Source organism: Diadema antillarum, unplaced genomic scaffold (genome assembly GCF_040938485.1).
Source record: "Diadema antillarum isolate AM-2024a unplaced genomic scaffold, OU_Dant_1.0 seq00000785_RagTag, whole genome shotgun sequence".
NCBI lineage: Eukaryota > Metazoa > Echinodermata > Echinoidea > Diadematoida > Diadematidae > Diadema > Diadema antillarum.
The window spans coordinates 224,497-288,612 of NW_027271673.1; the positions used below are offsets into that span (position 1 = coordinate 224,497).

The 64,116-nt window shown below is 37.4% G+C and overlaps 1 protein-coding gene across 2 annotated transcripts; it reads left to right on the top strand.

Annotated features, from left to right (window-relative positions):
* The first annotated feature begins 15,380 nt into the window (after positions 1–15,380).
* LOC139739169 (uncharacterized) lies at positions 15,381–57,251 on the top strand. 2 transcript variants are annotated; one of them, XM_071649783.1, is made up of 7 exons: positions 15,381–15,533; positions 46,404–46,591; positions 47,936–48,007; positions 48,444–48,575; positions 49,325–49,423; positions 51,422–51,521; positions 53,731–57,251. In XM_071649783.1, exons 2-6 carry the CDS (start codon positions 46,427–46,429, stop codon positions 51,476–51,478), a joined length of 525 nt encoding a protein of 174 aa, XP_071505884.1. In that variant the 5' UTR covers positions 15,381–15,533; positions 46,404–46,426; the 3' UTR covers positions 51,479–51,521; positions 53,731–57,251. The 2 variants fall into 2 exon arrangements, with proteins under 2 accessions (XP_071505884.1, XP_071505885.1); XM_071649784.1 differs by lacking the exon at positions 51,422–51,521.
* Positions 57,252–64,116: the final 6,865 nt, after the last annotated feature.

The following is a 64,116-nucleotide window of genomic DNA, read 5'->3' on the forward strand; positions in this document are numbered from 1 at the left end:
GCGCGCGCGCGTACGCGTCCGTCCAATTTTTTCAATTTTACAAAAAATGCTCCAAATGGTCTGAAACGTGTGCAAAAAAAATTTGAGCTCGATTTGAGCATACAAATATTTCAACGCGCGCGTACGCGCACGTTTTAAGAGAAAATATGAATTTTGATTATATGAGTAGAATGCGCTTGACTTGAACTATATGTGACGTAAATTTCATTGAAAAATTCCATTCCATTAATGAGATAGGAGTGAGAATGTGTTTTCATATAATGACGTCATAGTGACGTCACGATCGACCAATCACAATGATACATTAGATTTGTCGTCTTTGGGACATGATACATATATGGTATGAGTTTGAAGTTGATACTCTGAGTACTTTTTGAGTACGTAGATACACAACTTTTGTCCAGAAATAAAGAAAGAAGAAGAAGAAGAAGAAGAAGAAGAACAAAGAATCCGTACAGATACAGAAGGTGATCCGAGAGGATACTCGGATCACCTAATTACGCGGCCGAGACGCCACTGTATGGAGAGCTGGCTAGACAATGCAGGCGTGTAATTCATTAACACCCATGTCGGGATTTTTGCAAAGGGTACAAATGGAAAGACCCAGGGGGCCAATCTTGGGGGCGGCAACGGGTTCTCGACCCCTCAACGGAAATGATGCTAATTTTACGGGTACAGAGGTGGAGGAATAGGAAGATATACACACTCACCAGTCGCGTGTGTTCCAGCGTGAGACGATAAGGCAGACTGGTGGTGAAAGGGAAAACGACGACCGATGCAAACGCAAATCTTTACTGGAACGCAATCCTTGGTCAAGTTATCCTGAGAGGAAAAAAGTCCACGTAATATCCCACAGTCCGTTCCAGATCCTAAATGATCCTGTTCGCGCGAAAAGTCCACAGGTTCCTATTCCGGGAATCACTTTCTTTCCCCCGCAACAAAAGGAAAACTGCGCGCAAAGTTAGTTTGTATCTTACTAGCGGGGTCACTGAAGATCGTTCAACTGCGCTCATTCCGCAGCACCCTCCAATGCGCATTCAAAGACTTAGTGCTGAAATGAAACACGTGCGCACACACACTCTCTCTCTCCGTCTTTTTTCCACTTTCTCATTTCTTTCGGTCTCTCCCTCGCATCTTCGTTGGCACAAGGGGCATAACAATTATCTTCCGGGCTGCCTAGTGTCTTAACAAGTTCATTTTCCACCAATCAGCAAATGTTTAACATGGAACAGGAAATTAGCAGATATCGTAGTCTATATATCGCAGCCGTTTAAGATTTCTTCTGTGCCATAGAAGTTGTCGTCTTTTTTTAATCAAACTCAAACACAATGACATTATCATTGCGCTCACCTAAATTTCAGTATGTATGTACTTACATATTGATATATGTTGTATAGTTAGTGCAGTTTTCAAAACATGTGATATAGATTTGAACTTAAAATTTGTAATTACGCTGTAAATAGGGCTCTTATTTAAAGCAGTATTAAACACTGTAAAAACAGCGGTGTTAGATTTAACACCATGGGTGTTAAATTTAACACCGATCAAGTGTTAATAGAGGACCACACCCACAGGTGTTGAAAATGCACTGTGATGGTGTTGAAAAGTGTTCACCTGACACTTTGTGGTGTTAATTTAACACTGTACCTGGTGTTATTTTGACACTGTACTGGTGTTAATTAAAAAATGACACCACATTGTGTTGATTTGATATTGCTGGTGTTAATATCAATGGTTTAACACCCGTCGAGCTTCAATAAGAGACCACAGCAGCTGGTGTTACTGTGGTGTAAATTTATTTTCACATTTTTTTCAAAAATCTAGTATTTTGATATAAAATTCTTGATCGTCTTGTTTAAATTAAAAGTCGACAAGGAGTGCAGTTACTAAGAAACTCTTCAAAAAACAGTTTTATATTCGGAAATGACATCCGGAGGTGTTAATTTAACACCATAAATGAGCACCGAAAATTTAACACCAGCTCGGTGTTCACTATTTAACACCGGACTTTTTGCAGTGAACGTTATTTTCTTTCTCCTATGATATACCATGCCTTGACCAGATCGTTTCCATTTCGAGGTCCTTATAACTGACAGAATTGATACTCTTAATGTCATGCAATTTTATTTCATTCTCTTTATGCCATCTCCAACAAAAGTATAATTGCAATAAACGCTTGAATACACTTAATGACACAAACACAGTAAAACAATGTAATCAAGGAAAATGCTGTGAACTGAAATACAATGAATGTCAGCGCAGTAACCTGTAAATAATCTCATTGAAATCGTACCGCATTAATTATTCCCATCGCCGATAGAGTGCGATAATTTAAACTGTGAGTGTGAATGGAAAGGACTATGAGAATCTCGAAGAGTCATTTAAAACACTAGTGGTAGTATAGTTCTCACCGCCGATAGAAAGACTGATTTGCGAGACTATAGAGAAGGCGTGGTTTGACGAAAAACCATCCAATCAGGTCGCTTCTGTCATTTCCGACAGAAGGAAAAGGGTATTGGGGGCTCCCCCGGTTTACTAGATATAGCAGAGTCGTGAGGAGGTCGCTCGGCCCTAATCTGGCAAAAGGGTGTATCTGCAAAATTTCGGATTTTTTTTTTTCATTTTTAGGGTTTTTGAGGTCAAAATTTTCATCTGGCCAACTCTCATTGGTGCTCGGGCTTTAGTTTTCGAGATACCAGAGGTTACCAAAATCAATTTTCATCATTTTACTGGTATTTAATCTGGCAAAAGGGTGTATCTGCACATACATCAAAAAAAAAAAAAAAATTGGTGTTAATCTGGCAAAAGGATTTATCTGCTACATACATCATTTGCCAGATTAAATGATGGGGAAAATGTGTTAAGTTAAAGGACAAGTTCACCTTCATAAACATAAGGATTGAGAGAATGTAGCAATATTAGTAGAACACATCATTGAAAGTTTGAGGAAAATCAGACAATCCGTTCAAAAGTTATGAATTTTTGAAGTTTTTGTGCAGTAACCGCTGGATGAGAAGACTACTCCAGTGTATGAATAACTTAGATGTCACATGCGTACAACAATATAAGGAAAATATAAAGAGAATTTCTCAAAATGCCATCTTTTGAAAAAAGTACACATTCCCCTGACTCGTTACCGACAAATGTTATGGGTAATATTATTCCCCCTGCCTTTAGAAAGAGGCAAGTCAAGAGCTCTTTTATTATACGAAAAAAGTGAAAATATGTTGAATTTTCTTTTACATTTTCTTTATACTGTTGTACGCATATGACTCACAAGCTGTAGTAGTCTCCTCATCCAGCGGTTCCAACACAAAAATTTTAAAAATTCATAACTTTTACATCGATTGTCCAATTTTCCTCAAACTTTCACTGATGTGTTCTACTAATATTGTTGCATTTTCTCAATCCTTATGTTTATGAAGGTGAACTTGTCCTTTAATCAGGCAAAAGGGTCTATCTGCACATACATTTGTGTACTACTGTATGACAGTCCGATTAAATATCTTCCACGGGAAATGATCCTTTCTTTACTAAATGAACTGATATGGATGAGAAGAGATAACATCATCCAAAATAATCAAATTACCTGTGCATTAAGGTACATTTCTAGAGTTTAGGCTGAACGTATGTAACATCCACGTCTGTCTACATGTTAGATACGTTCGTTTTTTCTACTAGTGTACTATAGTGCACAGTTAATTTAAATTTCCGGGGTGATATTGTATTTTCTTATCCATAACAGTTGTTTAAGTAAAGAAAAGATCATTTACCATAGAAGGTATTTAATTTGACTGTCATACATGCATTAGTACACAAATGTCTGTCCACCTGTTACATATACGTGCACTATTTTTATGTTTTTGAAAATAGTTTTATACGGTGATAGAGTGTTTGGAGGTTATGCACATTAGAAACATAACTGCATAAGATTACCTAATGTCTTTGAAATGGACCCCATTTCTGTGAAAATGCCCAAATGTCCCTTTTGCAGACACTGTTATAATGGGCCTAACATATATTAATCCTAGGTTCTGATATACTATATGTGTAATGAGATTAAGAGTGTCAATAGAACTGACGTTGTGCATTAGAAGGCTTCGATTTTAATAAAATTGAAAATGTTACATCGCTTGAAAAGAAATACATATTCGGGAAAACCTAAAGATATGGCCAAGAAAGGCCATAGGATTAAAGGGCAAATAAACCCAAGCTACGCTTTCTCATATCCAAGTAAACCCAAAATGATCCACATTTCCGCAGGAGAATGTCATGAATGATTTTTACTAAAGTTTACTAAAGGTAGAAAATTAATGTAAAGTGAGAGATTGAGCCTGGAGCCATGAGCGAGTGATTTCACATTCACATGTATGTATGGAACCATTATTCCGTTGCGAGGATAATGTAGATGAGAATACAATAATTGCGTCAAAATAGTTTATGATGCTTGATGCAGATATTTGATACGTCAATAATTTCAATATTTTCACCAAACTTCTTATTCGAATGAATTGATATGTTAGCACATTTTGTGAATGTCCATGGATACATGTAGCTTCCAGCCTTTTCAAGGTGCAACTTTTCAATGAAGTTTAGTGTTTCATAAAAATTAATGTCAAAATGAGAACTGGAATTTTCCAGGAGACTTCCATTTTAATCACCTTGAAAATGTTACATCACTCACAAAGAAATGAAATAAACTTTTCAATTGTACATGTATGTAGTATGAAATCAAGAGGATATTGACATCCTGTCTGCATTTCATGTAAAATTTGAACTGTAAATAAAAATTGTAATGTTGATAACATTGTATACTGATTAATTGGTAGTAAATACAATTGTACATGTATTTTTATCTTTTGTTTTATATTGAACATGTAGGTCTATGTTTATATTATATTGTAGATACATGTAGATATAGATATACATATATGTACATATATAGATAGATAATATCGACCAGAGACATTCCCATAATACATTCCCCATCGTTTCCTCATCATTTCTAGCGAAATAAATGAAAATCCATAATAGATACATTGAAAGATAAACAAGACTTTAGTATCGATTACAAATTACAGACCAAGAATAAATTGATAGGCTATGCAGAAAATACACCCTACAGTTACGTAACTGCCGCAAACCTACACAATTTTCCCCCTGGCATTCCCCCCCCCCCCCCATGTGGAAAAATATCAAGGGTGTATGTGCAGATCAACCCTTTAATTCCACCAGAATTCCACCAGACCCAGACCTTCCATCCATCATTAAATTTGGCCAAAGGTGTGCAGATAGACCCTTCTGCCAGATTAAATTAACACATTTTTTTTCCTCATTTAATCTGGCTAAAGAGTGTATGTGCACATATACCCTTCTGCCTGGTTAAATTAACACTATTTCCTCCATCATTTAATCTGGCAAAAGGGTGTATGTGTAGATAGATCCTTCTGCCTGATTAAATGCATACATTTTCCGTCACCATTTAATCTGGCAAAACGGTGTATGTGCAGATACACCCTTTTGCCAGATTAAGACCAACTTTCACTAGGGTGTATGTGAACATACACCCTTTTGCCAGATGAATTTCACTGCCTTTGCTTCTGAGATTAATCTGGCAAAAGGGTGTATCTGCCTTAAATCAGTTCTTGAAAAAAAAGGAAATGGATTAAAATAATGAAAATTAACTAAGAATAATCTTTGAAACATAACCTAAGTGACAGAACAGAATCCACCAGCTAAAATTAATTCTCAACCTTCCTACAAGTAAATTAAAATGCTCAAACTTCAAAGTCGATTATCTCGGAAAGTTTTTCGAGGGCGTATGTGCAGATAGACCCTTTTGCCAGATTAGGGCCGCGCTGTGCGTGCGCCGACGGGAAACGTACGCACTTACGCATAAACATCATGCGTTTAAAAAAAAAAAAAACACGACACGTTAAAGTTCGCGTAGAATTGTTTCAACCTTTGACTTCCACTTTCAAATTTACAGCCTAAACCTTATCCTGAGCATTCCATTAATATCTCAAAACAGCACAACAAAAACAAGGTATTTTGAACTGATCACGAAAGGAGTGTGGCGGCAGAAATTCTCTCCAAGAATTCATGAATTTTACTCTTCAATTTATTGGTTCCCGAAGCTAAACACCATAAAGTGCAATTCCACCTCTTATTCGATTTTACTTTAATGAAAAGAGTAAAATTCGACAAATAGAATGGTAAATGTCTCATCAATATCGCACTTGAATTAAAGCACAAGTTCAACATAATATACATGTAGATTGAGTAAATGCATGAGCGAAAATTTGAGGAAAATCAGACAATCCTTTCAAAAGTTATGTTTTTTAGAGTTTCTTTGCAGTCACTGCTGCCTGAGAAGACTCTACAGATTATGATGTCACATGTCTAGAACAATAAGGAAAATATAGGGAATTTCGTAAAATTGCATTTTTTTTTTGTGAACAAAAAAAAAATATAATAATTAAAATACATAATTCCCTCGACTTCTTACTGACGCATGTTAAGGGTAATCGATATCCCCCCCCCCCCCGCCTTCTAAAAGAGGCAAGTTACGTGTTTTTTATTATTATGCGAGAAAGGTAAAAAATAATATGAAGAATTGTTTTTTATGTCGTTTTACACATGCGACTTCACAGACTGTAGTCTTCTCATCCAGAAGTGACTGCGCAGAAACTTAGAAAACCCATAACTTTTGAGTGGATAAAATTGTTAAATTTTCCTCAAACTGTCACTGACACTGATGTGTTAATTAACTGCTGCTGAATTCTCTCGATTCTTATGTATAATGAAGGTGAACATGTTCTTTAAAAAAAGTCGCGGTATCCATAGGCTCTTTTCACACTCTTTCATCGAATACAGTTATTGGTCGCAAACAAGCATGCAAGTAAAGAGGCTGTATAATTGTTATTATCTTGTCATACTCTTTCATAGTTTGTGTTGTACACAATAAGAATTATTAGATATCATGGGAATAATATCTATGGGTTATATTCAGCAACTACAGCAGCCCCTCGGTCAGCGATGCTAAGTTGTTACAAGACTGTTATAACATTGGGCGTGTTTTCCCAAAGATGCAACATTTTCTGCTTAATAGATGTCAACATTATCAATGATAAATAAAAAGGGACGCCGGGGGGGGGGGGGGGAATGACGTAGTCACCTGAAATTTTCATATGAGGAGTTTTGTCGCAAAACGAGCTAACTCCATTTTTGTTAAGTTGAGATATTTGTGACTAAAGCTGCTAAAAAAAGAAGAAAATAACGAAAAAATACAGGATGTGTTTACCACAACTTCTACAACATTCCTTGTTATGTTGTTAGTGAGGTATTACTGGAAAGGTTTAATTTTGCTCTATCTGATTTATGGACTTACTTTGAAATGTTTGAAAATGACGCTTAGCTCATTATGTAATAAAACTCTTCATATGAAGATGGAAAATCAATTTTACCATGCAATCTTGGGCCCATCCGATTTGCTCCACAGCACGCGGTGCACGCCGAGAGCCGGGCACACTACGCATGTAAAGCGCTTGCGTTTACAGTGCATATGCGACAGCGCGCAGCTGGCGTAAAGCGCTCAGTGAGCACTCTCTCGATCTAAGATGCCGCACATTCTCTCTTGTTTCTAGATTCATAAAATATCAAATGACAAAGATCTATTTTATGTATTATTTAAAACAAATGATAAATGTTTTTCATTGTCCAATGGACAAAATATTTCATTCGGTGAAAGATGAAAATGTTCGATCCATTCAACGAGGCTGCGCCTCGTTGAATGGATCATTTTATCTTTCATCTCATGAAATATTCTGTCCATTGCGCTCATATTTGTATACTATCTGATGATGGAAAATTATAAGAAAATATGGAATGATTTTAATCGTAATTTCAAGAATATTGATTTTGTTGCAAGTGAGGTTTCACTGAAAAGGTTTCATATTCCTCTTTTTGATGACGGACTTTCTTTGAAAATTTTTGAAATATGTCGCCTAGCCCGTTTTGCTGTCAAACTCTTTGCTATGGACACACAGTTATTATATATTATGTTTCTTAGTTCTTAGGAAAACAAGAATAAATTCCCTAAGTTTCAATGCCTAGGGAGAAACTAAAAAAGGCACGGTGTGATTTCTCATAAACAAGACCGTAATTCTTTCCGACAATGTCATAGAAAGTGTGATGTGTGTCTCAGGTTCCCAAATGTTTTCGTGTATCAAGATTAAGAGTTTTATGAGTACATTTATAATTGGTGTTGTATTATATTCGTAAAACATTATATAGATAGGGCCTCATCCACGTCAAGCCCTGCTTATGATGACGGTCCCCTGTACTGATTTCTCCTTTGTTCATAGATACAGTATGCCTTAATAATGTTATTTTTATTCATATGTCACTACAGACTGATGTTTTTTATGAAAATGATATTTCTTGTATTGATTTGTATGTTAAACTCTCTTCTTTTTTTTGCATACTCTGTATCACTTTCTTTTCATTTGTTATTGTATTTAGAGAAAGAAAATGCAGAAATAAACCAAGCCAAACCAAACCAAACCAAATGACAGCGAGTAACTGAAAGTAATAGCCACCACCACTAGATGGCGCTCTTGCTCCAGTCCTCTACCATCTACATTAGACGTGCTCGAGTTTCAGAACGATGAAATACAATCTTTTTATGTTCCTTCATTCGTTTCATCGCATTTTTTTTTCATCATACTTTTTGATCACATTTGAATAACGTGTTGTCGAGTACACGAATGTTTTGGCGATGTATCTTTTTTAAATCATGACATTGTACACTAAAAATCTGGACAAATAACTAGATTTTGTTTTAGGATACTAACGCTACAATGTATGTTATAATAATGTATTTTCCTATCCATTTAACCCAGGTAATTAGCCTCCACAATAATAGGGTTAGGCTTTGCAATGTGCAGTTCCTCTAGTAACAATAATCCTGTGATGATTTGGCAAACAAACAAATGCGCTAGTCGAATTTTTCTTTTCAATGCATGAAGTATTGGGTAAGGGGACTATGCAGCAGCGTTAGGCATGACATTTCAAGCAAAGTCTGGCCTTTATGAACAAAACATTACACAAAAATCTGTTCGACTGGACTTCACTTGTGAAAATCACGGAGAAAACAGTTTCTTGACTCGTCCGAGTCACTTCTTCAGCTCTGTCTGGCTGGCGAGCATTCACCCATGGAGGGTGAATGGGCGAATGTTACTGCCTTTATTGTCTGTACGTCGAGGAATTTTCCTGATCATCGGCTTGTATGTTGGTGAACAAAACATTACACAGGCACACAGATTTCTATCACAGTCGTGTGCCGTCATTGTCGGTTTGGCAGGAAAGTTGTACAGCGCCCTCATATGATCAGTTCTTTTTCTTTTCTTTCTCTTTGTATACTGCCATTTTGATTAATTTGCACTATTACACACTTTATTTTCATATCTTTTACACATTTTGTTATTATTGTAATTGTTTTCATTATTATCATTAATGTTATTATTGATATATTTATCGATGTTATTATCATTATTGTTATCATCATTATTATTATTATTATTATTATTATCATTATTATTATTATTATTATATCATTATTATTATTATCATTATTATCATTATGTCATTACCATTGTGATTATCATCATTGCTGTTGTTGTTGTAATTCATCTTATTAACAAGGCCTTTACAAGTGTTTGGTCATGAATAGATAACCGAAATATATGATTTTTATTATGTACATCACATAATATCACAATAAATTCATATGTCAATGTATGTCTCAACAGAGTACAAAATATTAATAAATGCTAAGACTAAAATATATTAGTCTTAACAGTTCATGTTTCTACTCTATGGATTATGTTCATTGGTTATTTTTTACTCTATGTTAATCTAAAATGACCAGAAACTCGTCAAGCAACCAATCGGATGCCAATATTTTGAAAGATCAATGACGTATCAATTGCACTGCTCGTGCCCACCCCTATAAATTGGACTTCACGAAATGTATCATATAGCGACGAACCGTATACCATTCCAATGATGGCACTATCGGTCTGGTTGAGTTATTTATTTGATCTTCAGGCGAGGCGCAAATTAAATTTTCCATGTGTTAAGTCATCAGAGTGTGGGAAGAACAATGGTAAATGACAAATGACTATGAACGCTTTGTTGTGAGGAGTAGATTGTGTGGACTTGTAAATGGCGTGTCATCAGTAGTAACGGCGACAAACAATTATTGGTCACGTCATTTCTCCATTATCATCATTACTTTTTGATATCAATTTCAGTCGTTCGCAAACCGCGGTTAACACATACTCATTTCCGCGTTTATTTACAGTAGTTATCGAGACTATTTTGCATAAAAATCATACTTTTGCTTCTCCAATTTAGCATGTTCAGCAACAACCATGTTTATTCTAACATGTCATCATCAGCATCTTAAATTCACAACCACGTGTGCAAACAACCGGAGATATGTACATAATTATTTGCAAATATGCACCGACGCCACAAGACCACAGTCATGTTATCATTTCATGTAGGCCCTCTATGCTAAGTACACACTGACTCAACAGTATAAGTTTAAATGAAACACATTATAAAGAATTTAATTTACGGAAAACTGAACAAATTGAATGGAAGAAAATAAAAAGTTGACTTTGATGATAAAGCGAAGAAGAGAGAATGAAAACTCGAAAGTAGATGTGTGGTAGGATTATATTTGTGATGCAAATGACCTACACATACCCATCAAATGTGATAACTCGAACATTTTTTTTTTTAATCACTGCTCCCAACGGCAAACAGTACCTTTAAGTAAGATCAAGCCAACGAATCAAATAGTATAGATATTGATTAAAAAACCGACCCAAATTATGAAAGGTGTGGAATTTTAAGTTTCGCATACTAGTATATGCTTTCACTGCTTTTAATTGCAAAGGTAATTGCAATTGAATACCTGAAAGTATGAAAGAACCAAGGTCGCAAGAGAAAACTTCAATAAAATCATAAAACAGCGTACGTATAATATTTAGAGTTTTTGGTTATGGAAATGTTGTACATATAGTAATTTAAATGTAAAACAGTCATTTGAGAGATTATCTCATTTGAAAGAGTTTGATCACAAGACGTAAAGTGCGTCCATTTTTTTTTATTACAGCGAAATAAAACCTTTCCAGTCCTTCATCACGTATTGAACAACAAGGAAATATATTCTTGAAGTTATGATTATAACATAATATCAACTTATTTTCTTAGTAATGTCTTTGTCTAAGCAGGTTTAATTCCAAACATATTTAAATTGCCAAGAATGGAGTCAGCTCGTTTTGAGATTAAACTCGTCAGTTTGTATCACATCACGATGGCCAAGTTTGGAGTTGAGCCGTTCTTATATCCAAGAAGAGTTTGTTCGCAAAAACCGATAAGTCCATATTTGCCGAATGGAGATATTTGCGATTAAAGGTCAAGAAAAATAAAGAGAATAATAAGAAAATTTTTGCTTCTTTTGACCATAACTGTTACTTCAAAATTGTACCTTAGTTTATATGTAGTGACCAATATATCATTTAAAAGGTATTATCTTGTACTTCATGACAGAGACCGTACTTCAAAATCATCATAAATGGACTTATCGGTTTATGCAAACAAACTCTTCAAGTATTCAGTTAGATGAGATGATTATGTAACGTCCTCACATGAAGATTCACCCAAACTCTAAGCTAAAATCTTCGATGTATTCTTTCGGTTTTATGGACATGAAATCAAACAGAAAATGTGCATCTTCTGCGCAATTTTTGTGTGTATCACAATATGACTGGAGCATAATAACTATGGTATATAGCTCCTAGAACGTTGAACCTTGATGAGATAAAAGCAGCAGCTGTTTCAGAACTAAACTGGGTTGGGATGTGCTGTGACGGTAGGTGATTGTGCAGTCAATGCTTTATAGCATACAGTTGTATTTACAAAAAAGCAATGATGTGCACTATTTTTTATAATACTGATATATTTTAATGACAGTAATATATCATATAAATGTTAGCAATATATTATAATGTTGATGTAACAATACTTTTCAAAACAGTGATGTGCATTCCTTGTGGGAAGCGTGTGCATCGGTAAATGATAACAAGATTGAAACAAACGAACAACCAAACAAGTGTGAGTCTGTGATCTTTTGTGTTCAGTTGGGCATCATCTTGATTTACATGAACATCCATCATATCTTGTGCACACTTGGTTTCGACTGCTCTCACTACAAGAGGGAATCGCCTGAAGCTTCGACGTTCTACAGGTGACATTCAACAAGCTCCTAAATTGTGTTGCGTGTGAACTTTTCCATGCAACATCTGATGCAGACGTTCTTGTCTGATATTACTCTATCAATACTTACAACCTGATGAGAGCGTGGAAGTGCACATTATCTTCGGGCTGTGTACCATTTAAGATATCGACGACAAGGTTAACACGTGATTCTGTGGAAGGATTGCACCGCTATTGTAACGCTTTATACACTGCAAAAAGTCCGGTGTTAAATAGTGAACGCCGAACTGGTGTTAAATTTTCGGTGCTCATTTATGGTGTTAAATTAACACCTACGGGTGTCATTTCCAAATTTTAAACTGTTTTTTGAAGAGTTTCTTAGTAACTGCACTTCTTGTTGATTTTTGTATTAAACAAGACGATCAAGAATTTTACATTAAAATACTAGATTTTTGAAAAAAAGTGAAAATAAATTTACACCAAAGTAACACCAGCTGGTGTGGTCCCTTATTGAAGCTGGACGGGTGTTAAACCATTGATATTAACACCAACAAATATCAAATCAACACCATGTGGTGTCATTTTTGAATTAACGCCAGTACAGTGTCAAAATAACACCAGGTACTGTGTCAAATTAACACCACGAAGTGTCAGGTGAACACTTTTCAACACCATCACAGTGCATTTTTAACACCTGTGGGTGTGGGCCTTTATTGAAGTTTGATCGGTGTTAGATTTAACACCCGTGGTGTTAAATCTAACACCGCTGTTTTTACAGTGTAACCTCGGTCAGTTCAATGAGGGACTATCCCTCATATTATCAAAGTTTCTCGCCCGTTTCTGTTTCCTTTAGAAGGCGGCACCCCTTGCACCCCTTACTTTAGTCATCGCCCTTACAATAGAGTCTAATCAATGGGATCGGGGTGTGCTCTTTTCCTCTGGGCGGGAGCTGGACGTATCCAATGCATCGTGATTGAATGGCGCAAAGTCAGCGATGCGTGGCTTTATCATGGCGAAAGTTCCACAGCATGTACTAGTAACTTTCTCTCCACCCCCACCCCTACCGGTCACAAATCTTTGAATGAAGCTGGACTCGTAATGCATGCAAAAGCAAATGAATAAAGGGGCGCGGAATTGAAAGATGTGTCAGTTGACTCAAAGTGCATAATAGGGGACTTCTCACAACTTTGAATTTTCTTCTCTCCCCCCTTTTTTTTCTTATCCTCTACTCCTCCTCCTTCTCCTCCTCATCATTTTTCGCTTTCATCTTCATCTTTATTGTTTAGTCGCCATTCTGCTTCTCACCATCATGTACCTTTTTTCTCGATTTTATTATCTTTTTATATCAGATATCTAGATCTACATAATGATATATATATACATATATATATGTATATATATGTGTGTGTGTGTGCGTGTGTTGTTAATCTAAATACTGTTAGAAAGTTGTTTAGTAACTTTCTTGATTAGTAATTAGTTCAATTGATTTTAATCATTTTCGTGTATATCTTAATGTCATTATATTATCTAAAGTATTATATATTTATATAATATGTCACTACATGTATGTAAAGTTTTATATAATATTATATATATATATATATATATATATATATATATATATATATATATATATATGTTGATAAGGTAGTCCACGTGTTGGCAAGATAAAAAGATAAGTAACAAAGCTGCAACAAAGTTCATGCTGTATTCACCAACGGTTTATTTCTTCACACAAATTTTCGGGCGTCTCGCCGCTCTTTCTCAAGTGTTGATATATATATATATATATATATATATATATATATATATATATATCGTGTGTGTGTTGTGTGTATGTGTTAGTTTAATAGAGCCTACACGTTTTAAGTATCGAGCATCTAGTCTCTTTTGTGACTCGCAATCAAGGGGAGTTATTATTGAATTCAGCACAGACAATAAACTCTGAGGGCAGACCGACATTCCGATATATATTCACGAGAGGTTTTGTCACTCATATGATTAAAGAGCACGAAGCGCTTCCGTTTGAGTATAGATCCATTGTCTTCAACATCTTTCTATCTTATTCCAAAAAAAAAGCACAGTGTTTGTTCTAATACATTATTGCCGAGGATAGTATGTTTTTATGTATATTCGTGGAATGTAATTTTCTCTCATATTATATTATTTGTTTACATTGGTTAGTTTTTTGTGGTTATCCGCCAGCTGTGTTGTTGTTATTGTTGTATATGCTCATCGTATTATCTGACGGAAATTACCGTTTGAAGTTTCACAGAAGTGCATTGAATAGAAATGAATTTAAATTGAATGTTAATTGGTCTGTGCATTTTCTTAAAAGAAATTCCTATCGATCAGGCTATGTTGATTTTCGCGAACAGGTATGAATGGAGAGTAATGATACATGTGTTAGAAACGAAATATATGGAAGGCAATCCCTGCCTACAACTGGACCAACTTATTATCAATCTACAGTCTTCCAGGTTTCAAAGAGACAGAAAACAATAATCTCCACCCACTGGCAGCCTTACCCAGTCATTATATGGCAAAGGGCAGATATTCCACCTTTTGTTGCACTAATTAGCGCCACAATGAAAGCCTCGAAGATATTGTCTGTCTCGTGCACATTTCTGTCTTGGGTGTGTAAAACGCAGGATGAATGAACTTTCTCAAAGAAGCCACGCCCCACACAAAAGAACTATAGCTCTGAAAGTTACTATCGTCACCTCGTAAGTCAGTCCCACGGGCGACCACACTGACAATCTATCACGCTGCACAAAAGTACTATACGCACGGTCACGTTAAACCCACGAGGAATAGCTGTTTGATAACATCTAAATGCTAAGATGTCATTAATGTTTTCCTTTACCTCAATTGAAGGAAAATAAAAAATCTAACGAATCGAAGAGAGTGTTCGAAAAAGTCTGATGTCCACAAAACAAACGGCTGAGGAAAGACTATACTTTATCGACTACTAGGTGAGCGCAAAAACGTTGGTATAACAATACGCAGTTTTTTTATTCTATGGTTTCGCTGAATACGGATGGTTGGCGGAGTGCGCTGACGGAGAAATCACCCTGGCGTATCAATCCGTGGCGGTAGCGGAGAGCTCACAAGCACCCGTTTAATATAACTTCCCAATTCCGTGCCTTTCAAAGTTGGTATCAACGCCACCAAGTCGGGACTAGCAGTACACTGACTTTCTTGCCGAGGTATATCTGCCGTCATTTTCTTGCAACTAATCGGTAAGCCCCATTACTCCTAAATATTCTTCGATTTTCTTGAGTTTTTTTCCCCGTGTTGCACATTTTTTTTTCCTGTTTCCAATGGTGGAAGAAGAAAATTGCGTTTATCTTTTTTTTCATAACGGAATGTTGTTTTCAATCTGCATCGTTGCATACTTTAACCGCCTCGTAAAGGTACGTGGCCAGTGGTCGGTCGGTGGGGTGCGAATGTGTGAAAAGCTGTTAGCCATTGAGCGCTCAATTCGCACGGCGCCGATCCCTTATGAGGGGAAAACTCTTATGCCTCTTCTTCTTCCTCTTTCTATTTTTTTTGTTTTGTTTTCTGTGACGCGCTGATGTCCCAATGCAGAATTGAGTTAATATACCTCATTTTTCGGAATTTCTCCGATAGTATCATCTTAATGATGAATGTTGCTCTGTATTTGGCATTGTTCGTGACCTTTTCCACCGCTTTGATATGGTGAAAGTCTGACGTATACATGTGGCAGAAGTCATGTATTATACGACTGTCATTGGACCATTAATCATTTTCATTATGCCAGTCCATAGCACGCGTTATTACCATGTCACATTGCGTAACTCGTCATCATTATTGATACATGATTAAGAGCGTTTGACGCAAACTGTAAGACAAGAGACAATAATATGGAAACTTTAAAAAGTCACAGATCTGTTTTAAGACAAAAACGCGGTAATTGGTTCAAAGAAAACATTTTGTACACCTTGAAATAAAGAATACAAAATGTCATATAGGCCTATACAATATATGCATGTTAAAGGCATTAGCGCTGAATACAGCTTATGCACTGAATGTATGTTGTATATATATATAGATATTAATACTTTCTTAATGTTATCCTATTATGATATCACATGGTGTCATATTGTATCACATTATATAACATATACTGTATGCGTCTTAAGTATTGTATCACAATTTGGACGTATATATACACGCGTGAGAGTTTGGCAAGTCACAACGACGTATAGAGAGTGAAAGTGTAATTGAATGCGAGCACAATGAAGACATGAATTTGAGGGTCTCCAATATATTGCTTGGTTTTAAACCCAAGCTATTTTCCATGCGTTTTTGTTAATTGAGGCGCAAGGAAGGATACTATTTGTGTCTATTTTCTGCCTGCTTCTGTGATTAACAGACTGTGACAGATACAAATTCTTATCTCTTCCGAAATCTCCAATTCAGGGGGAGCGAGTGTCATTTTGGTCGGATATTTTGTTTGTTTCTTTTGTTTGTGTAAATATATCCATTTCCGGTTGGGCGTTGTCGTAAAGTTCTCAAAATACGTGGACAGATGTTATACATTCTATACGTCTGAAGAAAGTTGTCTTAAAATCATACGACATCCTGTCATGCGAACAAGATATCGGACATTTAGAAATTTTAGAAGTCCCGGGAAACAAGCATGTTCGGTTACTCGAACTGTTCAGATCCACAATGTATAGTAATAATCATGCATGTTTCACGGGGTCCATGCCAGAATGACATATAGAAACTATGTTATGTTTGCATCCGTATAGTATATAGTTCGCCGAAGAGGAGCTTTTAAAGCAAAATATCGCGCGTAACTTTAATCAGTTGGGGCAATGAGTATGATAGAAGAAACATAGCAGTTTCCATTATGTTTTTCAAGATTGTTCAAATAGTCAAAATAGTCTTTTGGATGGATGGAGAATGTTTACATCACCTAACGTTATTAGATTTGTAAGTTTATAGGATTGAGCACACGAGAGACAAAATTGGCTAATTGTTTTAGGTGAAGGGGTTTGGGATCTCGTTTGGCCATTTGGTGTATTCAACATGATCGATACGTGGACTGATGAATGTGGTTTAACCCCATCTATTCAAATTACAACGTTCGCACAGAGAATTGCGTACAAGTTGTATGCCTTATTGAGGAACTGGTTCTAGTGGGGTTAATAGTGAAGCTACCGTGGCTGTATGGTATCGACCGTCTATAGTGATCTTCACAGTCAATAACATCTGTGTGCGTGTTTCGGTATGTTACATAATTGCAGTTTACTAAGTGCATCAGCATTCTCATTTTATCATACACGTCAAAATAACGGCCTCAATGATAGAGGGGCAACTTCATGAATGGAAAACTCGCGAGCTCTTCAAATCTAATTACTGGTCTGACAGTATTACTGTCGATTACTAGCTGAAACCATTGCAGTGTGAGTAACAGTAGCGCGCTGTATCGGGATAAAGCAAGACACAGTTATGAATATAAAGTGGCATTACCATTAACATCGGTGGTAATCATCACGCGGTATATAGTTGTAGTGCTAGAAGTATACAAGTTAGTATAGTTGTGGCAGCAGTTTTAGTACATGTATATAGCAGTAAAGTAGTAGTAAGTACAGAAGGCGTTATAGCAGAAGTAGTAGTTTATAGGTGGAGTGGTAGTAGGCCTAGTAGTAGTAGTAGTATAGTAGTAGTAGTATAGTAGTGTGGTAGTAGAGGCGGAAGTAGTATAGCAGTAATAGAAGTAGTATAAGTCGTAGAAGTAGTAGTGGTATAAGTCGTAGTAGTAGTAGTAGTATAAGTCGTAGTAGTAGTAATAAAGTAGTAGAAGTAGTAGTAGTATGTGAGTGGTAGTAGAGGCGGAAGTAGTAGTAGCAGTAGTAGCAGTAGCAGCAGCAGCAGTAGTAGTAGAAGTATAACCCCATAGTTAGTGTAGTCTAGTAAGAAAACACGGATGGGGTAGAATATCGCTGTCGTGATAACTGTGGTTGCGGTGTGGTGGTAGTAGTACCAGCAACTCACTGGTACGAATGGGTCATCCATCACAACATATTAGGATATAGACAAAGCCGTTTTTCACATTGCGCTCTTCCTTCTTAGCAGACATTCCGGTATACTTGACCGTTCCTCTCTTACGTCATATACAATTACATAGTACATCTCATGTTTATTGTAAGCTCTTCTGTAAGCAATCTCGCTGCACACTGTGTAGTGTGGCGTAAGGTGATTACCAACGCAGACATGATGTAATCTCTATTATGATAAAAAGTCCTTGCGCAGCTGACTCAGAATTTCCGTTGGATTTCCTATCGCCACGCAATTGTCAGGTTTGTTGCCTAAAACCAAGGAGCTTCAAAGCTCCTTGCTAAAACTGTGATAGAGATAAGGCAGTTAGCTTTGCAAGTGGTATCATCGTGATGTTAGCGTTGTTTTCCCTTAAACGTCATTTCGATAAACTATTCAACTCTTTCGATAAACTACTAGTGTTCAACCATTTCAATAAAGTATTCAACCATTTCGACAAACTCTTCAACCCTTTCGGAGAAGGGATCTCACGCTCGTCATGTCACAGACATGTTATGACGTCAGAGACACAGCAAGTGCGTTGACCGACGGACACTTGAAAAGTTCTGACTTTCTTAATATTCGTCAAGTTTTTGCTCTAATTTCTCACCAATTTCTCTTCTGCATTCCTGTTATGTGATGAAAAAAATATCTGCTTTAGTGCATTTCCTTTAAGTTCCCCTATTCTGGACAAGAATGTTACTCCTCCCCACCCCTTCCCCCCACCATAAAATCAACATCGTATGGTCGCTCCTAATGCTTGTGTGATTACTATAACAGCGATCGCGTACACATGTATGCAGTGGTGTGTTCAAACATCAGACGCAGATACAGGATTTCGTGTATATCCCAAAAGCCAAAGAAAATAGATAATTCAATTCTTCATTGATGTAAACAAAAATCACCTTTGTGCATAATTTTAATAATGGTCATTCACGTCTTGGCAAGTGTGGTATATAGTGGGCGTCTCACTTGTAAAAGCATGGCCTACCTTTTCATAATTTCTGTGTCGGGGGGGGGGGAGTGCCGATGTTGTTGGTTTTGTTTCTTCCTGGTTTGCTGCAAAAACGTGTTGGATGCAAGATTTGTTTTGAATCAATGGGCTCCAACATAAACCAGCGTATTTTACTGTTGTTGTTGTTGTTGAGTTTATTGGCGTTTTTCAGTCAGACTTGACTATTTACGCCACTCTGTACGGTGCGTTTGCAGCTGTACTTGTACAGTGGCTAACTGACTGGGCTGAGGCTGGGGGTGGTGGGTGTATGGGTTGGCTTGTCGAGTCCTGGTTCGTGTGTGTCACGTCGTCACTGCTGGTTGAAGTCGTTTGATGGCGCTCTTTATTCTGTGTCCTTGCTGCGCAACAGCTCCCGGCAAATATTTTATTTCTTTGTATTAGCATAAATAACTTTATTTTTGTGGTTAATTAAAACAAATTGCTGTCAACCTGAAACAGATTTTGGTTTTGAGGCATACACACCGGGCACTTTTATCATTATGTATGCTATTCCATAATCAACTAGTGTTAACATATCAATACAAACTATAATATCCAATATTTACCAGTGCATCTGACAAAACATATGATATATTTTTGTTGAGGATGATTCAATATATTACCTATAGTAAGATTACTTACTCCTAGATAACTTTGCAACTGATTTCTGTATTCTTTATAACCCGGACATTCTAAGAGGAAATGTTGCACCGTTTCTAATGTACCGCACTGAGAACATTTACCATCAATATGTTTTCCTAATTTAAACAATGTTTCATTCAGTAAACAGCTTCCTACTCTTAATCTGTGAAGAATGTTCTCATCACGTCTGCAGTACAGATTGCTTTTACATGTTTGCGTTATGTTTGGTTGTATGTGGAATAAAAATCGACCTCTTTCCGAGTTTTCCCATTGTAATTGCCACTGTTTCATATAATGATTGAATATAATAATATTCGTCTCACTTATGCTGCTACAGACTTCCGTTTCCTGAGTGTTTTTCAGCGCGTTTTTTGCTAACGTGTCGACTTTGTCATTCCCTCTGATGTCACAGTGGGAGGGGATCCATTCAAAATTGACTTTGATTTGTTGTTTTGTTAATGCGTATAATTTCTGTCTAATCTCAATGGTAAAAGGGGATGTATTTGAATCTTTCAAGTCACACAAAACGCTCAAAGAATCACAAAAAATAACTGAGTCGGTTATTTTGTTCTCTTCAATCCAATCTAATGCTAATATTATAGCTAATTGTTCAGCTCGGAATATTGAAATTGGTGAAAGTTTATGAGCGATTTTTACTTCGTGCTTTGGTATGTATACTGCTGCGCTGGTGTTCTGGTGTTGGTCTTTTGATCCATCTGTATAGATGTGGGTGTATTTGTTCCATTTTTCGTGAATAATGTTGAGCGTTAGGTTCGTTATGGCTGCGGTGGGGGTGTGTTTCTTTTCTATTTCGTCGTGGAGTTCAGTGGATACTAATGGGGGAGGCATGAGCCAGGGTGGTACATTTGCATGGGTTGACATGCGGCTTTCAGTTTCCCGAGTGAGATGAAGGACTCTTTTGATAAAAGGAGATTCGTCTTTGAAATCTAAAAGTTCGTATTGCCAGCAAGGAAGTATGGGTTCCCTGATTGGGTGATTTACTGGGTAGCTTTTTAACTTTGCTAAATATTTCGAACTCAACATTTTCCTTCTTAGGTCCAATGGCATATTTTACTTTCGATAAGGAAATAATATAAATGCTCCCAAAGAAAATATGAGTATGGTTGTAAATCGGACTCGTTAACTTAATCGCTGTATTTATAGTGCAATAACGACTTTCTGACATCGAAACCGTGAATCACTGTTTTTATTTTTGCTTTTTGTTTGATCAGAAAATGAGATCTGGCATCAAATCTTTCATGCGTCATGACAATTCGTTCTATATGATTGTCATCAATACTTCATTGAGCTTGATAGATTTTTTTTTTCAAGCGATCGATTAAAACCCCTCCATTTTCAAATTCTGTGCTGTCCACACTTCTCTGTGGATTATGCAGCGAATTTACAGCAAACATTGGATTTTTAGGGGAATTTTCATCCGGTGGAAATGAACCCTGCTGGAAAGAAGACAGTGCCCCACAGTGTGTTCACATAGTTCACATATTGATGTGACGACACTGTCAAATTTCACACAGTGGGGAGGTTTTTAACACAGTGTTCACATAGTGATGTTCTGCTTGACACTGTGAACTGATGATTCACAATGTGTTCACAATGTTAAAACGCTTCACAGTGTGAAGAGATTTCACACTGTGTTCACTTTTGTTCACACTGTGGGGAAACTGTGTTCTTTCCAGAAGGGAAAGAATATAGAACTCCTAGAAGTTTGTTTACATCTTGATCACCAGTAATACTGCTGCTGCTTCTATTTCTACTACTACTGCTGCTGCTACTACTACTACTACTACCACCACCACTACTACAACTATACTTCTATACATTATACTACCTCTATTATCATCATCATCACAATTATCATCTATTCGTCATATACGATGATTGACCAGACAGAGAAAACGAAAGTTTCGAAAGAATTCCAAAAGAAATGAACGCAAAGCAAACACACAAACCAACAAACAACACCACGACGGACTGGTGATTATTATATTTCTCATCTCAACCTGAAACCAGGTGTGGTTATAATCTTATACATGCATGAGGAATGGTATGCTATTGTATCTTACTGAACAAAAAATGTAAGGTATACAACGCATTATTTGTCAAATCGCTGCTGTTAGCTTAGGAAAAAAACAACATCAACAACAATGCCGACTCCTCCCACAAAGTGGGCGCATTCCCAAACGTCCAAAGAGCTAAAACGCTTTATTTTGAAAGACAAAAAACGGCAACAAAGAGAACTAATCCTATAATACGACGAGGCTATACCATATATAGGCAAAACAACCTTATTGATTCGCACATGTGCGGGACATCTTACCTAATGGGAGGGCGGGTTTGTTTGTATGTTTTGTTTGTTTGTTCTTCTATTAGCCGAGAGGCTGTTTTTCAGAGAGACCATAAGAACATAACAGTTGATATTAACAAAACAATTCGAAGATACAAAAACGAAGTAAAATCAGTTTAAGCATAAAATGGAGAGATGATACGAAATATCAACACAGAGACAAAATAAATCAATACTTCCTAAGCAGCGTCCAAGGTGTCCAAGATATAAAGCTACCTGTTTTGTTTTGCTGTTGTTGTTGTTTTTGTTTTTTCAGCGCACCCTTGTGGTATTCGCTTCAGCCGTGTTAAACAAGGTTTTTATAGATATTATTGAAATGATTTTATGTGGACATTATCAACAGAGTACACATAACGTCTGTAGCCAAAGCCTATGCATTTGCAGTAAGTTTCTTTCATCTCTATTATAATATTCCGGGCTTTGTCTGCGTTATACCTGTAGATTCAGACATAATATGCATAAGGATACATTGCGTAGGCTGAACATTTTTTCCATACATGACAAAATATAATAAGCAAACATAGTTGTTATCGTTCACTTCCTTTTAACCATATTTGTATATATAGGATTGACATGCATGTAGGTGTGCCAAGAAACATTGTAACCATAGCAACCGTGTTTGCTCAGCATGTTTACAGTATAAAATATTCTGCACAGTAATGTTACATCCTTGAGCACGGGCAATAATAAGAAGCCAAATAACTGACGTTGTCATGAAAAAAAAAAAAAACTGACCAGTTTGTAAGCTTAAGAGAGTAAGATCATCTATACCACTACGTTGCCAGAGCTTACGGAATAAAACCCAGAAATAATGAAATAAAAGAACATCATTTAAAGTGGCTGACTTTAACATCAAATTTAGTAAACATTTCCATCAAAATCCATATGTCCGATTTATGTGCGATGGGTAATCTCAATGTATCAATGTTGGCTTCAGTGAAAAAAGAGTGAAATAAAAAAGAATGGAACCAGTTTTCGATGAAACCGTGATAGAAGAAAGCTATGGAAAGCATTGCATGTTTTTCAACAGATTGTGACACTAGCCGCAACTACACACATGATAGTTAATGACGTAAATGACGTAATTATGCCGTCTTGCCCAAAGAGTAAACGAGCTGTAGTAACATTGTAATGCGTGCACTTTAACTCCAGCTGATTATATACGACGGATATCTGACCGTACTACACAAATAATCCTTAAGTGGTGATGAGCTAAGTATTCGAGCTACCGGTTTAAGCATTTTAAGTGTCTGTTGTTTCTTTCAATATATTATGTATTCTTTCTCTCTCTCCCTCTCCCTCTCTCTCTCTAGATGTCTCTCTCTCTCTCTATCCATCTATTTACCTATATCTCACTCTGTCTCTATCTATTTGTTTATTTATTTATTTATTTATTTATCTCTATCTCTCGACATATCTGTCCATCTATCTCTCTCTATATCTCTATCTCTCTATATATTATAATACATATCTATCAATTTATCTGTCTACACTGTAAAAACATGGGTGTTAGATTTAACACCACGGGTGTTAAATCTAACACCGATCAAACTTCAATAAAGGACCACACCCACAGGTGTTAAAAATGCACTGTGATGGTGTTGAAAAGTGTTCACCTGACACTTCGTGGTGTTAATTTGACACTGTACCTGGTGTTATTTTGACACTGTACTGGTGTTAATTCAAAAATGACACCACATGGTGTTGATTTGATATTTGCTGGTGTTAATATCAATGGTTTAACACCCGTCCAGCTTCAATAAGGGACCACACCAGCTGGTGTTACTTTGGTGTAAATTTATTTTCACATTTTTTCAAAAATCTAGTATTTTAATGTAAAATTCTTGATCGTCTTGTTTAAATTAAAAATCAACAAGAAGTGTAGTTACTAAGAAACTCTTCAAAAACAGTTTAAAATTTGGAAATGACACCCGTTGGTGTTAATTTAACACCATAAATGAGCACCGAAAATTTAACACCAGCTCGGTGTTCACTATTTAACACCGGACTTTTTGCAGTGTATATACATATCTGTCTATAAATATATGTACATACTATATCTGTCCATCTATACATCTCTATATCTCTATCTCTCTCTTTATAATACATATTTATCCATCTATCTATATGTATCTGTCTATACATATATGTACATACTATGTCTGTCCATCTATGCATCTCTATATCTCTATCTCTCTATATATTATAATACATTATCTATCCATCTTCGATATCTGTCTATACATAATTGTACATACGATTATATCTCATCACGCAATATAATTGTGTCATTGACAACGTCGTGTTCATATGATATTCAGCTGAATATTATATGAACACGACGTTGTCATATGGTCACAGATTACCTGTTATCTTTCGTAGGGCCTGTATAATTATACAAACATACTGCTTACTTCGCTTCCAAAGCGGTCTTATCGACTTCTTTTTTTTTTCCTATCACGACTGAACATTCGATGCGATAGTGCACCGTGACCCTTTAGAAGAACGCTTGAGTATTCGCTTTAATTTCAAGTTCAGAGCTGTGGCTCAAATCACCTCTGTAAGAATATATGGCATCAGCTAGAGTCGTGTCTCTGTTTCAGTCTCATTTTACGGGGACAACAGATAGTTGTTTTCAACTTTATTGTGAAACACAAGCGCATTCGATTGCAGGGCAAACCACACATCAAAAGTCCCCTAGAGTAAGTAGTCTGACTCACTGGGTATTGTTTCCCACGGTTCACGTATAGGGTCTACATGTTTTCAAACTTCGAGGAAGAGCGAGTTTGAAAAAGGAACAAAAATGTGTTCGCTGTATTTGTTTTGATTTAAACAAGGAAGGAGACCCGCTCTGGAAGTGGTACGCTTTATAAACGCCAATTGTTCCCAGAGAACACGGAAACTTCAGGGGAAAGCCCGCTGCTATTACCCCTCTATTTCTCCTTTTTTTCTCCTCCATTGCATTTCAGTTCCACGTAGATTACACAAAAGTACAAATACCAACCACAAACGGGACCGCATTATAGGGATTATATGAAAACATTAATCATGTTATATTCCACAAGATTATCATAAGATGATTTCCAAAAATGGAACTTACATTATTATTTTACATTATATTACAAGTATCATGTACATAACTCATCAAGATCCTCTAGAATCATCTATGACATCTGGTTTCTGTTTAAAATGTATGTTCAGATTCACACGCGCGCACACACACACACACACACACACAAACACACACAGGGAGAGGGATAAAGAGTCCTCACACTGACTGTGTTTCGACAAGAGGGGGAGAGGGTGGGGGAATCCCCTTTGATACCAATGGGACGAATGGTAACATTATAGAACAGGAGGACGTTTTAAGCGTGGAAAGGCGCCGCATAGCATTTAAAGTATGCTTTAGATCTCTTGTATAGTACATACACAGTCATTTTGTGTGCATGTTTGTATTGTTTCTTTTCTCTCAATCAGACTGGAATGAGACTATCGTGAAGAGGTGACAAAAGTACAAGCCAGTTTAGCACGATCATATAGATATTGGAATACATAGGAAATAAAAACAAGGGAATACAACAGGTCAAACGGTGCATGTAGCCATGCACACGAACTGACCGTGACCTAATCCTACTGCGTGCAGGACAAATTGACCTCGTAAGATGTAGTACAATACTCGACGAGGGGTAAGAAGTATCACCTATAAAGATGAAAGCGCGCAACTGTGTCAACTCCACAGAACTCTGTGTAAGAGTTCTGTGGTCCACTCCGCTGGCCATATACTCGATCCGAGTTATCCTCGATGTTTGTCGAGGGAGGGGCTTGTTTGTCGTGACGTGAAAACTGACCGGTTTGTGTTGCGAGGAAAAGCATTCGAATTAGCAAGGAGCTATTAAACACTAATAGCTCCTTGGAATTAGGTACGAAACGTTGCCTTGAAGATGAGAAGATGCCTGTTTCGTAAATGCTTTATGGGGTTTCGTCGCGACGAACAAGACGGCAGCACTAATCTGTTTACTCCGAGCTTTGATAGTTTTCTATTGATTCTGCACATGAAAATTGTATGTATTAAGTATTGTATAAACTGGAGTGTTGATTTATTACAAACCATCACGATTTTAGTCTAGGGCTAGTATGAAGAATTTTTTGCTGCCGAAGTTATCTTTATCATCATCGGGAAATTTCCACCTTTGATTCTTCTCACTGCGTATGTCTTTTGCCAAGTTGTAGACAAGCAGGCGCTATTTTCTTCTGAATGTTTTTCCGATACGAGGATCAGTTATAACTTAAGCAATTTAAAGGCTTTGGAAACATCCTGCAACGGGCTCAAAGTAATTTATATAATATTAACAACAACCCTGTTGGAAAGGACACAGTATCCCACAATGTGAAACACAATGTGAAACACAGTGTTAACACATTCTGAACACAATGTAAAAATCTCTTCACACTGTTAAATTCAAGCTTCTCAACAATGTGAGCACACTGTGAATCATCAATTCACAGTGTGAAACAGAACATTTATTAAGTGAACTCTTTGCGAAAAACCATTCCACAGTACAGTGGCGGAACAGGAAATACATAGCACTAACCCAAAGATATGATTTCGTCGATTTGATGGTGAAAATGCAAGTTGCGCGTCACACAGTGCAGATAGGCGTTACCACCATCATACCATACCACTTCCAATCAAATTATATCATTTAGATATCTGATGGGGTGCTTGATATATCGGAGAAAATCGTATGAAATTATTTCTTGCGTGATTTATCTGCGAGGAGACTACACGGAGATCTCAAATTGGCAACGATATCAAGAACCTTTTGCGTGCTCTGAGTGCTGACTGGCTCGGGCAACAGTAGCGTTTTACACATGTCCAAAGTCCATAGAACAGAGTAGGCCTATATCAGGGTTGATTGACTTTTGAAATTGTGAGTTGGAGAAATCATTAGCTTGTCATTAAGCTGAACTGTTTTCGTTTTCGTTTTCGTTTGTGCTCAATCACTAAATCTTGTTCATGTATACCAACATGAGGCAACATTGAGAACTCATGATTTGCTTTATTTTTATTATCTCTTTTGGGAGAGGGGAAGGAAGTCTCATGTTCTTCAAACGGTCATTGTCCTGTATAGCTCGTGTTTTCATTTATGATATTATTAATGCGAAAATGCTTAACTCCAATCCTCGTGTGAGCAGAATTAATGTTCGAAGGTAGCGTTTTGCTATCCACAGTCACGTACCACGTGACCTCACGTAATCATCATCACACATTTTTTTTATTCGAATTTCGTTCAATTCCATAATCACAAAATTCACTTTCACAGAAACAAAAACAAAACATTATACAAAGACAAACCGCATTCAATTAACACATACACACACATACGCACACACAAACACACACCAGACCAAGCACATACGCACTCATATAAGATTATAGGCATAATCTCTTAAATGCCATATAAATTTCTCTACTTTTTAAACAGACAAATGTTCTTGATGTCTTAATAATTACACATTCGTGGCTATTAATGAGAGAAGGCAGTATTAACCCTTCCCCACGTGTGTCTGGGATTTTAAATGAATATTGTGGACGAGGTATAGGCCTATACTTAGTGAGGTATACATAGGCCTATGGAGTTTTCTGTGTCGATCGACACTTAATGCACTCAAAGGGTTACATGATTGTTTAATCTTCTGCGTGCCACATTAATTTCCAGTCCATAGGTATTCGTGTGGAATTTGTTCATATTTGACTCATTGACCCAAAAAGGGTTAAAGTGTTAGAAGTTGGATTGGTCTATGAGTCGACTCTCTTATTGTTATGATTGGAAACACAACCAGATCCAGTCGGCGAAACAGGAAGAACGGACACCCATTACTGCGAAGTATACATTGTGTTTTTTTGTTGCGCAGTTCGACAAAGCCAGGAACCCTTGCCTGTGGTTACAACACTTACCAGTATAGGCTCAGTCACAACCCATAGCCTCCATTCAAGCTTCAACGGTAATTTTCAAGCTGGTTATCGAAATTATATTGTTCATATATTATCTACCTATATGCATGGTATTTTAGACAATTGTATTCAATGGCCTTACGTATAATTCCCGTAAGATATTGCGAAGTAAATACAGATAAAGATGGTTGATCGCTTTTAATCGCGATTGCACGTAAATCGAGACCTCCAGATGGTTTGACATGTACAGAGTAAATAGGGCTATTGGTTTCTCTGCTCAAGGACCACAATAAATTCCACAAATCCATACATGGCGCTATCGGATTCATGTATAGGCCTACTATACGTGATATGAAATATGAATTGTCTGGAATGCCCCTTAGATATAGAAATATCAAGGAAATAATATGAGTTCCTTCTTTCCACTCTTACGACTGGCCGCCATTTTGGGCTTAAGCGTTTTAACCTCCGGTTGAGGTCAGACGATAACCGCATCTTTCTTCTCGCTTTCGATCTGTTTACTCCAGACCAGGTGGGTTTTGAAAAAGCGTTGGTGCAGTTCGGTGAGTCTCCAGGTATCGAGGACACGATCGGAAGGTTACCGGTTGCACGTCTTTCAATAGAACCCAACCATATAACGGCGGGTCTGTCGTCTGTCTGCCAAACTGATTAAAACCCATTAATTATTTCACTGTCTCTTTTTTCCCCACCTTATTTGAGGGGGGCATAATAAATGTGAGATTATAAAACTATTCAGCGGTCCCCAGGATGGTATTCGTGAGTCCCACAAGGCTTCAGCAAAGACAGAAATAATGTTTTGATGCACCTTGCTGCCCCTCTTTGGAATAGGATAATGTAGTGAATAAAGAAATGTTGCCCCCCTCGAGCGTTAATAACACGCTGTGTGACAGAAAAGAAAAACAAAAAAATATTACATAACTTTTTGTTCTTTATTTGCAAAATTTGACAAAAGAATTACTCAAAGCTATAGCCATCCCACATATGTTTTGACATGCATGGGCTAGACTGAAACAAACATCAAAATGATGCATCATTATAGGACACAAAGTGGGGATCAGTTTTTGGTAAGAAAATAACTCAACTCTAAACAGCGCTTCCCAAATACTTTGAAAACTAATCACAATAGATATTATGTGGCCGTCAGCAGGAAAGATAACCACACCCGAAGCGACTCACATTTAATATTATGTTTGTCAATGTTTACGGCGGGCATTCCAAGCTATATAATGTACAACATGTCAAAGTTGAAAAATTGAATTTACTTAACCTAGAGGTGGAATGTTAAATGATAATAATGAGGTAAACCAGATGAACACTCTACATCTACCACATCATATTGAAATCATGACCACACCGATGATGCAATACCACGTTACCGGAAGTTATCCACATCCAAACATCTGTGTCACCCATTCTCCCACCTCCACCCCCATGGTAACTCTTTATCTGTGAACGGTCTATCTGTCACAAAATCACATCGTCCTGTGTCTTCAAAATTAAGGATTATCACTTTTGCATCGGTTTCGATATTATGCAAAGAATGAGTTGAAAACTCTTTTATCTATTCTCAAAGATATATCCTGCTTCCAAGTATTAATTGTATAATTATTATATGTGTACATTATCATGAGAATATACTTCGAGAAAAAGAACGTTATTGTGGTCATCTATTCTGCAAAAGACGCAATAGTAGTATGGTATATAGTGGTAAACTTCGTGTTTAATTCATATTGATGTGTATTATTACCATGATAGATAACCGCCGAACGATATTGCACAGGCAAGCTAGAAAAGTGTGGAAGAAATGTTTGTGTATACTAAACAACATAACTAGAAAATTCTGTTTGAAGATAACAGCAATAAAAACAAAAATTCTGAGAATGTAATACCTTTGGTCAAACCATTTCCCTGATCACTAACGTGAAGTTAGCTTTCATTTTTCCCAACGTATGGCCTCTGTGAGCCAGCGGAATAGCATTGTTATCATTACGTGTCTAATGTTTGCAAGGAATTTTTTTCAAAGAGCACATTCCATGACACTGTTCTTATCAAACAACTCTTCTTCAGATTTAGGATTTTGATTTGGGATAGAACGTTCACATACCTTCTGTGCACGCTCTCGATACCCTCGGAGACCCACGCGCATGTATTGCCGCATGATGATAACATTGTTGATACTGTGTTACATTGCATTGACATACAACGCTATGATTATCAACTATATCATAGAATATCAGGTTACTTTACAGACCCGAGTGCAACTTTTAGATCACCCCTCCCCCCCCCCCCCCCCATTTCATAATCACAGGGAGGACGAACATGTATTCTGCTCGCGGACAATGGCGTTTCGACGTATCTTTTTAGATTGAATGTTGCACGTTTGAATCGGCGAATATTTTAATATTGTTGATACACGTATAGCAAAGCCATATTCATGTCAAATCGGGGGTTTTCCTGCCGCTATGATTTGCTGCAATTCATGAAAATTCAGTTTTCCAATCGTCTGTCTTGAGAAGAGGGAACTGTATAATACTATGTATACTGAATAGGTAATATTGTGCTGATATGACACTGCAGGGATAATGTATTCTACCTTTTATGTATCATAGACCGAATCTTATAAACTCTTTTCAAACAACGAATATTGATATTGTAGCAATAACCCTTGTCGACTGTTGTAGTCTCCGGCAATATCCATTAAAGTTAATTTCAAGTCATTTACCCGTGAATACTGCTGATCTAAGTTGGGTTATAATTACTATGTATACTGCGTGGTTTCCCATTTTGTTCGGAACAGGAAGGGGAGTGTCCATTATGGACTGTCTCTACATATATCGCCGTAGAATTCATGTTCTCCAAAAGGCTGCATATCAGATGCTCAATCAATTCAAAGCAATATGCACCCTCAGCTTTCAGAGGATGTATACATCGTACTCGGCCCGCCGTTTACCAAAATGTTTACGGATGTACGCAGATCATTAACATGGTTTTGTTTTTATAGTGTTGGAAGATCGAGTGCCTTTTCAACATGCCTGGCCGTCCTTCATCTCCTTTTGCTTTCGTATGTAAGCTGTCAAAGACATTTTAATGATGAGACATAATTCATCATCCTTTTGTCGAAAGTGGAACACCCCTTGATGTTTACATTGACTTAGCATAGGCACGAGTATATACTCATCAAGCAAAACGAAACTGTCAAAAGTGTCGTCTGACACGAACTTGCATTAGGATAACTCCTGAATCTCAATACGCTTCCTTGGGTTTACGGCATAGTGAAATTTATCGCAGTCACGGTGTATGCAGATAAGATGTGATGATGAAGTAATTGTCTAGTACTAGTTTGGATTCACGTTGATCTGTCCCAAAATCTTCGCTCTTAATGTCATCTTTGGAATGAAATGTATTGAAACGAGATGCTCTTATTGACAGTAGTTTGTTGTTATTTCAATAATCAGGCAATCTGAAGCTAAAATTCTATCCCTCCCTCACATGGGAAATCAGAAGTTTGATTTGTGACATGTATGATATCCCAACAGACTTCGAGTGTGTTTGTACATGATAAGATATACACTGGTGGAGCATATATTTGAAATACGATCGAATACAGTACTTTGGGGGGTTTTTTTTAGTGGGATATCTATACAGTTGAATAGTTGTAGGACTGTTCGAGTCGGCAGCAATTTGTAGCGGCTTTTAAACCCTCTGCTTGACTCATCATAATACCTGACCATATTGGTCCGAATTCACGAAGGTGGTACAATTGAAACAATGGTTTAAACCATGGACAATTTGTATGGAGCGCCAAGTGTTGCATGACCTATTTCGACGAAATGACTGACTTCGTAACGCAAATAAGCCATGCAGCACTTGGCGCTCCATACAAATTGTCCATGGTTTAAACCATGGCTTATTGTACCATCTTCGTGAATTCGGGCCTTTAGGTTTGTGTGTGTAATTAGTGCACATTTTACCCATTGGCACAAAAAGGGTGAATGGCATCGCGTTGGGTCAGAGACCGTACGGCAGTTAAAGGGAAGATAAACCCCAAGAGCAATGTAGATTGAGTGAAAGCAGCAACAATAGTAGAACACATCAGTGAAAGTTTGAAGAAAATCGGACAATCGATGCAAAAGTTATGAATTTTTAAAGTTTTGGTGTTGGAACCGCTGGATGAGGAGACTACTAGAGGTTATGACGTATGAGTGGACAACCATACCAAGAAAATATAAAGAAAATTCTACAAAAATCAATTTTTCATGAAAATTACAAATTCCATCAACTTGATATTGACATTATGTTAAGGGTAGCAATTATTCCCCCTGCTTTCTGAAAGCGGTTGGTCCATTGCTCTTTCATAATTCTAGAAAAGTGAATTTTTGTTGAATTTCCTTTATATTTTCTTTGTATTGTTGCCCACTCATATGTCATATCCTCTAGTAGTCTCCTCATCCAGCGGTTCCAACACCAAAACTTTAAAAATTCATAATTTTTTCATCGATTGTCCGATTTTCCTCAAACTTTCACTGATGTGTTCTACTAATATTGCTGCTTTCACTCAATCCACATTGCTCTTTGGGTTAACCTTCCCTTTAAGCCACGTGGTAACTTCAGTTGTCAACAGCAGTAGACTCCGATTGATTTGAAAGGGACAAGGGTAATTTGTCCCAGTGTGGATATTTCACACGAACTCGTCAAAGGTCCTAGTCGTGAAGTATAACTTCTGCTTGAGACTGCTTTTATTCCACTGACTCAATGCTTTCTATACTGAGCTGTTTGAAGAACTATTCAATCAACAGCTATTCAAGCATTCTCTCTTCGACCAGGGATATGCCCCATTTTTTCTACCATTCTTTACTTCATCTCCCCTTGAACTTCCATTTGTTAGTACGTGTGTGTGGGAAGGGCGGAGATGCTCCATGAATAGAGACAATGCTAAAAGTTCATCGTGACCTTTTAATACGGCTTAACACCCCATGTTGCGTAATTTCTCAGCCAGTCCCCCATACAGAAAAAGTTGATCTTCCCCCCTTTTAGCGCGCCCGAATTCCATTGCATGAATCATAACAGCTGAAGGGGTAATACCACCACCCCTATACAAACTCACAGACTTAGGAGGGGTACAATGCCAGTGGTATCTGTGTGTAACTACTGTGTAGAGATCAACGGGTAACGCCCATAACAGCATCAAAGAAAGAGGCGCCACGTTCCGTTCCTAATGATCACACTGACTCCCCTCTCCTCCCGTGCATGCCCCTATCTTGTCAAACTGTTATACACACTTAATTTTGGGAAGGGGGGGGGGGGTTCTTTCTACGAAATACCGAACTTGTGAGTTTAAAAATGTAGGCTTATATTTCTAGCTTACAATCGCCTTTTCATGTGAAAGTGAAAAGTAATTTAGTGGAATATAGCACGCTTTCTTTGTGAGATTTATATGAAATAACTACTCCCATGGATTTGCTACACCCTTGACATCATAATCCTTGGAAATGAATGCTTCGATGCTTGGATATCCTCCATCTCAAATTTGGTTTCCCCTCTGGAATGATACATCAGTGTTTTTGCCAGGGGAAATTTCGGTTGCTAAAATTTGACACATCAAGCTTTTTAACAAAAATTAAGTGAACACATTAAATTTTTTGTTTGGTTAGAGCGTTTTCATGTGAACTCCAGCCTGCATTGTTTTCGATTCTCTAAAGCGGTGAATGATTTAGACCGTGATGTTTATGTTAGGATGTTAACCTTGGCAAATTTGGGCTATCATTTACCCTCCATCAATAACACTGATCTAAAGCAGAGCTACAGTGTCAGCCTGTCCTTGCTGTGATGACATAGGGAATTACCCTTCAAGCCCTTCTAATGACGAACTTGTTATCAGAAGCCCATAACCAATCTGATTTTACAATCAGATGCGTGTTCCGGAGCGATGGAGGCAGTGTTTCCGGTGGCTTTAATCCACCAATATGTAATGGTTCGCGTTGTCGTTGTCGTCCATGTTGTGTGCGTGTGTAATTGCTGTCTCTCTCTCTCTCTCTCTCTCTCTCTCTTCTTTTTTTTTATTGACTTCTTATATGCCTAGTTACCAACGTGTCACTGTCTTTTCAAACACGGGCACTTTGTATTACCGAGGAAAGTCAGCATGAAGAGATCTCAAAGTGATACCGAAATCTTGTTCTTCCAATCAGGGAATTTGTTATGTCACAGGTACATGAATGAAAGCCCAATAAAAGAGAGAAAAAAAAATCAGGTAAGATCATGTATATAATACCAATGAGAGTAAGACATTAACAACGGGTAGCGAGGGATAAACATGAAAGACATCTTGAAATGAATTCTTTCCGCTAGTGACCAAACAGAGTATAGGCCTATGTCATTCGAATCTCGTCATTCCGAGATTCCATTCCCTGTTTGTTGACAACAGTGACAAATCCTTATAAGAATATGGTATAAAATAGTGCGATCTGTGTGTTAATGGGACTATATAGAAACATCAGCGATTTATTCGATGCATATAAGATTATTATTATTATGATTCCGTCACAGAGGGGAAGAAGGAGTCCATTGAATTTCCACGTGATTCTAATCGTCGTATAGAGGGATGACATTACTTTACGACGGAATGATACTTTTGTTGAAATCCTCACTTGTTATAGTAATCGCTGTTCATTCATGACCACTGCATGAGTAACTTTGTCTCGATATGTGATTGACTTTAAAGGCCATGTTTACCTTTGGGAGCAGTGATTTAAGAAATGTTCAAGATATCACTTTTAATGCGTATAGGTCAGTTGTGTCACAAAACATCCAACCATATAAAATTTTTGCAATAAAGCCTAAAATATAATGAGATGATATCACTATTTTTTCTCATTAAACTTTAACTGTTATAGACGGTATAGTGTGGAAACATATTTATTATAACTATTGTTCACATTTTGTATATTTAACAATACTTTACATCGATTATACTGGTTCAAATTTTTGCATTAGTTGTTTCTATTCCTAACTCACATTTCAGAACTATTGTGTAGCACTAATACTGGGTTTTTGTTCCATCTGCATATGGTAAATTAAGCCTTTAAGTAGCTGATATAGTTAACTTGATTTAACCCTCTGCGTACCAGGAAGATTTCCTGTCAACATGCATGGGTGTCAATTTTGTGCACATCTTATTCATTGGCAAAGAAAGGGGCGGATCCAAGAATTCCGTAAAGAGGGGCGCGTTTACAAAATTAAAGGGGGCGCATGCACCCCTCCCCCATTTTTTCTTTTTATTTCTTTTGTTTCAACAACAACAACAACAAAAGGGGGCGTGCGCCGGTCCTCCCTGGATCCGCCACTGTTCGAGTACCGACGGCACTTTAAACTCTACGGTGTTCACATCAACGAGAGATAAATGATCCGACATATTATATGGTACCGACTCACTGTGATAACTGTTGTGTTTGCGTAAGAATTCGCACACGCTCTTATACTAGCTTGGTGTAGAGCCGCTGAAAGCTCCTACTGTGACAAAAAACAAAATCGTCTTTTCAAGTTGTCCCTCCTTCTATTCATTTTCTCTCTTATCTCCCCTGCTATCTTTCTTTCTTTCTATTTCTCTCTCCCCCTCTATTTGTGTATGATCATTCAGTTATGACACCATCCTCCGTATAGAGCAGTTCTTTAAACTCTGATCCAATATCAAGTCACGTGTTAATGATTTGCTTGAATAGGATTGAAGGTTATTCGAGCGAAAATGGCAAGATTCAGATTTTGTTCATTTACAGATTCTGCATTGAACATATCGGAAATGAAATACAGTCGTTTTTCCCCCATTGTTACAAAAACTTCCAGGCGTACCACCGGTATACATTCAAACATATTAAAACTGAAATTACTTTCACTGTTGCTGTCTGATAACAGAATGGTAAGGGCGTGTTGATTTGAGCAATTCAAAATGGAGGAATAAACTATACAGTGATCCGACCGATCTATAATGGTAGAATGAGTACTTGGAATGCAGGTTTGAAGGCATTGGCTGGGGACGACAGCCTGAAGAAGATATGAAACATATTATACAATAAGCATATATTGCATTCACATAATTCGGTATTATGATAAATGTAGAAGCTGATCCAATGAAGAGATTATTCATTTATACTTTATAGTAACAGCGATAGTAGTCACTTATCAGTCCGCCAGTCTCCCTGACGTGCTACTCATGTAGGGTCCCCTTAGTGTGACGTGGGAAATTTGTGCTGTCGTATTATTTTTCCCACAAAACGAAAAGGCAAAAATATGTCTCACAAAGAACAATATATCTGGTTCCACACTGAGTTAGACAAAAGGTTCGGATCCGCGCAGTACTTTATCGGATTATCCCGACGTAGTTGAGTTGGTATTTTGAAGGCTGTCTATAATAAAATCAAGGTAGCCATGGGGTGGAAAAAATAATACTTTTATTCGAGGTAAGCCAATGTACCGGTTCTATTCAGAGGTCAAATGTTTTTCCCCATTATGATTTTTTACACGGGTTTGAAGAGGTTAAGTAATGGGTGTTATTCCGCACCCCATCCCTAAGTGTCTGCGCTTTACCTGTTGAATAAGTGCTTTGACTGCTTCCCTCAATGGCCATCCCACCACTAACAAAGATATTATACGCATATAATAGGGCCCTGTATTGCTCATATACAGTGTTGCAGTTTGGAACACCAACATGACACCTCCCTTTGATGTGGACGGTGAGTTCGAATACCCCTGCCGGAAAGAACGTAGTGCCCCACCTATGGTGTGTTCACGATACAGTATGCTCACATATTCGTCTCTGTGAAAGCGACCGAATTTTAAAGTGTGAAAATGATTTCACATGGTGGTCTGGATTAATTTTTTCACGGAGTGTTCACATAACAATGTTCTGTTTCTCACTTTGAATGGATGACTCACACTGTGTTCACAATGTTATAAAGCGCTCAAATTTAACAATGTAAAGAGATTTCACACTGTGTTCACAATGTGTTCACACTGTGTTTCACATTGTTTCACACCGTGGGACACTGTGTTCTTTCCAACAGAGACATGATTACGTCACATACAATGACATGATACCAGTAGAAAACAAATCAAATAGGAAAAGTGTCTCATTAGCTGAGCTGGCAGCCTTTTTAGCCATTTAGACTCGAGTGGCCAGACAAAGATTTATTGCCCTGCCTCGGGACAACCATGGCTTTTGTCAATGGACTTGAACCTAGATTCTAGAAATGTTAAGAGTCCGAAGTTTTAATCATTGAGCCTCAGTGTACCACTGTATCAGATCCAAATACCTAGTGTACCATACTCTGCTTAACTTCGGTGTTACGAATGCAATAATAATGTATGGCGACTGTCTAAAGACGGGTGGCCCATCTCTGTCTAGTGCAGCGGATGTGTTTTGACGTGTAGCATTTATGGACGAAGTTCAGGGGTCATTTCCTGCAATGAAGGCCTATTACAGGCCTATAGTGCTTTGGGCGTTTCTATATAGTGCATTATTTGTTTTGATATGAACGAGATAAAAACTTCCAACTCATGAAGAAGCCCTGCCATCGAACGAAGAACAAGAACGTGTTACGAACATGTTCAAAAAATTGTTCGTGTTTAATACAATACTTGAATCGTAAAAAACAACACATGAACGCACACACGCATACAATCTTTTCAGGGCTTGCCCGACATGGCAAAGACTGAGAACTGGTATCCAAAGCCCCCCCCCCCCCCCCCTCATACACCTTCCGTATCAAATCGATGAATTTGAATACACTAGTAGGTCCTGCAACTGGTCTATAGCTATTACCCCTCCAATGACGATGGCCTGAAGATGCCATTGACGCTGTTCACAACAAGTTGACGACAGTAGTAATAGACTTAACCGACATCACAAAAATCTACTGTAAGATGATGCACATTCCAGTGGGCAACGTATGCCCATGGAGTTACAACATTGTAGCTCCATATTCCGCGTTAACTTTAGCCAAATATTATGTTTGTGTGTGCGTGTGTATCCTGTCTATCACTTGTCTTGAAGTCGAAAGGTTAGCGCCTGGAAATAAAAAACAACCAGTTAACAGTTGGTAAATTCTGATGCCATTCACCGTCTCAACGGGCTTCCTCCCAGGACTGAGCGCCGCAACCCTGGTGAACCCGTCGCTAGCTCAGAGCTACAGCAAGGGTCCAACACAATAACCTCCGTTCGCACTTAAATACATGATTCTCTGTCCTTTGCTTGCAGACAAAATATAAATGTCGGTTACCCTGCAGTGGATCCAGCCCCATGCTATTGACTACTGCTGTCGAGTTTCACACATGTTGGGGGAGATCTTATAGGCACTGTGAACGCTTGGGGAAAGAAAAAAGTTCACCAAACTTTCGGAATACTGCTCGTTCCAGATCAAGTTCATTAACATTTTGTTCAGCAGAGGAGATACTGTTTCAATATTAGGGGAATTTGAGAGAGTTAGGGGGGAGGAAGAGAGAGATATGTAGGGTTGTACGAAAGAATTTGAGAATGGAGAAGGTTGAAAACATATGACAAAATATCACGTGCGTAAACTCCGTTTAAATCTCACAGTTCGCTCATTATTATCATTCTCAACATTATAACGAGTTCCGCCCAGAAACGTGCGATGGCCATTACACGCCTCATCAGAATAGCCAGTAACAAAGACACGCCACAAAGCGATTTGATTTGACAGTCAACCGCTTACAAGTGGTCTATGGGATTTATTTGTTGTAATCTACAATGAAAAACGTCAAAGCAGGGAGGTCTGTAAGACAGAAAGAAAGAAAGAAAGAAAGAAAGAAAGAAAGAAAGAAAGAAAGAAAGAAAGAAAGACAAGAGCAGTGAGAGAAAGAAATTTGCTGACAACCTGTTGCTTGTTTACGATCGTAACCTTTTTATGAATAGGAAAATCTGATCGCCTTTCATCCCGTTCGTTTTATAGGTCTTTTTTCACAAACTGTCACAATGCGACGTGGGTTTAGAGCAATGCCGCACCGGTGCACCAGAAATATGCTTTTAGCAACACATACATACGAACTTTCTACACGATTAGTGATGAATTGTGCATGAAGAGAATGTATACGTTGTCTTGTGGGCATGATGTCGTGAAGTATACCTAAAGTGTACGCGATCATACGCGATCGTCTCAACGCAAAGTGACTACATTGCTCATCTTTGATGGTGAAAAGTCGGCAAAATTTGCTGAAAATGAAAGGTTTGCCAAAAGTGGAAAATATCCCTAGAGGTGTTGCTTGGAAAGGGAAAAGTTCAAGTCTCTCGTTTTCGTTTGTCACTGTCAACCCATGAAAATGAATGCGATGACAAAAATATATTGACACGCTTGTTCAGGTTGTCAATGATGGTATCTAATACATTTTTTTTTGTGCGTGTGTCTGTTTGTGTGTATTGTATGCGTATGTGCGTGTGTGTACTGAGAATACACAACTCACGGTGGTCCAACTATACTGTGTTTGCGTGTGTTTTGTATGTGCGTGAAATATCTTTGCAGTTACGCCATCAACGAAGGATAAACGAACCGAGAGACGTGAATAGTTATGTCCCGAATTCCCATATTACTAGGGGTTTAATGGATAGCTCCTGGACAAAATGAATGTATCTGTGTGTGTGGGTGCGTGTGTGTGTGTTAGCGTGCACAATACACCCACTTACGCCTCGTTTGTGCGTTTTTATTATGAAATATCAAACAACCCGTAGTAAAGATTTTTTTTAATCGATCATTTCTTATGAATACAGTTTGAAATCTGCCCTCAACCAGAATGGAATGCGAAGCATCAGAAAGAAAAGATGATCAAATAAAAAGACGAGCAAGATTACGAAAATACGAAAAAAGAAAAACACGCCTCAACCTTGAACGCTTAGGTCGTAACAAGCTGAAAGAATTGTAAAGTTTCAGCCACCTGTAACGAAAAAACCGCATTGTGTGCGGCAATACCTTAATCAATGTATACAAAGCGTTTCGCACGGCTTCTTGAAAAGAGCAAGCTTGTCCCTTTTTAGCGTGACAAAAAAGAAGAAGAAAAAAAAATCATCATTTTTGTGGTGTGCGTGTGTGTGTACATATAGGAAGTGCCTGTTGAATGTGTATTTGTAATGACATTCCGATGGTGAATAAACCTATTCATCAGCTATACCAACGTTGAATTTGGGTGACGCATTTACACAATAATGATCATGAATACTTCCATCAATGGACGACTGATTTCTTGGCCTACATGACAGCTTCGTCCCCTGAGGGGCTCTAATTCACTATTCACTCAGATTTCACGAATTGAATCGAAATATTGGCCATGCCCTGTGGTAATTTGAAGAGGATCTGTTTGACATACAAGTACCATAATTGACTTCCTTTAAACCTAATTCTCCACATCAATACTGGCACACACACACACACACACACACACACACACAAACAGACAAACAAATAGAGATGGAGAACGAAGGAGTGGGGCACAAGGAAAAAAATGAGAAAGAGGAAAATTTGACTGTCTCATTTAAATATTGGGCTAGTGTGTGTGAGTGTGTATGTGTGTGTGTGTTCGTTTGTTTGTCTATTTGTCTGTTTGTTGCTTCCCTCTCTCTCTCTCTCTCTCTTCTCTGCATTGTATCAAGGACACCAGTCAACTGTTTAAATACCTTATGCAAAATACTGACAGCCGATCTGTATGAGTCCATTTCCGGTCAGATGGTCATTCTGCTCTCACCGACGGGGATGTGGAGAGTCTGGACGTTACAGACTATACGGTTGACTTCTGTATACTGTTGTATAATGCGTCTCATAACTGTGGATGAACTATAAGGGAAAACCACTCCACTCCCTCTATGAATATGTATGTATATATATATATATATATATATATATATATATATATATATATATATACATACACATACATGTATAAGAACATAAATACGCAGGATATGTTCTAGTCTTCCCGTCCATATCCTTTGTGTCAAATCCAAGAACCGTGAAACCGTGAAAATGCTTAATCGAAAAAAAAAGTGATGTGGTAAGAATTTGAACCGCCCCGTTTCCCACCCTCTGACATTCCATTGCTATTGACTGTGAAGAATTGTATTTTTAAAAAAGAATAAATTAAATCAGTAAACTGTTCCCCCCAAATTATGAAGCAAAGCAATCGCTTCATCTCTTTAGCCCAAGCAAACATATTATGTTATGTACAATGAATTATCAATACCTATAGGATATTATTATCAATCTGCACAATCATTACTAAATCTAACATGCACCATGCCTTTGATGATCGGGGTTCGATGCCGCCGTCTTGCTGAACGATCTGAAGATTCATTTCGAACGGACGTTTACATGATTTTGGTGATATTTTGATTGTTTGATCATTCAATAAAATGAAATCTCACGTAATGACAAAGCATATTATATATGAAGAGTTTGTTTGCAAAAACCGATAAGTCCATTTTTGAAGATTTTGAAGTACGGCCTCTGTCATAAAGTACAAAATAATGCCTTTTAAATTATATATTGGTCACTACATATAAAGGTATATTTTTGAAGTTATGGTCAAAAGAAGCAAACATTTTCTTATTATTCTCTTTATTTTTCTTGACCTTTGATCGCAAATATCTCCATTTCGCAAATATGGACTTATCGGTTTTTGCAAACAAACTCTTCATAGGCCTATATATATATATATATATATATATATATATATATATACATACATACATACATACATAATATAGGTCAATGCGGTCCAAAAAATAAATGCAAAAGTGTAAGTCATAGCTGTACCTTGTGAAAGCGTTTAAGACCGGTTTTATCACTTTTCCACATAATTCCGACAAGCAAAACTGATAAGGAATAATCTTCAGGTATAATTCCTTATTGATAGATATCAGATTAGTGCCCAGCCGATTAAATTATATTTTTCTTCGAAGGTTTTTATTATAACTATTTTGCGCAATATCTCTTATAGCAATATCCCCGTGTCTTTACCATTATGCAATCACAAATCTTTTATAGTTTAATTACTATCACAAATACATATCTTTCTTTAGAAAGAGACTGGTGACTACCAGGGTATGTCTTCCTATCTGCAGGGTAGATCAGTTTGACACATGCTTCATCAACAGATATACTTTCGAGTGGCGACATCGATCCAGGAATTTCATAAAGGGGAGGGGCGCCTTTACAAAACTAAAGGGGGTGCAAGCCACCTTTTTCTTTTTCTTTTTTTGTTTTAACAAAAAATAAAGGGAGCGCGCTTGGTACGTTTCCCCTGGATCCGCAACTGTAATGTGAGGGAAGAAGCGCTTTAATGCTTCGTAGACAGTCTGTATGAAAACAAATATCCACAAAACTGTAAATATCATTGTACAGAAACGGTCTATTGTCAGTAAATATTGTCAAATTTTGCGATGATGCCTCATGTATTTTAACGATTTGCTGCAGGCAAAATCCCACAAAATAGAGCTTTCGATATACAATACGTGAAGAATGGTGATCTAATTAAAACGAAGAAAATCACTTACTTGTGACATCAACACGATCATTTAATTATTTAAACAAACATGCATGTTCCACGCGTGTGCGCACACACAAACACACACATACACACTCAAACGCGCACATTCATACATTGTACGCGCCCAATAATGAGCAAATTCACATAAAGAGACAGACGCTGGTATTAATAACTCATTTTTCAAAGCATGGCGATCACAACTACAAAGGCCTGCCGAGCGAATGCAATAATGGACATTTCTGTGGTATGTTATCTCCAAGGGTATCTGCGAATGCATATCTTCAAAGATCAGTTGTTTTTGCCGAATTTAATTTAATCTTTAAAGTGTCTGTGTTGATCGTTAATTAATTTGTATTTGATCTTAACAAGTAGCCTAGGCCCACAGCTGTATGAAAAACGTTAAAAAATACAAACGAAAACAAAAGCGCAGGATCTTTTTTTTTTTTTGAAAATTGAAAGGATGTCGTGTGGGTGTTGTCAGTGTCGTATTGTTTGGGAGCAATGTATTTCAAGACCATAACTGTTCACTTTGAGTAGATGAAGAGTTTGTTTGCAAAAACCGATAAGTCCATATTTGCGAAATGGAGATATTTGCGATTAAAGGTCAAGAAAAATAAAGAGAATAATAAGAAAATTTTTGCTTCTTATGACCATAACTTTAAAAATGTACCGTTATATGTCGTGACCAATATATCATTTAAAAGGTATTATTTTGTACTTTATGACAGAGACCGTAACTCAAAATCTTCAAAAATGGACTTATCGGTTTTTGCAAACAAACTCCTCAGATATACATTCCTGTACATGTCTTTTTAAAAAAAGCAAGAAAGCAGTGTACTCGGCGGGTTGACAAGGATGTAACTTCTGAAAGATATATAAGCCTAATGATAGGTGGATGGTTTCTAAGTCTTGGTTATTTGTAAGTCAGGTGGCTAGGTATCAAGGAAACCACGAATATACGATTGGTTTCTCAAAGCTTTTGTCTGAGAAAAGGTGATACTACAGGCAATTTTGTGTCATACCTATATACCACGCTGTTTTGGTTTAATAGTGAGAACGAATTTTGAACTCGCCTTGTTCACTTCCGGAGTACTTCTTGTCAACTTCCGGTTAGACATGTTTTGCTTGCTCCCGTTCTGCTGCGCAAGGTGCACCCTTTGTTGTCGTGAACACCGGTCCGTTTCATGTCTTCTTGTGTGTCACGTTGAAATGTTACCTTACAAAATTGGAGTGAACAAGGACACACACACCGAACCCTATTCTTGTCCTTATAGAAAAAAAAATGTATAAGAACGTCACATTTACTTTCCGTCATGGGCGGCATAAGTACGAATCATCAGAATATTGCACAACCAGACAATATTGTAGTCGAACGAATCGTATTAAACAGAGACGTTTTGCGTAGCTTCTTTCACTTGGAAGGACGTCACTGTTATTTCTCAGTATGATCAATCAATCTAATCCACGTCCTGTAAGTTATCCATCGACCAATTTCCAATGAAAACACGATAACGCACAGACGTAAACACACAGTTGTCGTTTCTCCACGTAAAAGTGTAGAACTGGATGAGGACAGTTCGTGGATTTCGTAACGTCTTTTCCAGCAGCCAGTAAATAACCACAAAAACCAAACTTCAAACAACTTCGTGACTCCGTTTCACTCAATTTCAGGCAAGGACGAGTTGTATGCATGTAATATGATTCTGCTGATGTGTTCTTGATTGCTTTAAAGACGGTGAGAGGCATAGCTATGGAATAAATGCACATTTTATTCTCTTTCTCCTTTTTTTTTTGCGATAGGGCCTACCCCCCCCCCACGAATCCTTTAGTCGTATAGGACAAAGTGTAGGCCTAATCTAAAGTCTTTCCACAAACGGTGACTTCAGTTACCTACAAATTGTATAAACTACACTCCTTGGTGAGATATACAGATGAATTTAATATCAACTCTCTCGAGTGTTTTAAAGAAAACCTTTTATAAACTATTTCAGTATAATAGGAAATGTGCAAAGCTGGCTTTTAAGGAGAAATGCGTAGATGTTATGTTCCCATTCTCTTTGCGATGTTTTTTCACGTCACAATGATGTGACCCCTTGAAACGTGCATGAAAATCGTGATCTCACGAGTCCTGTAAAGAGATATTTTGATTTCCATTATATGTACGACGTGCTGTCCAACGGGACACATTATTCTGGCAAAGACTATCAATGAGGTCAACGAACAAAGGCTGCACCAGCCACATGTCGGAAATGGTGAGCGTTCGGTTTCCGGTTCACTGTCAAACCGAGACAAACCTCGCAGAGTTTGGTTTGTGTGGTTATTTACTGGCGGCTGGAAAAGATGCTACAGTATCCACAGACTGTCCCTATCAAGCTCTACACTTTTATGTGGAGAAACAATAACTGTGCTTACGTTTGTGTGTTATCGTGTTTTCATTAGAAATTGGTGGATGGATAACTTACAGGACGTGAATTGTAGATTGATTCATCATGAAATATAACAGTGACGTACTTTCAAATGAAAGAAGCTACGCAAAACGTCTTTGTTTGATACAGTGCACTCCTGTCATAACGAACACTGTCCCACGAAATTTCGGTTACAACAAAGTAAAAATTCAGGCTGCAACATTATCCGCTCTGTGTATTTCTGTCGTTTATTAACATTGTTAGGTAATAACGTAATTTCGATATCACGAAAGAAAACTGCCGGTCCAGTGGACTTCGTTACAACGGGAGTTAAAAGCTGACCTCATAACGAGTGCGCCCTCAATCACTGGTTCAATTACAACTCGTCATTTCTGCCGCTGCCCTAAACGTCGCGTCGCGACCATTGAACTGTGTTAGTATTTATTACAGGTAGTTCAATGGTCGCGACGCTTTGCAAAATTACACAGCGAGCATTAGATCTGCGACGCCAACGCTTAGACGATGCACGCGTCCTCTCGGGTTGGAAAATGGAAACAGTAAATGTTTTGCGCATGACCAGAACACAGAACACAATATTTTGCATATTACGTGTATCATCCGTGGTACCCTAGCGTCGTCTTATTAGCGTTCGTGTCGCTGATCTCAAGTTCACTAACTTTATGAACACAGAGCCTGCCCCTTGCAAGAAACGCGCACGACGCGGGGGTAAACGGGCTGTCACCCAGTTCACCAATAGTGACTCCGTGCTGAACCCCTCACTTTACAAGACATGCAGATCTGTGTAGGTCCTACTTACTAGTAGTTTATGCTAAATTTATATAAGACGATCTGGCGTTGAGTCTCTATCGTCGTAACTTTGCACATAGTAGGGTAACAGAATAGAAGCTAGTCAAGGAGGAGACAACTTTTTTACTGCCTTTTTCAACCAATATACACGGCAATGATCAAAAGACCAATTGTAGTGATTGTGTTCGTGGTTTCCACATTGTGTATGTCCTGTCGCTGAAAAACTTTGTGCAAATTCAATTATTGTCTTTTCGTGGATGCACTCAACTGATAACCTTGAACATTTTGTTTTGTTTCCTCTATCACCTGCAGATAATAACCACTAACCAGCCACCATGTACGCACAGACGAAACAGCGGACGTACTTTCAGATGGGCATGTTCCTGGGCACCATGGGATTGATTCTCGCCCTCATCGGCCTGTACTACGTCAACGGGGTTGAGACTGAGACGCGAGGACTCGCGACGCAGAGGGCGGTAACACTCTGGGGCGGGATCCTGGTGAGAATATTTCTCCTTTCAAGCCACACAATACTGTCTTTTAAGGAAACCCAAGACCCAAACATGATTGTGGATTGAGCATAAAACAACAATATCACTAGAACACACCATTCAAAGCTTGCCACGGGGAACGTCGGACAATAGATTCAAAATGCATGTTTCCGTGCCGTCATCGCTAAATAAAGACACTACGTACTACAGTTCATGTACATAGAAAATGAAAAGAATATTTTACACTGATTTAACCTATTCATCTAAGTGCTATGATACTGAAAAGCACTTTATTGCCCTCTTTCAGAAAGTAGGGGAGATTATATTACCCTGAACATAAAGGTATGTCAGAAACATATCGATGGAATGACGAAAAATAAATTTTGTGGAATTCTCTAGATAATTTTGTTATATCGATGCCGATAATGACGTCGTGAATTGTAGTAGGGCCTACTGGTGGTCTTCTTTTCCTGACAGCGTTGACGGCGCCGAAACTTTGAAACTGCATAACTTTCACTGATATTGCTGCTTTCACTCGATAAATATTTATATATGGGTTTTGGTTTCCTTTGAAAGGGAATTCCGGACCACTTGAAAAATACGTGAAAAGAAAGAGTGAGACTTTATAAGCGCAATAGTGAAAATTTGAATAAAAAAGGATAAAAATTAATGAAGTTATATGAAATTGTGTAGTTTCTCGCATTTCGCCAAGCACTTCTAGGAACAGAATGATAACGATTGTACAAATCCATTGGAAAATGATGGATTTAGCGCCTTTTGGAAGCAAGCTCTTCAAATAATGAGAAAGTTGACGATGTCATCACCTCACAATTTTGCTTCCATTGAAAGCAAAGCAAAGCAAAACAGAACAAAATGACGAAAATGCAATTTATTCTGTCTTATCACGTGCTTATCTGAAACGGAAATATCCGAAATTCCCGATTAGCACCCGAGTCTAGCCATGCAAGTGGATTTCTTTTCTAAATTGAGGTCAACTTTGAACAAAGGATTAAAATGGTAATCGGTATTTTTCTCCATCTGTAAATCGGACAAAGAACCCCCAACTCATTCGTTAATTTGAGTTTTCGCGACAGATATATATACGTTTCAGAGACATCAAGCACAGGTCATGTGTAACTCAAAAGGGGTATTCTCGTCATTTACATTGTATTACACAGGTCTCTATTAGATAATAAGATAATAATTCAACCATAATCTCATCCAGTTAAAGGAGTGTAGCATTACACGCCGTGTCTTACACTGCTGTACGCATCTCTCACATAAGCATTAATCTATTTCTCTCTCCTTTCCCTTCGTCTATCTCCCCCCATTCCCCCTTTCTCTTCCTTACAGCTCATCTGCTTCGCACTAAGGAATGTCACGCTCGGATTCCCTTCGTCAAGATTTGCTACGGAATCTATGTGGGTATGTATCATCAAGAGTCATTATTTTCTTTTATTTCTTGTCCCCATATAGTCTGATAGCCATCTTCTTCTTCTTTCTTTTCTTTTTTTTTTTTGCCAACTTTAGTCCTTAACAAAAGTGCGCCCTCCTTAGCGACGAAATGGCACCCCGTGACGGAGCGCCTTTTCAGGACCACGCAGCTCTTCTTCTTTCGTCGTATGAAGCAAATAAGTGCCGACAGAATCGGTGCTCAGAATGCTGTGACAGATGGTCTGGAAACGAGACTAGTCTCCGAAGCAAATTCCTATATTGTGTTTGTTGAAGAGTTTCCTCCCCCTCTGCACAAAATGTCCTAATAAGCACTACTGTATACTAGTAGTTGGAAATCGATACACCAGCTGCTCTTGTAGAAGACCACGCCCTTCTATAATGATCTTCCCTGTTTCCATGACTACAGGACATGTGCTCGGCCATCTTCACCAACCTCATCAGTCTCCTCATCTCCGGGGCCATCGTGGGAATCACCCTGTGGGCTCACATTGACTTCTTCCGGAGCGTTAACCTCGATGACCTCAAGGACGACAATATGGTATAAAGAGGGATATTTTCGTTTTTGCTTTTGTTTTTGTTTTTCCCCATGCCAGTGTCGTTAACAGATAGTTTTATTCATACCGGAATATGACGGTGCCGAAATAAACTAGCAGTAAATATGATGAAAATAGCCGCATGATACTGATATTATCATTATGATAATTATGATTAGCATTATTACTATTATCATTGTTATTATTATTACTTTCATTTTAAGTTATCATCATTATTATCGAATAGTATGATTTATGAAACCTATATAAGATATCCGGATTTTTTCTATATATGTCTTCGTGTGTATTAATTTTGTTCTCACCTCTGTCCTCCTCCTCATCTTCCTCCTCTTCTCCTTCTTCTTCCTCCTCCTCCTCCTCGACCTCCTCTTCCTTCTCTTCTTCCTCCTGCTCTTCCTCCTCCTCCTCCTCCTCATCTCCCTCCTCCTCTTCCTCCTCATCGGCCTCCTCCCCTCCTTTTCTTTCTCCTCCTCCACTTCCTCCTCCTCCTCCTCATCCTCCTCCACTTCCTTCTCATCCCCTCCTCATCCTCTACATCCTCCTCCTCCTCCTCCTCCTCCTCCTCCTCCTCCCCATCTTCCTCTTCTTCAACCTCCTCCCCTCGTCTTCCTCCTCCTCCTCTTCTTCTTCTTCTTCTTCCTCCTCCTCTTCCTCCTCTTTCTCTTCCCCCTCCTTCTCCTCCTCCTCCTCCTCCTCCTCCTCCTCCTTACTGTGGTCCCGTTCCCCCATCCAGCTGGTGAATCTGGTGGCCATTCTTCTCTGTGGTACCCTAGCCATGATGGCATCACTCGTCGGCTGCATCATCGCCTGTTTCCCAAACTCCGATGCTGAGGTGAGCAAACTTGAGTTTGATGAAAAGAAAAACTCTTTTAGACCTTTCTGTTTGTTTGTGTTTTGTTCTCTTACACTACATTTGAAATTTGCTTAAGGGATCGTATTGTTTTGAATGAGGCCTAACTTCAGGTTTCTAACATTTTTTTTTTTGACGAGAACATGAAAAACCTCGTATGAAATATGAATGGACACGTAATTCAAAGAGGGATTCAACGTTTATTTGATAGAAATTGGTTTTGAAATGGCTGAGATATCCAAAATGGAGTATTCATAATAAAAGGTTGGACCCACCGTTTAATAGGATCGCTTTGTGTTACTTTGTTTTTGGATGTCTCACCCATTCCAAACCGCTTTTTTTTATAAACTTTGATGAGGAATGAAAGTTTCTCTGAGAATTGTGTGTGCTCTTTAATTTTTACATACTTCGTTTCTAAATATCTCACAAAATGTTAAAACCTGAATTCCCGTCTTAAGGAAGCTATACCATCCCTTTAATACCACTTGTTGTTTGCTTTTGTTTTGTGTTCTCATTTTTGCTATATTTGAAGATTCTGATCGCAAAATGGGCAAAGCGCCATTTTTAAAAATGCATTTATTATAAGTCAATCGTTTGTTGCATCACTTGTTACATAACAAAAATATTACTGAAGTGCTGATTAGATATCCCATACTTATCATTTTCTTTGATTCTGGGCTGCGGCAGCTTTAGTCACAATTATCTCAACTTAACAAAGATGTATTAGTACTCGTTTTGCGATCAATGTCTTCGTTTATTTAAGCCAAGTTAAAAATGTGCCGAATTTCAATTAAAAAAAATAGATAGTTTTGACACTCATCTAATTGCTGCCTTGCCGTATATCACCAGTAATCATTTCTCATAGCTTGCACGAACATGATCAATCTTTCACCGACCCCCGTTTGTTAAACCCTAATAGAACTACTAACGAGCTTACTGCGCATACGTTTAACATCTGTTTTTTTTTTATTCTTCCGATTGCCACAAAATGTCTGACACGCTTAGTATAACCCTGCAATATGAAATACCCCAAGAGATATATTGTTTTGATTTTGTAGAAGCTGATTTTAACGATAGTCAAAACTGTTCGAGACACAAGATTGTGTTTCACTAAAAATCATATGGATTAACAAGAATTTAATAATAGGCGTATAGTTACCCTTTTCCTGCCAAACACAATATCTGCTTAATGTCAGCAAATTACATGATAACATTTTGCATCTGTGACTTTGAAATCAATCATAAACAGAGACAGATTTTTAGGAAAAGTTTCATGCAAATAAAGAGTCTTTCGCTGATATGAAATTATTTCAATTTTCAAGATCATTCAATTTATGTTTCTATTCTATTTTCGTACAACACTTATGATTATAGAGCTTGTATATTCCGAGATCAGTGACAAACTTAGGGATCTGCACAAATACGATGACAGGATGATTATTATATAGGGAATGTAAGTCACATCACTCATTAATTATAGGCACTTAGTGTGATGTTAGTGTGTTCCTTTTCAGTAACCTCAATTTCGTCTAATTTACTTAATAAGGTTATGACATTTCCACCTGTTCTATGCTGTTTAACAATCAGTTTTTGGAGACACAATGTTCTACCCATTATACTCAAGTTTGATCCTGTCGCAAAATATACCTACAAAATAATTATTTAAATAATTATCATGTCAAGAAATTATGATTACTATATTAATTCGCAAAATATTCAAGGATTTCTGAAATCTGATCATTTCGAATTTGATTATTTCAGGCGATGATAAGATTTGAATCTCTTATTTTGGGAGAAATCAAAATTAAAAAGAGCAAAAAATACTTATAAAATAGGCCTATCACGTCAAGAAATTATTATTGTAAATTAAAAAATATTATTCAAGGATTTCTGAAATCCTTTCATTTCAAACTTGAATCTCTTATTTTGGGGAAAAATCATCTTCAAAAAATGTTCGTTCTTTTTTTAACATGCCAACAGGCCCCGATGGTGGGGGATCAATACGCTATGGATAACCAGGGATTCACTAAACACTAAGAAAAAAACAACAACAACCACAAACTCGAGATAAGGCAAAATGGTAAGTCTCTCTGATCTCGGTTCTTTATACTCTCGGAAGCAATACTTTGTTGTGGTGTCCGTATGGGATTTAACACTAGGTTGCTAATGCGCCAGTTTCATTTTGCAATTAGCATACAATACAACAGCGTTGAAATCATATATAAACTGCATCATAATACAGCTGCAAATTACATACAATTATATGCATTGAAACGAAGGATAGAGAAACTGGTAAAATGTACCCCATCTTTCCGCAGTTATTCTACCCCTCCCCACCTCCCCCTCCCACCATTGTAATAATGCACCTGCCGAAAACGATCATATCCATATACCATCTACACAATTTGAACTAAACTGTAGATTTATTCTCTTTCCTCCCGTTACTCTAATTAAAGTGTATGCATTTCATTGCAAGGCTAACTCTGATTTCATCATTATTCTATTACTCTAGTTTCTTCTTTTTTTTTTGCCTTTTTTCAATCATGCAACGTACAATAAAGCACTAATCTCACACATGAACAGATGTTCATTTGTCTCAATCGTAGTTTCCGTTTCAATTCATCACGTTTTACCTCATAAGTAAAATCAACATTCATAATTAATTAGCAGCCTACAATTAATTAGCTTTTCAATTACAGCCTACTTTACCTTCAAAGTGAGACTGCTCTAGGCCTACTTACCTGCACCGCATGTAATTAGTGTGTAAATGAGTATGTATGTGCGTGGTGATGGTGTTTATATTGATAAGCGCGCGTCATGTGTGTGTGTGTGTGTGTGTGTGTGTCTGTCTGTCTGTCTGTGTGTCTGTCTGTTTGCTTTATTACTTCGGTGTGTCTGATATCCTAAAAGATTGCACTTCTCTTGTCTTATATCCTGGCTCGTATAATGATACACAAGTAGTACGCCAGGGGCGGATCCAGGAATTCCGTAAAGAGGGGGAGCGTTTACAAAACTAAAGGGGGGGGGGCACACGCACCCCTCCCCATTTTTTTCTTTTTATTTCTTTTGTTTCAACTAAAACATAAAGAGGGGGGAGCGTGCGCCCGGTGCGGTCCTCCCTGGATCCGCCACTGTACGCACCTCGTTTTTGTAGCCTATCCTCACTACACCATGCATGCACACACTAACTCCGGCAAGATGTGTCACTGTGGGCTTGTCATTTATAGCGAAAGATTTTGTTTATTGCTTACCGATACTGGTATTCTTCCTTCTTCTTCTCCTCCTCCTTCTCTCTTTCTCTTTCTCTCTAATTATATATTTTACTTGTGTCTTTTTTATGTCGGCCTACAGTCAAACCTGCATGTCTATAGCGACCAGGAAAGGGAGACGAAAAAATTGGCAGTTGTAGACAGGTGGCCGCTATAGACAGGGTCGTTCATATGGCTTTTCTCTTGGGTGAATGATTTTTAATTGTCCGTTTACAGCAGGTGGCCATTACATACAGGTGGTCGTTAAGACCGGTTTGACTTTAGCTTCTATTTTCATTGCCCCTTTTCCATTCTCGTATATGCATTTATACCCTATTTATAAAAGAAGTACAGTAATCTATACAGAAAAGCGTGTTTCCAGCCGCAAAACGTAGTCGTGAGTCAAAGGCTGCGTTTATCATCTTTCCCCTGTTTAAACGGCTTTCAAAAGCCCTTTCCAAAGCCCTTTAGAAACGGCTTCCAAAATAGTTGCGTTTATCAACTCTTCGCGAACACGATAACTGCCTGTCACTGCACAGCTGCATTGCGCAATTCGACCCGTGGAGAAGAGGTCATACAAAGGCGTGCATGATTCGTAACTGCAGTAGAAAGCCGTTTCAAAACAGATTTGCGTTTATCTCGCTTCAAAAGGCTTTTACAAACAGGTTTCTGAAAATCTGTTTAGGAAACCTGTTTCGGAAAGCACAAATTTGCGGCTTTCGAAAAGGTTTTCCGAAAGGGCTTTCAAAACAGCTTTGCGTTTATCAACTCGTAAAAATTCCTTGAAAGCTGTTTGGAAAACCTGCTTCTGCCGAGAAAAAGAGTTGATAAACGCACCCAAAATCATCTGTAATCATTGTATTTAAACACCATCATAAATCACCATTAAAGCGACACTGCAAAAGAAACGTAAACATGAAATATTTTGCTGATGCCCCGGCTTCCTGAATGACTACAGAGCTCAGGGCACTTGAGGGCGCTGTTTCAAACAGTATCAGGTATTCAAGCCCCGTGTTTCTTTCCTCTTTCTCATTCACCCAGGCATAAACAAAAGGAAATAAACCCAACGTTATTTGAGGTCAACTGATGTCAAGTGGACATATTCGCGAAGGAGAGGTCATTGCACTTTTTGCCGACAAGAAACAGTCCATCAGGATCACCCACGGTGATGGCGCTCTTCAAAATCAACGGTCAAAAAACAAGAAAATGACGATATTCCACTTAATATTTTTGTTATCATTATTCGGGGTTTTTTAATCGCCTTGCTTGCTACTAGGCTGTGCTCGAACTGAAAATGTTAGATATTGTTTGAAATAAAGTTGTAAATATGTATCTTGGTAAACAAGCAAGTATATAAACATAAAAACAGACCGGAATTCACTGTCAGTATTGGCCCTTGTTCTGTGTCTATAACTAGATAGTATCAATGTATTTAGTCAAAATGAATTTATGACAGTTTTCTCTTTTCTTGAAATACATCCATCTTCTAAAGCAGACTGAAACTGCATATAATACACATTCATTCAAGATATACCCTAGATTTTGCAATATCTCGACTTACTCATGAATATGACTTCGTCATTTTCTAGCGGGTTTTCATTGTAATCAAATTAGATTTTACGTCTTTGTTGCTGTTAAACCTTTAGTGTAATTCGAAGATTGTAGTGCTATATTTGTTTTGAAAATGTGCTGCAAATGTAACTTTCCAAGGTGTTATACTCCGTGAATGTACGCGCAACTTTTGTTAATTCTATTTTAATTTGGCAACGAAAGGCGACGCTTGATTAAGTCCATGCAAGCGACATGAGGTTAGTTTACGATGCACATTTTGAGGAATCCACACGTATTAAAATGGACTGAACTATTTAATAAAGGTAAAGATAGAAGACCTCTCGGCGGATTAGATCCGTATCGCTCACGAAATATGACGTAAGCATTAAATCGCGCGTAAAGCACCATCCGTGTTCAAGATCTGCGATCTCTGATTTCATGACAACTTTAATGTAATAGCTGCACTCTTATAGATTATGATGCATAATGTCGTAAAGACCGCAGCGATATGGCATCGAATGTGCAATTCGTAGCACGAGGGATTGGTATTATACTTCGCGTATTTTAATTTGTTTTATGCTGTTTTGCTTTCTTGCATTGTACCTAATTTATTAGTTGTCGTGTAGTTAGTGACGTGATGAAACCTTTTTTTTTTAATCCACCTGTGATTATTGTCTGTTTCTCGATTATTTACTGTCACGTTTTTCTTTAAAAATGATATTTGACGTTTTGTTATTATTTTACTCTTTTATATAATATAAAATCTATTGTTTCATGGAGATAGATGAGTAAAGAGGGAGATCACATCTGATGTTATCGTAGGCGCTAGAACATTTTGGGCAAACTCGTAAATCATGCCCTTTGTGTCGTCATTTCCGGATTCATAATGTAATTCAAGGTATGCCGCTACCTACAAATGTTTTGGACAGGATTGTAATTGTAAGGATATGGTGTGAAATGATGAAATGCATGAAATTTCAAGAATTTCTTCTTCAAACGCTAAATTTCACCACACGAGGTAATCTTAGTTCCAACCCTAAGACAGCAGTCCTCAACATAAACGCAAATAAGCTACTTAGAATGTTGCTCTAGCCTTCACTATAAGCTGCAAATTATAATTGCTGTATATACTTTCGGATATGATGGGATAAACCGACTTTATAGCGCTGAAATTATCTTTAGTGAATATGAATTGAAATAATATGTCTGTCATGTTTGATATTTTTATGCTCATGTAGTCATCTTTAAATTCTATTACTGTCGGTGAATTTCGTTTTCTTCTATTTGTTCAAATAAAGGAGAAAAACACTTTCATTTCCCATGATGCTTTGCAAATGAATGACCATTTTCCCGCCAAGTGCAGTACACGGGCAAATATAGTCGTATATGGCGTTTTCTGTACAGGTGACGGTGTATTATACGTGTTGCATGATATCCACATGCTGGTCTTATCACAGTTAGCTTTAAATGAGATTATTCACACTCTTCCCAAAATACATATTCAGTCTCTTCACAGAATCAAACTAAAAAAAGGGGGCGAGTTATGACAACTGGGTGTATACGATCACAAGATGTGATTTACATACATGGCCATATTGATACGTACTCCCTTCATAAACATGACTTAATCTGCCATCACAGTCATGAGAAGGTTATATATTCATATATCCCGTTCAATGGATAGTATTTCATGTTCAATTGTCCTCAAAATATCTCTCACGTATAAGTCATCACGCGTATATAGTATTGTATATAGCACAACTCCACGTCTATTTCTCGCGCACATAAAACTTTCATACCAGGGGTAAACCATCTTCAGTAGTAAAATTGATTGTGGAAGGAGGACTCATATTATTTACATTCCAGAAATGTTTGAAGAACTCCGGAAAAGGGAAAGGTGAACCTATTGGGGAAGAAATGTCAAGGAAAGTTAATGAGACATTGGATATTTTGTGACATAAACTGAAAATACTGGGTTGTATATTTTTGTAAGCTATACTATTATATTTTTGTATGTGCGGTACCTGTTATCGAGGAATGTGTCTGTATTGTATATATTATCTGTGTATACTGACCTGGCACTTATATTATGTAAATAGTGCGTGATCTAGAACGCACTCTACTTGATTGTATTGTAGGGCAAATATATTATAAGCAGAAGTGCAGTTTTGTTTTTATCAAGACCTTTGGTCTCAGTGAAGCAGATAGCTATTTGGTTATCACCATACATTCGTGTTACATTTGAATATCTTTAAAGTATGGTACATTACAAGACTTGCACTATTTGTGATAAAAAAGAAATAATACTAGAAATAAAAATAAGTGGCGTTTATACCATTAATTCCACATGTAAAAATGTATGGATATGTGCACGACCGTGCAATATTCAGGTGAATAAAAATGACTGTCACTGTGTACGAATTCATCCAACCAAAACTCGTTATCTCAGTAAACTGTTTCCCATGTCTCTTAAATGCTCATCTGCACTAACGTCGAGAAACTGTTTAATATATCATTATTATCCTGACTCAAAAATCTAGCTGAGGCGGATATTGATGAAATATTGCCCATAGATGCCAGTCGGCATTGTTTCCTATTGCACTGCACGATGAAACTACACCACGCGCTGCGTGCTACGGAAACGGCTTTATTATCACGGCAACGCCTGCCCATCTACCAATCGACGCAGCTGCCTCGGCGGGAACAAGTCGAGCTAAAAATTAGAATACACATGCATAATAGTAAAAAAAGAGTCTATACAGAACAGAGTGTATGTTTTCGTCTTTTTTCATGGATGGCACACAATATTGTAAAAACATTTTGAAGCTCGGAATAATTTAAATCAGATCGTTCAACGTTCAAAAATCTGTTGTGACTGGGTCAGTATCTACTCTGTTTCCATTGTGGCTTGTTTTTCCCTGGTTTTTTTAGCGTATGATATACATTACAATTTGATTTCATTTCTTCTTTTATTTTGTGGTCAATGTAAAGTCTTCATAAATAAAATGTTACTAACGATGAAGTCCAAAGTTTTCCTTTGAACTCTCTAATGATGTCAGAGTCATAATCAATGTTTGGATAACGATGAGGACAGTTCATTCATTATAATGATTATCATTATTGTCATTACTATTATTGTTAGTGTGTTATAATGATTATAATAATAACGATAATAATGATAACAATGATGATTATTACTATTATTGTTTTTATTATTATTTTCATATTATATTATATTATATTATATTATATTATATTATATTATATTACATTACATTATACTATATTTTAATTACATTTATCATTTTGCTTATTTAAGAGAGTCTGTGATGTAATGATCCCATTCAGGGAAAACATGTTTGGCAAAGTAATGCTAGGGACGTGGTCTCTTTTCACGTCCCCGGCAGATACTATAACTATTATTATTATTATCATTATTATTTTTGTTATTATTATCATTATTATTATTATTATCATTATTATCATATTTTGATTACATTTATTATTTTGCTTATTTAAGAGAGTCTGTGATGTAATGATCCCATTCAGGAAAAACATGTTTTGGAAAGTAATGCTTGGGATGTGGTTTCTTTTCACGTCCCCGGCAGACAGGGTTACCCTTACAAGAAGACATTGCAATATACATGGCATTGTGACCTTCTCATAGAGAGAACTGCAACTGATATAAAGAAAATGAAACAATATTATGCTTTACCAAATTTGTAAAGTATTGATAGAAACTTAAAAAAAAAAACCACGTTCATGTATCTATTTATTCATTTTTCTAATTTTATAGTGCAAAGTTGGCTCAAGGCGCCCTCCAAATAACAAACATTAAAGATATGCATAACAGTTATAAATAACATTCATAGATACACGTATGCATTGAATGCCAGAGGCATTTCGTAAAAACATTATTTCATGCCGTGAAAAAAACAAATCATTGGCTCCAATTTGCGAAAATTTCATGACGCGAAAATATTGTGTTTTAGAGTACGAGGAGCGAGAGGGGGAGAGAGGGAGAGAGGGAGGGAGAGCGAGGGAGAGAGCGAGGGCTTGTGGAGAAGAAATGGCTGTACTGTATCAGAGAAAATGAAATTGTAAAAGAGTGCAAAGCGGTTAAATCAGAGGCTAGCAGCTATCCAGACGGAGCAAGGCGGACGCCATCGTAGGCTGATAAAAAACAATTTCCACTAAAAAAAAAAAAATGTTTTAGCCTCCCATGGATCGTTAAAATGTTTTTGTTGTTGTTGTTGTTTTTTTTTTTTGTTTTTTTTTTTAGGCCCGAAAACTATCTCGCAATAACCGGAACTCTGAATCTCCATAGGCTAACACGCAAATTTATTTGGGACCGGACGATTTATCTCGTTATAAGGAGATTCTCGTTGTATCCGATCTCGTTATAACGAGATTCCCCTGTGTATTACTGAACAATTGGCATCATGCAGAGACTCCAACTCTCCCGTTTTCGACGGGAGATCTCCCGCCGAAAACCCATTTTTGCAAAATCTCCCGTTCTCCCGTTTGAGATTTAATTTCTCCCGCCCTGGCTCTTTGTCTCCCGTTGGAAGGGATTTCTTACTTATTTCTATCGTATGTTGAAAAAATAAGCCTTAGATATAGCACAGGAGAGCATCTAGAACCCTGGAACTTCGCGCTTCGCACACATCAAGTTGGAGTCTCCCGTTTGCTAGGGGTTTCAGGCGGGAGAATCTCCAGATCAGAAGGTGCTTTGGGTTGGAGTCTCTGATCATGATTTAATCGTTAAGACCTGTGTAGCTTCTCCATCCGCCTGTGCATACTCGCTGCATTTTTATACTTTGAATGCAATTTGCACGAATCAATAATATTGTTGCTATATCCGTCCCGGCATTCACCAAGCCTGTCCAAATTCTGGAATTTTTCGCAAGGCGATCGTGCGTTTCTCCGGTATAACGCCCTCTGTCGTCGTGAGTGTATCATCGCACCGCATTGCTCTATAGCTACAAAACAAAACAAAACAAATGAAGAGTTTGATCCAAAAAAGGGTTAAGAGCATAGCATTCCAAAGTAGTAGGTCCATCACGAAGCAAAGCAAAATAAAACATTTAATACCTCACTTGTTTCATATAACAACGAATATACTTAGGATTGTAATCATAATGATGTGATTAAAAATCCTCCAATATGTTTTTTTTTTTTTTACTATTTTCTTCGATATTTAACAGGTATCATTGCAAATATCTCATATAGACAAGAACGGAATTAACTCCATTTGTGATCAAACATTTCAAATTTCTACTCTGGGGCAAACTTCCTACTTCTCAGAAGGATACATGTGCTGTAAAGAGAGGTGATTTAGTGTTTGTAAACAGTATTGGTCTATTGAGGCAAACTACAGTTGTGTATGTACTATGGAACCCAAAAAAGCATACATGTCATGTACTAGTAGTCCTGATAATTGGTCAACCTCATTGACTCCTCTGCAGTCGAAGACAGATTTGTCATATTATTATGTACCCTCATATCAACATACCACGGGTAATGTTATACACTGTGACTGTAACGGATACCCGAGAGAGAGGGTTTAGGCAGTGGTCCATGGACTGGTAAGTGCAATCTCATTCCACACCGGTGTACAATTACTCTCTAAAAAAAAATCAAGTGAAAATATTCACTCTTAAAAGAGTGAATACTAAAAAGAGTGAATTTCGAGTGAAATTGGAGTGAATTTTGAGTGAAAATGTTCATTTTCACTCATTTTGGAGTGACGTCAGGGATCACTCCAAAATCTTCGAGTGATCCCTGACGTCACTCCAAAATGAGTGAAAATGAACATTTTCACTCAAAATTCACTCCAATTTCACTCGAAATTCACTCTTTTTTGTATTCACTCTTTTTAGAGTGAAAATTTTCACTCGATTTTTTTTAGAGAGTACCACGTAACAGTCCGCTGAGTGACAATGGATATTCAAATTAATTGTACACTTCAATGCTATACTATCTATATTATATCAAATACAGAAAAAATATGATTGTACAACACAAGGTCACGGCTTCTACCCACCTTTCATATTTTTGTGGGCGAGCTTTTATTGATAAGTTAAAGAACGGACAGCAAATAAACAAACAGAAATGGTGTCACCACTTGATGGAAGCTCGCCCACAAAGTTGCTCATGGTTGGTAAAAGCAGTACTCCAGTAACTTCCTGTTTAATAATCATATATCTTTCATACATAAAATACATGATATGATACAATAAGACTTGATATGTGATAATCATATGATATGTTGTGATATGATATACAACTGTGTATGTGATAATATATGATGATATATATCATGATATATTATGATACATGACATATCATTATGATACTATATATTATAACACATGATGTATTTCTATACCAATGATGATAGGCCCTTTATTATACAATACTAAGTATAAGAGAAGTTATTATATGATTGTACATGTACATAATAGGCCGGAATACAGACACTCTCACTGCAAAGTGGTATACAGCCAAACATATTATAATCTTATCTACATCTTATATCTCACTGCTTCACATTGCAAGATGTGCAAAGTGCTATTTTTAAAGTTTTCAAAGTAAGTCCATAATCAAATATAGAGCAAATTTAAAGTTTTCCAGTAATGCCTGTTGCAACATAAAAAGGTATATTCTAGATGTTATGATTTAGAATATCCTGTATAATTTTTTGTTTGTTTTTTTAGCAGCTTTAACCACAAATATCTCAACTTCACTAGAATGAATTTAGCTTGTCTTGCAACAAAACTCTTCACATTGTAAAATCAGGGACACATGTGCATTCACATGCATTCCACATTAGCAAGGTTTTTCAAAGTACTGTAGTCTCTTATCAAGACGTCAAAGTTTTTGGTTTTCAGAAGCCTCCTGTATAGAATCAAACTTGGCAGCTTCTAGATGTAGCAAATACAAGCACACAAACGCCCACATAGCACACAAACAGACAGACACTCACACACACACACACACAATGTGCACACACACACATGCATACAGACAAACACACACACAACCTAATTATGGACAACACGCTCCAAGAACCTAACATCTGATACACAACAAACTACTCTCAATCAAATGAAAAAAAAAGAAAAAAAGAAAGACAAGCATAGAAAAGTGTAGTTTGACAGGAACACCGACTCTTGCGAGATAACACAATAGAAATTTCAGTAATTTCTTCGGTATTTGTTATACCATTTATTCATCAATCTCACTCTACATGGTGTACCATGTACACTGTAATTGTACGAGTACACCAAATTAAAACACAAAGAGAATTGCTGTGGTTTTTTTCCCTTTACTTTACTATGTACGTAATACACGTAATACAGTATTAACCAACCACATTCTACATAACTACTAGACATGAAATGTTTCATTTTCAAGTCCTTGTCTTTATAAGACAAGGTGAATATCTGTCTCTATAATGGCTAAAGAACATGATTCAACTTCCAAGTTTTGGCACTAATGAAGAAAAACAAGGTAAAACAAAGAATAGAACAGGATGTTATCTGACAGATAATGAGTTGTGACCTATTATATGAGGAAATGATGCCTCCGGCACCCTTTGGGTGGAGGCATAAAAATTATTGCATGAGACTGTTTTCTATATAAATCAAACAGTATAACTGCCACTCAGCTTCACAAAGAAAAACATTGCATTTTTTCTAATTTTTAAAATTTAATCAACAAAAAAACCCCTCTAAAACAAAGAGAAATATCAATGTACCTATCAGTTTGTCAAGTACAACTGTACTTTACTAACAAATTGTAACTCCGTGTAATTTGAGGACTACATTGTACTGTGGCATATCTTCGTCTTAAAGTATTCACAATTGCACAATACATAATATGGTAGGTCTTTCTTACTCTGCGAATACACATAAACTCCCACTGAGAATAGAATGCAGACTTTAATACTGTCAACCATGTACTATTATTATATGAAAATGAAGAGTTTGTAAAAATAGCAGTAAACAAATCTCTCCGGAGTCAGTAAATTGACATTACAGCATTCAGCAGAAATTACTTAATCCAACAGCTAGCTGGTTATTAAGACTCAACTGATACATGAATCAAAATTGCTATGAAAGATGACATGGATCAAAATCATGATGGTATGCGTATGGAAAGTCTGCTACATTTGCACATGGACATTATATGAGAACTGAATCAGCGCCAAGCCTGAATAAGAACAGCGCCCTCCAAAACTGACTGGAAGCAAAAACCAAAACCTATGAAATACAGTTATGTTCGGAAAAATCTTGGCAGGCTTACAATGTAGTTAATAATGATTGATGATTTCACATTGATGACTGGAAGAATGTGACCAATACAATTTGTCGGGAATGGATCACTGTAGTACTGGATATCAAGGTTGGATCATGGAATTATAGCAAAACATCATTTTCTTTTGGCCTAGATGCAAAGTAGTGACATTCAAGGGATGATCTAATTTTGGTTGAGGTGGGGCTTCAGGTACCGCAGTATCCATTTTGTGTGTGTGTGTGTGAGATAATGAGAAATCTCCTATGAAATATAAAAGAGCATACAATTCTATGAGGAATTCAAATTTCATTTGATGAAAATTGGTTTTGAAATGGCCGAGATATTCAAAACAAATCGACTGAACTACTGTGAAAGTGGGGCCCACCTTTTGTTTCACCAGTTTATGGATATATCTCAGCCATTTCAGAACTGATTTTCATCAAATAAACTTTGAATCTCTCGTAGAATTGTATGCTCTTTAAAATTACATAATGGTTTTGTAATCATCTCGCAAAAAAGTTAAAATCAAAATTCCCATCTCAACCAAAACTATGCCATCCGTTTAACTCATCCAACATCGGACAAACCCCCAACTCCTAAGTCAAGTGTCATTGCTGTTAAAAGGCAAGTTATTGAGCATGAGGTGCAAAGAGTTTACACTGTCAACCTCAGCCGGGGTCAAATCTAAGAAATAGCTTCGAGTAAGAGAAAATTTGACTTATGAGGGATTAAAATCGTATAGGATATAAAGAGAAGAGGACTTGAAAAGACCTTTAACTTAGGCGATTATTCCACTTATGCGAGGTCGACTTATGGAAAGGTTGACTGTACACTCTTGGTCAGAGAAGATGCAATAGCATTTAAACTAGTTTAAAGACATGAAATGTTTGAAACACGTCACTAATGAATACATGAGTGCACACTTTGTATGTGGGAATCAAGAAGGAGAATACCGCTATAGAGCTCTGTCATGCTGTTCAATATCACAGGAGCCTAGGCTCAATGGATGGATGTCTGGTTAATGCCACTGACAGTGTTGGTAACATTGACAATCTGTTTACATTTACTGGCGATTGCTTTTTGCGAAGATACACTGTACAGCAGGTGCTAAGTGAAGGAAGTGTGGAAACAGATTGGTGGATAGCATGCACTTTCTGCTTGCACAGTCAGAAATATGCTCTTAAGTTGTTGCAGATTGTCTGGTCAGTTACAGGCCAACTAAACAGAATGCAGAGCTCTGCTTACATTGTACAACTGTAGTATGTATTACCAAAAGGCTGGGACATTGTACCTTACAAAAAGGAACTTGGATTCTATATCCATCAATCATAATTGTACAATGCTCCATTCACACTTAAAATTCTTACTGTGTAGTATTCCGGTTGAGGCATAAAAAGTACAACTATAATGCAAATGCTGTGCTCCGTGGCGAATATGGGAAAGCACAAAGAAAAAGAAATGTAGTTTAAAGTCTAATAACATCCAAATCAAAACTTTATTACTTGCATTTGTTTTTAGATCTACTGTTATTTCTCATGGTCAAAAGACAATTGCAAAATATGATCACCAAGAGTG

Excerpts from the sequence above, each read along its gene's own strand:
- LOC139739169 (XM_071649783.1), top strand. The coding sequence starts at position 46,427 with ATGTACGCACAGACGAAACAGCGGACGTACTTTCAGATGGGCATGTTC. Across the intron at positions 48,008-48,443 it reads TTGCTACGGAATCTATGTGG|GACATGTGCTCGGCCATCTT; the intron begins GTATGTATCATC and ends CCATGACTACAG. Across the intron at positions 49,424-51,421 it reads TCCCAAACTCCGATGCTGAG|GCCCCGATGGTGGGGGATCA; the intron begins GTGAGCAAACTT and ends ACATGCCAACAG.